This window comes from Lissotriton helveticus, chromosome 10, assembly GCF_964261635.1.
Source record: "Lissotriton helveticus chromosome 10, aLisHel1.1, whole genome shotgun sequence".
NCBI classification, from domain to species: Eukaryota; Metazoa; Chordata; class Amphibia; order Caudata; family Salamandridae; genus Lissotriton; species Lissotriton helveticus.
In genome coordinates, this window is record NC_136071.1 from 7,602,305 (window position 1) to 7,667,088 (window position 64,784).

General features: G+C 46.8%; 1 protein-coding gene across 1 annotated transcript; it reads right to left on the bottom strand.

Annotated features, from left to right (window-relative positions):
* Window positions 1-2,389: 2,389 nt before the first annotated feature.
* On the bottom strand, window positions 2,390-32,185 carry HSD17B10 (hydroxysteroid 17-beta dehydrogenase 10). Its single transcript, XM_078664112.1, has 6 exons — window positions 32,073-32,185; window positions 22,196-22,360; window positions 11,646-11,810; window positions 11,425-11,553; window positions 11,038-11,146; window positions 2,390-2,957 (listed from the first exon to the last, which is right to left on the bottom strand). The coding sequence occupies exons 1-6, from the start codon at window positions 32,094-32,096 to the stop codon at window positions 2,767-2,769; spliced, it is 783 nt and encodes a 260-aa protein (XP_078520238.1). The 5' UTR covers window positions 32,097-32,185; the 3' UTR covers window positions 2,390-2,766.
* Between the last annotated feature and the right edge of the window lie 32,599 nt (window positions 32,186-64,784).

The window sequence follows — 64,784 nt, forward strand, 5'->3', positions numbered from 1 at the left end:
TGGCCCCCACTTTGAGTGGGAGAATCAGCGGGAAAGCTGAGTGGGGAAGGGAGGGGTGCCCACCTTTGCCAACCCCACCCCTCAGCTGGGGGAGGCGAGGAAGCACAACTCTGTCCCCACCGTCTTAGAGATGAGGGGACCCAGCCAACCAGAGTGAGGCATATGCCCCCCTCCCACTGGAGGGTGGCATAATAGGGGTACCCACCACAAGGAAGGGCCCCATTGGTCCCAACCTGTACCTACCTGTAAGGCCCCGAAATTTAGTATGTCGGAGCAACCCTGAACCTTGTCTCTTCAGACAAGAATAATCAAGAAGGAATGAAGAGCCGTGCTGAAGGAAGAAACCAACTGACTTACCCCAGCCCTACCGGCCTTCCCGAGCTCAACCTAATCCAGCTAAATCCCGGTGTGTCCTGCAGTCAGCTGCCCCCCAGACCCTGGAGGACCTTCCCTACCTTCCCAACCAAGACTTTGTCTCCTGTGAGCACCGGATTTGCTCACCAACAGACTCTGGCTACAGCCAAATGCGCGAGTCTGCACCAGTCTGCGCCCGATGCCCATGGCCCGAGTTCGAGTGGCCCAACAACACAAGGTGGTCTCCCTGGCGATCCTAACCAGGGATCTGGTGATCCCTGACCGAACTTAAGTCTCCAACCAATGCCTGCAGCCCCTTTCTGGAGAATCCCCCCTCCTCACCCCTCCCCCTGACAGTGACCGGAGCCGGTAAGAGAAACCAGACACCAAAAGACACCCCTGTATCTGACGTCCCACATCCTTGGGTGACCCGATCCCAACTTACCTCTCCAACTGGTGGTTGCCACCAGAAGATCTTCGTCCCCGAACCTGCAGTATCTGTTGCAGCCAGAGAATCCCCATTGAAATCAACAGGGAACCAGACGTCAAAACCGCACCTTGCAACCGGTCGCCCTCACGGGTGCAGCTTGCGTGCTAAATCGGATCCCCCTTTGCCCTGAGCCTAAAACCAGGAGCTTTGCTCCCACAACCTTGTGGCCTGTTTGTGAGCAGCCACCAACCAGAGGCGGCCTATCCCCCATTGGATAACATTGAGCCTCAGCACTCTGCACCCGGCCGCCCTAGTGCCGCTGAGGGTGCTTTGATAGTGCATCCTTGACCCTTGGGGAACCCTTGTTCTAATCCCGGAAAACCAAATCCCAAACCTAAGTACCTACTGTTAAACTGATAACACTGTTTTTTCCCACAGGACTGCATTGACTGCTATCTTATGAAAAGTGCGGAGTTGGTTTTTAAGAAACTGCATATGTAAGAAAACTGATTTACTTACCTTTTATCAAGGAAGCGTCCCAGTGTAATATCCAGGCATATCGCATGGAGGAGAAAAAGTAACTTAAAAAGTAATCTAAAAAGTAACGTACAAAGTAATTGCAAAGTAACTGAAAAGTAATTTTGACTGTTGACTTACCTGTAAGCAAACCAAGTTTGGTTTGGAGTGGTGTGGCTCACAGGTTAGAGGCGGCAGACCCGTAAGCAGAGAACGGCCCGAGACCAGGGTTCAATTCCCGACGCGGCAGGGTCGTGGACCAGGGTCAAAACGGACTCGATAATTCTCGCCTCGGTGCCTACTCTAACCAGGGAACACACTCGGCAACTCTGGGCATTAGCTTGCCTCATCTCTACAACGGCCCCCCACAGACACCGGGGATGCCTGGTTTCACCTTGGAGATACCCAGAAAGAGACCATCTCACAGGGAAAACCAGGACGGGTTCCCCAGCGGTCTTCAGCGCCAGGATACTCCATGGAGTCGCAGTGCGCTTTACAAGTATACACACACATTTACATTTACAAACCAAGTGCATTCTACTGCATTTCAACTGTATTCAATTGCATTATTCTTGCAAAGTATTATTTAATTTACCTGTACCAGGCCTGGATTGGTTCGAAAAATAAAATACAACTAAATAATATTTATATACAAACAAATTGGTCAGAGTTCAGTCTTTGATTGGGCATAACATTTCTTGCCTGAAGGTGTACAATAAATGCTCAACACTACGCTCTGATAAAGCCGTACTGCTCGCCCACCCTATCACAAATAGAGAGTAAGGTGCGAACTACTTTTACCTCTGCCTATCTTTGGGTTTCCACTGGAGTCTGTGCACACTATACCTCACTTTGGCATAGTATATACAGAGCCAGCTTCCTACATCCGGGGGAAAGGAAGGCACCAGTGTGGAGAAGGGGTGCATGGCATGTGTGATACTTTCATGTGTGTGCATTACGTGCGTGAAGGTCTACATTAACAGTTTTGATGTCATTTTTTTTATGCCCCGCAAAGTTGCAGTGTGTAGTGATACCCACACAATGTGAGCCTCCACACTGTAGAACACAACAACAGCTCACAGCTCTGGCTCCACATTCAAAACTTTATTAAGAAGCGTCTTAAATTATTTAATCTTGATTCACCAGACTGTCCGTGGCTGGCATGGCGTTACCAGATGGATCCTCTGCAGTAGTCATCAAGCTTTCTGGATCAATGCTGTCCATCAAGCCTTCTAGATCAGTGCTGTCCATCCAACGGGGCCAAAACTAGAAGCTCGAAGACTCTGGAGGAGAAGCGCCAAGTTCATAACTTCCATGGACGGTGGGGCCGCTTTACAAAGTTCAGGAGTCACAGAAGTCCAGCCTCCTTTGGAATATTTGCTCCATCCTTCATGGAAGGCCTGACGGGAATGTGACTGCCCAGCTTGAAGGACCCGACTCCCTGTCCAAGAGTACCAGTTTGCTCCTCAGGGCTGCATTCGGATGGCGCCATCCAGCCGGATTACCTCTCCATTCAGCATGGGGTTCTCCACAATGGCCTGGACCAGGTGCGCGTACTCTCCGGGGTCCCCGAGGCGGCTGGGGAACGGTACCTGCCTGGCCAAGAACGTCCTCACTTTCTCAGGGAGGCCAGCCAGCAGAGGAGTGGCAAACAAACCTAGGGATAAAAAAAGGAAGAGGAAACAATGTCAGCCAAGCTCATGGGTTCCCCACAGTCGAGTCCATTTTCTTTTCTCTCACACACCTTTTGTTTCATACACAATGACCATAACTGAGCTGTACTATCTGGAACTAAAAAACAACTTTGGCGGCTTTCCCCATAACATTTCATCTGGGGCCTATTTCCCATAGTTTTCATATCTTGCTTCATTAATGAGTTACAGGTGAAACAAGGCGCGCACCTTTTATTTTAGCATATCACTGGTATTTTATAAATGTTCAAGACCACTCCTTTGGCTCCAGATGGTGCTTTTAATTTGGGCTTTTTACATGAGCAAAGGCAGCATCCCAATGTTGTGCCTTTGCAACAGACCTGTAATGTTACGATGATTAAGGTAAAAGTATAACAGCTTACTGCTTCTAAGGTTGCCTTAGAATTCAATAAAAACAGAGACCGAGTGTACATTGCCTCGGACCTCTGAAACACTGGCTTTTGTAAATGAAAGTACACAGAATTCCGCTGCCATTCTCATATATGGCCTGCCTTCCACAGACACAAAGGAGGCCACACGAGATCCAAATATTTTCTAGTAAGAAAATTCACACAACAAAATAATAAGCCCTGGATTTGAGGCCAGTTCTTATGATAAAGATGCCTGCTTTTTACAGAGAAAAACAAATTCTTAGTATTACACTGAAACAAGCACTGGCATAGCCAATAGGTCTCTCCTATGATACCAGGAGCAAACCCATTGGTGTTCCCTATTTATTTGGGTCTTGTAACCGTTTACAGCAGAAACCATTATAGGCGAGCCGTTACGATGGGCAACTTGGAATGGCACGGCCATCTTGGAATGGGACGGCCAGCCGTTGCAAGGGCCATCTTGGAATAGGACGGCCAGCCGTTGCAAGGGCCATCTTGGAATAGGACGGCCAGCCGTTGCAAGGGCCATCTTGGAATAGGACGGCCAGCCGTTGCAAGGGCCATCTTGGAATAGGACGGCCAGCCGTTGCAAGGGCCATCTTGGAATAGGACGGCCAGCCGTTGCAAGGGCCATCTTGGAATAGGACGGCCAGCCGTTGCAAGGGCCATCTTGGAATAGGACGGCCAGCCGTTGCAAGGGCCATCTTGGAATAGGACGGCCAGCCGTTGCAAGGGCCATCTTGGAATAGGACGGCCAGCCGTTGCAAGGGCCATCTTGGAATAGGACGGCCAGCCGTTGCAAGGGCCATCTTGGAATAGGACGGCCAGCCGTTGCAAGGGCCATCTTGGAATAGGACGGCCAGCCGTTGCAAGGGCCATCTTGGAATAGGACGGCCAGCCGTTGCAAGGGCCATCTTGGAATAGGACGGCCAGCCGTTGCAAGGGCCATCTTGGAATAGGACGGCCAGACGTTGCAAGTGCCATCTTGGAATAGGACGGCCAGACGTTGCAAGGGCCATCTTGGAATGGTTTTTCATAGAGCAAAATAAAAACCATTCCAAGATGACTGCGGTGCATGGACACATGCAGCTGTCTTGGAATGGTTTAAAAACAATTCAATTGTGGCCGCCTATTGATACAGCAGCAGACCATGGATTGGGATTGTGGGAGGCAAGCCGGCGCCAGAAAATAGCAACCTCTGTAAATAAAGCGACTGAGATTCGGGAAATAGGCATGGGGGCACAGAGCAAGGACACAGATAGTGGAGAGAGAAAAGAGTTTCATGAAATTCCAATGGAAGGACACACCTCATCCAATCAAAAACGGAATGAGATTGAAATGTTCCTTAGACCGGACAAGCATAAGAATAAAGAAGGACGCCTTCAAATCAGGAGTGGGAGACAAAGATGAACAAGAAATCCACTGAATGGTCAGCAGAGCCAAAAAACAATCGTAGCATATATTAGATCCGATTGGGCTACAGCCGGCAGCGTATGCTGCCTGTAGGGGAGACCAAAAAGGCATATTTCGGTCCAGGACCTTATACTTTCCAAGAGTTTCTAGCAGTGTTTGCATCGGACGTGTGATGATTTGCACACGTGTGGGTGGAGACCCTTGGGTTGGATGCTTCATTTCAGCACGCACCGCAGCACCCACACAGGGTGCCACATCCTGCTCTTGAAAGTAAAGTCAAACATCACCAGAGGTTAGGTCATCCTCACTCCGCGTACACAGGGATAAGTCCTAGAGAGATCTAATCTTCATAGTCAAACCAGGTACTCGCTGCATGGTCTACATGTGTGGAAGAGGAAAACAGCTATAAAAAAGAAAAAATGTGTGGGAGTAGAGCTCTGGAGCACGGGCTAGTGTGGGAGAAGTAAGCTCCATTTTATTCTGATCCGCAGAGAAAAGGGAATGGATAAACGTGTGTGCCTGCATGAGCAAGGGAGTGTGACTGCGTCAGCGAGGTGAGTGATGTCAGTGGCAAAGGTAACATAAGTCCTAAAGGAAGAAAATGGCCTCTCAAATATTGGCTTGGTAGTAACAAAAAAAGAAAAAATACATAAATAAATATTTGGGGTGCAGAGAGGTCATCATACCACTGGGCCCCAGTGCTAACAGCTCCTGCACTGCTGTGCTTCATACAAGTTACAAAGTTCTACAGTGAGAAGCAGTTTCTGATCGCAGAACTAGGTGGCAGCGCACCCACATCAGGAGGACAGGAGTGATCAGGACAGAGGAGTCACTGGCTGATGGGCAATGTGAGCAGCTCTCACTGCTGGTCTCTGTAGAACCTGGCACAGGTTGGCACTGTGAAGATGGTAGCACCAAAAGGAAGTGTGAGGAACTCCCAAAGATGGGCAGGGTAAATAACTGGCACCGTGGCACATGGACATGTTGGCTCTGGTAGGTGTGTGAGAACCAGGGGCAGGTGGGCTGTGTGAAAAGCTGGCACGCCTGGCAGTCTGACATGCTGGTGCCAGTGGGCAGAGTGAGAAGCTGGAGGAAGGCGGAGTCACCGTCACGTAATGTGAGGCGGACACTGAAGGGCAATGCAACAAGCTGGAGGGGGCGCTGTGTGAGATTCCAACAATGGTGGGTGGACCGACAACCTGCCACAGGGAAGCAGGTGAGAAGCCTGAACCGCGGTGGGACTTACAGACAATGTGCACTCAACCGGCACATTCCATGAGCACAAAGTCTCCTTTCTCCACCCTTAGACCACTCACATGTAGGGAGGCCATTCTGTCTGCCTCTTGGCACTCACAACAGAAACAGTGTAGGTACCACAAGGAGTCCCGATCACACCAGCAGCTGTGGGCGGGGCGGCTCGAGGCCAGCGGCAGCTGGGGTGGCTCGATTCCAGCTGCCTCTGGGGCAGTAAAAAGGACTATACTGGAGACCCTACATGGAAGGAGTAAGGTCTGCAGTGCACGTGTTGCAACACAATTTGTGAAATTGGCAAAAAAGGAAGTGGTCACAAAGTTGACTAATTCGCATGTTTTTAGTTTTCCTTGTATTTGTTTAGGTCCATCTTTCTACCAGACAAGCTGCTCATACTCTCCATCTTACCCGTGGGGACATGTTACTTTTCTCTTTTTAGGTACCAGGCAATGCCAGGTGCATCGCTGGCAGTGGTGGGCAACCCAAGCGTGCCTTGTGAGGAGTGATAGGAGCAACTGGCTCCGTAACTGGTTGTAGAATACGGCCAGAGGTTTGGCTCCAAATTCACCCATTAACAAACCTGTTTGGTCCTGGGCCGATCAGTTCATCTCACTGTGCTTTATTTCCTATATCTGCAAAGACTCAGAACACCTAAAGGGGAGTTCAACCCAAACACGATGCACTATAAACAGTGGCCAGTCGCATACAGAGGCTGTCCCTGCGGTACCAGGCATACCCCCTTACAAGCCCATAAGACAAGGACTCCCTGCCACAAACGGACCCTGGCGCCCCAGAGCCTGGAGATGAAAGTATTAACAACAAACTAAACCATAAGACCTTGAAAGAGGCTCAAGACGAAGCCTTCTTCATCCCGTCTTACATCACACACAGATTAGAAGCTATTAGAATGTCTGGAAGTAAAGCGGATAGGTGCTTCTTGACGTCACTGAAGTGCTGTTTATAGAGGGGATGCATGGCACAGCCCTGCGCGTCACAGGCGGTCTGTGATCGACTTGTCCCACCATCTGAATGAATGCCTAAAAGGAAGGATTGTGAGATTTCTGTCAGGGTAGGGAGGTGGGCATCTCAACCTCAGTAGAAGTCCTTTTAGACATCTGTACATTCCTTCTGTCCACAGCTGGGGTAGTGTTTTGCATTTCATTCACTTTGTCCTCAGGGCGAAGGTGACAGCCAGCAACACCGAGAGCACGCTCTCAGCGGATGCCGTAAAATGACAACATTTTTATGAGATGTGCTACTTATAATATATTCCACTCGGAGCATTTGACTCTGGTGTGTGTGAATTAATGGAAAACAAAAACTGAGAAACCTCCGTGGAGGAAACCAAATCATAGAAAAATTAAATTTCAGGAAAGAATTTGTTAAGGAAATAATTTCATTTTCGATTTTGTTTTTAAAAAAAGGAAACATTTTAAAGGAACAATCATTTTAAGGAAAAATCAAAAATGACAAACTTGGGTGGCGTTTGACTACATTGGGGTTCAGAATTATTTGAGTTTGGGCATAAAAAGGGATTTTTGTAGGGTTCAGGGATGGGTAGAGCGTAAGGGTGTTCAGGGGCTTTAGGGTTTATGGATGGGTGGAGCTTATGACTGGTAAGGGTTTTTAAGATTCAATTATGGGTAATGGCCTAGATAGTTACGAATTTTCAGGGTTCAGGATGGGGTGGAGTTTAGTGTGGTGAGGAGTTTCAAAGATCGGTGGAGTTTAGATGAAGAAAGTGATTTTCTGGTTTAGGAATGGATATTTTGGGGTGAAGAGTTCGTATGGGTCGTGGATGGCTGGTGTTTAAGGGCGGTGAGGGTTTTTAGGCTTCAAGGGAGGTTGTAGGTAGGGAGTGATTTTATGGTTCAGGGATGGTGGATTATTGGGGTAGAAAGGGGTTTTAGGCTTCAGGGAGTATTGTGGATTAGGTGTGGTGAGTTTTAGGGGGCAGGGAGTGATGGTGTTTTGGGTTTGTGCAGGGTCAGCGATGGATGGGGTTTACGGGTAGTGACTGCTCAGCAAATTAAAAGCATCCAAAGTAATTGTTGGACAATGTAAAATATATAAATATGAAAAAATGTCCCTTGAAGTAAAGCACAGAAATAAATATCTCCCACAAAAACTTCTGAAAGTAAGACCTGTAACCCTTGCATTTACATTTAAAAAATAAGCAGACAAAAGCCAATTTCGACCAAACGGACATTCTATGAACTTGTTTCTACCAAAAAGGTAAATGCCAATCAGTCTGAAAATTTTCATTACACAGTTTATATCAAATGGTTTCTCAGTAATGGTATAGTTTTTCTATGCAATAACATACAACCGTTTGCACGTTTTGTGTTTGTTGAACAAGTCTAGCCTGGGTGGAATCAATATATATAGTTTAACAAACTGATAAACAACCAGTTGTCCAGTGTCAGCCGGATTTGTTAAACAACGGCGTACAGACGCCGCCAGCACAAGTTAATGTTTAATCCAAGACCTTCAAGGGACAGGAGTTGGGAAACATGTTGACAGACACGCAGCCAGGAGGAAGGTCGAGGTTTTGAAATAAGACATGACCGCGCCCGTCGCCTGCCCCATCGAGTCCCAGGGTAAAAGGCACGGTGCCAGAACTCCTATCAGTGCTGTCACTCCCTTCTGTGGCAGTCAAATGAAAAGGAGGCGTCAGTAAGAGACGAAGATAGTGCTCTCGACTTCCGCACAGCCTCTTGGCACTTTGACAGTCTAGATGACGATTTGAAAGAGGTAAACCTTCAGCTTACACCAAACATAGGAACTCTTTGACTGAGATTTCACTTATTTTTTCAATTACATAGTGGGGTTTGCTGATGGGCTCTTCGGCGTTGGTACTCATAAAATTAGGAAAACCCCAGGAGACATTCCAAAGTCCAATGCGAAAGTCCATGTACAGTGTTAACATGTTATCTGGGGCTCGCCATGGCTTGGCAAGCTGTGCTCCAAACCACCTCCACAAGGTGTCTTTTCAAGAACTAAGAGAAGAGGCAATGTAGGAAGCTGACTCTCCAAATTGTGTGCTAAAAAGCACCACACTGCGCGGAGTCCAATTGGCTTACAGCGACTAAAGTGGAGAATACGAACGCTCTATTTTGTGGTAGTGGGGGCGAGCAGTTAGGCTTATCAGAGGGTAGTGCTAAGCATTTGTTGCACTCACAGATGCAATCAATGAGACACATACTCAAAGGATAAATCCGAGACCAATTTAGAAAAATAACATATATATTTTCAAACCAGAACTACATTCAAAGGAGAGTACTGTATTTCTTATGAATTTCGCAAAGTTAGCAAATAGTTCAAAGTGCAGGTTTATTAAGATGAGAGGTTTGGTACCAAACATCTTGGGGTACAGTGAAGCCATCATGGAGCTGGGGAACTCGTAAGAACAAGTGTCCAGTCCATGCACTCGTTATGGCTTCCCCGTGGACTTACAATCTCTAAGACTGGACTTCGATAATGCAGGTCATATCTGCTCAGGCAGATATGTCCACACATGGGGTATAGTGCACCCTGCCTTCGGGCTGTAAAGCCGGCTGTAGGGGTGGCTCAACTATGTCTCATGCAGTGTCTGCAGGCATGGCCATGCGGACTCTTTGGTTTTGTCTGCACCAAGGCACGCAGCCTGCAATGGCAGTATGTATGATCTTGGTGAGGGGGACCTAGCGTGGCACAATTTGTGCTGTAGCCCTAGGGATCCTATTCAGTCACCAAACCCTACGTACCATTTAATAAGGACTCACAAGGGGGCGGAAATTGAGCCAATTGTGGAACAGTTTTTAAGGAAAGATCACTGGTGCTGGGAGCATATGAGGCAAAAACTGTGTGTGTGGGGGGGTGGGGAGGTGGAGAACTGCAACAAGTACCCAGCTTCCGGGAGGCATCCTTTAGACGACATACAAGAGTTGCAAGAGCGCCCCCGGTGCAGGGACAGCGCATGACTTCAGAGGCTGCAGCAGTCATGAGGCATGTTTGACGAGCACCTTCCTGCAGGGAGGGAGGCGCTGCACCGAGCTTCAGGTTCTGTTTAGCAGCTTTAATGTATTTTTTTTAACAGTTCAAAAGAACCAATTTGCATATGACGGGACCTTGCAAAACTAGAGTAAAATGTAACCAGGACAAAAAACAGGGTGCAGGACGGGCAGAGGCAGGAATGGACAACTCGCCAAATAGGAATGCGGGAGACGTGCACCCCTGTGGAGTGCTGAATGAAAAATAAAGAGCCCCCTCAAGGCAGCAGTAGAAGGATACAACTCATCAATTAGAAGCAACACACTTTGGCAATGCTCCAGGGGCGGGACGAACAAGAATCGGGAGCAAAACCATTTCGTCAGGAACAGAAAACTGAGCTAGACAAGTTTACCAGCCAATCATGAGGAAGGGGCTGCCCCAGAGACCGCCATCTATTGTACGGTCTTTGACAACAGCCTGGTAAAGCGGTCTATATGCAAGAACTAAAGAGGGGCGATCTCTTGGAACGGGCATGTTCTTTTTAGAAGCCCAGGGCTCCACAGTGGGTTAGGGCTGTGCAGCTCAGGATTGTACAAATAACCCGAAACCGACCGCTGGCTGCTCAATGCAGTGAAGCATAGGACAAAGCAGCTAGTTTACTGTGCTAGTCATCCCAGGATTAACTCACAACGTACCCATGAAAAGGTCCTCAATCTTTCCCAGTACTCGCTGGCAAAATGACCACTTCCACCCGTGCCCTGCAGTCCAGGAAAGGCACCCATGCCCATCCGCAAGCCAAGAAAAAACCTTCACAATCAGACAGCATGGGAGGACAACACAGCTTCAGAGGCCTGGGACTGTAGGAAGCACGATGGGACCCCCACGGTGCCATGACTCCACACTCCCCAAGACATGTGAATTGATCAAGACGAGGAATCCACTATTGGTACTCGGGTGTCCTGAATTTTGTAGACTGCAATAAGGCAGAATAATGGACCAGTGGCATCATGGCTCTTACCTGGTGCAATGGTGACCACACGGATGCCCATTGGAGCCAAGTCGCGGGCAATGGGCAGAGTCATCCCCACGATCCCTCCTTTGGATGCCGAGTAGGCTGCCTGCCCCACCTGCAAACAGCAGAAAAGAGAAAGTAAGGTGAGAGCAGAATCCACTGCTGCACTCTGGTACAAACGTATGCATGGCTTTCTGCCACTGCATCATACACTGGGCATTAAGTGACGTGGCACAAGCTGCTGCGGGCTTCGTACGCAGCACATGGTGCCTTGGTGCAGAGCAGCAACCACTCGAGCAGTGCTTCTGGCAAGCTTCCGCGTCCTGGAACTCACTTAGCAACCACTCGAGCAGTGCTTCTGGCAAGCTCCCGCTCCCACGTCCTGGTACTCACTTGTCCATCGAATGCAGCCACGCTAGCGGTGTTGACAATGACCCCTCGGTGCCCATCTGGGTCAGGTTCGTTCTTCCCCATTTCTCCGGCAGCCAGGCGTATGACATTGAAGGTACCGGCAATGTTTACCTGCAGAAAGAAGGGTCAGATCACAAGGTGAGCAGCGTGCTTTGGGCTGTAAGGGTGTCTCGTAGACAAGATAGGTCCATAGCTCCACTTACCATGATCACCCTCTGGAAGTCCTCCAGGCTGTGCGGAAGATCCTTTTTGGCGTTGTAAGTCTTCACTGCCACGGCAATCCCAGCGCAATTAACAGCAATATCCAGACGCCCAAACTTCTCCCTTGCCATAGCCAGGGCATTCTTCACATCGGCTTCCGACGTCACCTGCAGGGGAGGGAATGAGAGAACACTCATGGGATTGGGGTGACCAAGGTGGAGATGCAAGGACTATCCCAGGGCTCTCCTTAACAAGAATCCATGTCTAGGCAGAATGTTGCATCAACAATTATGACAAAAAAAATACTTGCAAGGTAGGTATCCATTGCACACCGCCAGGCCAGATTCAGCGTTGTTTAACCCTGGTTTTCCAACATAGGGCCAGACGGGCTGGACTGGGTCCATGCCTATTTTCAAGTATCCACCCAAGATAATTTGACTTAAACAACTCTAAATAGAAATTGGGTGTTTTATATGGTGTGGTTGTGCAATCTCACCTTGTAATACACTTACAAACCCCTTTAGGACCCTTAGATTTCGTTTGTCAGCTCAACCCTGGATAGCCGAGGCTCTGAGCAGCAAGGCTTACATCAAGTAACACGTGTAATGCATTTAAACAGCACCAACACAATTGAAGAAGAAATCAACGAAACACCAAAGAAATCCAACGCCAATTTATCAAAATAGACTGCATTTTTAGACACCCCAACGAATAAGATCAACCAGAGGGTTCCTGAGATATACAGTTTACAACCTATAGTAAATCAAGTTATTTAACTCACCCGATAAAGAGCACTGGCAATTATTTTTTTAACTGACAATTGGAAACTTTTTAACCAAAAGGTTTGGGCTAGGTGTGATGCAGACACTGGAGTCACTTTAGGCGACCAACTTGGTTGGGAGCCAGTCAGGGGAAGGGCAGCCTGTTCTCAGAAACAGTTACCTCAGCAGGCGAAGGAGTCTTCTTTTTTTTCTCCTTTACAGACACTTTTATCCTTTGCGGGGCTTTCCTATGGAAGTGGTCCTGATGCAAGGGATGAAGGAAGCTGCAGATGCTCAAAGGATGCTGTGGATGCCATGCGGCTGACGGGGGTCTTACTGCGACTAATGATCGGTCCACGAAGGAGGTGAAGCAGTCCCAGTCACAAGGCTGATGTCCCTCAAAGTCCTCTCAGTGCTGGCAGAAGTCCAGCCGCCACTGGACTACTAGTCCTACAGTATCACGGTCCCAGACCAATCCCTCCTGAGTCAATAACTTGTCCCCTGGGGGTCCCAGCGGCACTCTGACACTCCAGGGTTCAGCAAACTCGGGTGCAATTTTGTGCGTCGAGTCTTGGTCCCAAGCGCTGCACAACTTTCTCGAGCAGGTTTCTCAGCTGTTGCTTCCCTGTGTTGTGAACAGGAGGCCAGCTCACTGACCCTTGGAGTCCCTTAGCTTTGGATGGGCTCTGGAGACTACTGCTCGAGCAGGACACAGGAGGCACAGTCCCTCTCCTTTCCTAGCCACCAGGTGCAGTACACACAGGTGCAGCAGGGTAGTCCTTCTGTGGTCCTTTTCCAATCCAGTCAATATCTGCGATCAGGGTGCCCTACTTATGCTCAGAAAATGCCCTCAGGGCAGGATGCGGTCGATAGACAATGGGCTACCAGGTTTCCTCACACCCGATGACCACTTCCTGCAACGTGTGGCTTCTGGGTATCCCAGGATACACTATTCTGCCCACTTCCAATATGGCTTGTGAAACTCCCTAGCCCAATCCAGATATGTAGCTACCAAAGGACCACATGGCCCCTGGAAAACCAGTTTGGCAACTGCGTTCCCTTCTCCTGTGCCAAATGTCTGAAAAATTTAGCAACCAGTCTCCCAAGTGTTAGCCATTTGCCCTTCAAAGGCAGAGTCTCCCTTTGAAGCTTGCCTTTTGGGCCAACACTAGAGTGGCTTCCTACAGGAGGAGAAGCAGCCCCCTATTGTAGCCTTTACTGGGAGTCGTTAGCATAGCTCCCCAGGAGGGCAGAAATCTGTATCTGTGACAGGATCCCGTGTGCGACAAGCGTGGGCACACGGAACCAAAGGCAACAGATTGGCAACTTTACTGAAGTTGCACACCGCAACTTGTTACATTATCTTCGACCTGAGAACCAAGGGTGGCTTAATGTACCGAGTTGTGCCATACCTTGGATGACTCACTTGGGTTTTACTGTTCCAGAGTCAGCACAGCTGAGGGTTCACCTGTGTAACCCTGCACTCTCCAATTGGGAGACTAAGCTTTTCCATAGTAAAAACCACAGTTCCATGTTTTTTACCATCAGAACATGTAAAATGACATGTTCTGCCAGTGAAATATGTTGCCCCCTGCCTAAAGGGGGGCTTACACATATACAGGGAGGGGAGGTGCAGGGGTAGTGAAAAATCTGGCTTTGCCATTGCTTTAAATGGCAAAGTCAGGCCAGCAGTTAAAATTGCTCTTCCAGCCTGCAAATAGCGACTGGGAGGCTGGTCTTACTCATATCCCACTCAGCGTGGCAGAACCAGTACTGAGGGGCGAGGGGGCCTCTAACTTACATGCCCTGGATACCATCAACCAGGGACTAACAGATAAGTTAGCTCAGCCGACTGGATAAAATCCAATTCAACATATCAATTTAGGGGTACGGTCCAATGCACTGAGGTCTGGTTAGCAGGCCTCGGTGCACGTTCAGTGTCGAAAAACCAGTAGCATTTGTTCAAAAACTTGGGGGTGACCGTACTACGAGCCATGTCCTTACAGAAATCATATGGTTAGGCAGTGGTTATTCTGAACACTTGGCATGAATCCGTCCTCATGTTGGATGCTCTGCTTTAACTCTCTCATCCAAAGAAAAATATAGAAAACCACTTGGGCTTGTACGATGTTCTGGAAATTAAGGTCATTGGTCTCTTACACAAGCTTGTTTAGTCCACAAAGATAAACAAGCCTTCAATGTATCGCGGGACCTGGTCAGCATTTGACAAACTAGTGAAATAGTAAGGCAATATTTCAGTATATATTCCCTTCCAAAGTTTCTGATGGCTACATCACTGTGTCAAGTCTGCTGGATCCAACAAACTGAGGCCGCGCGATGCGCGCCCTGCACTACATTCTACTAGACGTCCAATCTCACACTCACTTCAGGCTAGCTCAATCAGCACCTGACAGTCAGCTCAGGGCCTCAGAAGGGTACCAGTGCCTGGCCAGCTTTTGGCAAACTGGTTCAGTCATGATTGAGATACAAAGAAAAAACCTTATATATTTAGCGCCATTAAAGAGGTTTACAGCTCAAAGATTTCAAGCAGCCATCAAACGAAATTTAGCAATTTACTTGGCACCAACCCTCCACGATAAAAAGACACAGATATCATATGTAATAATGATTACTCTCAGAGTACAAAACGAAATGAATACCAGTTCATATATAGCATATCCAACATGAGCAGATTTCTGAAACGTATCAATATACAATGAATTAAATGTCTGTTTTTTTAGTTCCACTGTACATATGCTGCTTTCGCACTCAGGATCAGTTGAGATATCTTTTTAAAAGAATATTTTAAAAACTTCTTAACAGTCATTTCACCATTTTTGAAAGGATACTATTCTGGCGAGATACACAAGATTTGGGGGGGGGGGGGCTTTTTTTGCACCCTTCTCCCCATATTTTAAGTTCACAAGGCCTACTGTCTAAAAACTTGGAGGGAGGGGAGAGGGGGAATAAGACTAGGTAAAATATTTTTGTGTTTGGGAAGTTTGGTGCCCACGGTATGATCGGTTTAAGAGACTCTTGGATATCTTTATATATGTGGAAATCATAGAGCCTTGATGTGAGAAAATGAAAGTCTCGGCCTCAGGCCCTCTGTAACTGTGCAGGAGATAAGTAGCTCTCTAGAAACACTCCTCTTTGGATCACTAATAACTTTGGTCCCACTTGAAATACCTGCACAAAATGTGCAAAAACCAAGTTAATGCGCGCAGGTTCTTCTAAGGGAGATTTTGCATAAATTCCTCCAGGGGGCATGAAGCCTGTTCTTGGGGTCCAGGGCACGCGGAGTATTTGATTGCATTTACCACATCTGTAACGGGGCAGCAATGCGGTTGCGCTCCCAAGGGATGGCCAAGTACTCTCTTCCAGCACTTGACTCTCTCAGGGTAACGTGGTCAAGCAGTCACAAACTGATCAGGGTTTTACGAGATCAGACACTCAAATCATTTACGTGCCATGTTATAAGGAATAACTTCAATGTCCAAACCATTCTTAACTGTGGAAAGAAGAGGAATGCGTTCAACTCAGAGATCAGCATCGTAACCCGTGAGTGCTCAGCACCTTTTGGGCCAGAGTTAGGGCTCACAACATGTTTATTATTATTATTATTATTATGAAACTTGTAATGCGCTCGGCTTACCCAGGGGCATCCCGGCGCAGCAGACCACAGAAATGAAGAAGACTCAGCTAACACTACCGAGGAAACAAATGAGTCTTAAGCAGCTTCCTAAATGGTAGGATCTGGGATTCTGAGCGGATCTTAAGGGGCAGAGAGTTCCAAAGGGAGGCTACCTGCACAGAGAAACGCCTGCCCCCCGACCGAGCTCTTCTTACTCTCGCTGACTGCAGAAGATGTTTTTGCTCCGAGCGCAACAGACGCGAGGGTTTGTAGGGACGTGCCATGTTTGCAAGAATGGGAGGGCCTTTACCATATAAAATTTTATGAGCCGTACAAAGCGCTTTAAATTTCACCCGCTCCTTCATGGGGAGCCAGTGAAGCGCTTTAAGGGCCGGAGCAGCAGACTGCCTTCTGGGGACATCCATAAGGACTCGCGCAGCTGCATTTTGCACCTGTTGGAGGATTTTAAGGGTAGCTTCCGGAGCACCGAGGAACAACGCATTCCCATAATCGAGCCTGGATAGAATTAGGCCACGAATCAACAACTTCCTTGATGGAGCAGGAAGCAGAGGTAACACCTTACGGGCTGATCTCAACAAGCCAAAACAGACCCCTGCGGTCTTCTTGGCATGAGTCCGAAAGGACAGATCGTCATTCAACCATATTCCCAAGGATTTGATCTCCTTCTTGGGGGATGGTGGGTCGCCAAGAGACCGGGGCCAGCAGCTCGCAATGATGGAAGGATTGGAGTTGCCCAGGAGCATCAGCTCGGTCTTACCTCCATTGAGCTTTAAATCAGAGATGGACATCCATCGATAAACATTGGCGAGGCAGTCATGTAATACCTCCGGGTGGGACGCCAATTGCGTGAGGCCCACCACCAGCTGAGTATCATCAGCATAGCTGATGATCTTCACCCCCGAAGGGGCGACCACTCTTTCAAGTGGAGTCATATAAATATTAAATAAGGTAGGGCTCAGCGATGAGCCCTGCGGGACTCCACATTGAAGAGGGATTGGGGCAGATTGCTCCGACCCTTCCCAGACCTGGTAAAAACGATCCGCAAGAAAGGAGCCCAGCCATTTCAACGCTGTCCCCGAGACACCTGCCTCTGACAGCCGTTGGAGGAGCACCTGATGGTTCACGGTGTCGAAAGCAGCACTCAAGTCCAGGAGGATCACTGCCACTGACCCCCCTGTATCGAGAGTGCTTCTTGCCTCCTCCACTACTGCCAACAAGGCAGTGTCTGTTCCATGGCCGGGGCGGAAACCAGTCTGGGAGTCTCCTAGCAGGTGGTTAGCTTCAAGATGGTACGAGAGCTGATGATTGACAAGCTTCTCAGCAATTTTTGAAAAACCAGGGAGGAGAGAAATTGGCCTAAAATTGGCCAAATCAGATGGATCCAATCCTGGTTTTTTCAGTATGGCTTTCACCACAGCCTTTTTCCATCTCTGTGGCACTATGCCCTGAGCAAGTGAGAGGTTTATGAGATCAGTCAAAGGCGTTGACAGGATGTTAACCACGGGCTTAAGGTGTTTCATCGGGACTGGATCACTCGGAGAGCCACTCTTCAACTCCAGCAGGACCTTTGTAACCTCCTCTTCCGAGAAGGGGCCAAAGGATATAAGCTCAGTCAGGCAGTTAGTAGAGCCAATGACTGATTCCTGAATGAGAGGGATAGAGGGTAAGGAGGATAATATTTTCTCTATTTTTGAATGAAAGAATTTTGCCAAATCCTCACATTGTCCTTTAGGGTCATCCTGTAGCACTGGGGGGGTGGGTGCTTTCAGAAGTTCTTTAAAAATTTTAAACGACTCGCCGGAGGAATTACTTGCCCTCGCAATCCTCTCGCTAAAGAAAGCCCTTTTAGCGTCCTTCAGTGCCCTTTTATATTTCCTCAGCTCCTTCCTATAAGAGGCCCGACTTTCCTCGGTCTGCTCTCTCCTCCAGGCACGCTCAAACCTTTTACAGGAAGTTCGAATGCACCTGAGTTCGGGGGTGTACCAGGGAGCAGTACCAATTCTTCTCTCCCTGACAAGCCTCCTTTTGTTCGGGATCAGCAAGTCCAACGAGTTGGTTAGCCAATTGACTACAAGCTGATCAGCAAAGCTGGGGTCTTCTACATGATGGGGACAGGTTCTGGCTAGCTCTTCCGCCCACCTATCTACCGGAAGCTTCGACCAGAGGCGGTCCACAGTATGTTGCCTAAGTGGAGGGTCTCTCCGGTTCCCAGACAACCAGCTAAACGGAATGAAATGGTAGTCAGTCCAAGGGAGAGCCAACGTCTGGAGGGCCTGCAAGTTCGCCGAATTAGCGAAGACCGCATCCAGCTGATGACCTCTGTTATGAGTCACTCCCACATTAACAAGATGCAGGTCAAGTGCACCAAGCAAACTTGTAAGATCCCTTGACACCACGTCATTGGGGTCGTCAAAATGAAAGTTGAAGTCCCCAAGAATAAGAGAGTTGGACGAAGCCGCAGCAAGTGGAACAACAGTTTCCATAAAGGAATCCACAAAGTTCCCTAGCGTAGCGGGAGGCCGGTACACCAAAATACCAGAGATAGAGACAGTTGAAGAGATGCCAAGAGTGAAATGACAACTCTCAGCATTGTTAATGCCGCAATCAGCGGCTTTGCATACCAATGTGTCTCTGTAAATAATGGCCACTCCGCCCCCTCTTCCATCCGGCCTATCAAGGTGACACATGAGGTATCCCGGGGGAAGAGCATTAACAATGTCGGGGTCGGAACCAGCGGATAGCCACGTCTCCGTAAGAAATAAAACATCCAACCTATAGTCCAAAAGAAGGCAATGGATTTCCGTCGAGTGACAGGGAAGTGATCTGCAATTAAGCAGAGCCATCATATAAGAGTCGGGAGCCTTAACCGTATTATGTGGGCGACAGCCAGAACAGGGTTTGAATACACCACCCTCCGCCCAATAATAGTAACAACTAGGATGTCTTGGCACGCGTAATGCGAGAAGCGAGTCCCGTGAGTACCTGTAGGAGGGAATCCGTGTGTTCGGAGAGTTGAGCAGAGTGGCATGCCCAAGGCCCGTCTGGGCCCGGACGGGCACAGACGGGCTTGACTCTGGCGAAACTCCGGCGACAATCCGGCGATGACGCTGCGTGATGACGCTGCGCGTCAGCATGGCTGCCTTTATGTTCGCCGAGCGCGTGCACACTGGAGCGCTAACCGCGCCGCCTACAATGTCCCCCCTCCCAATATGGCCACCAGGCGAGACAGTGGGCAGGGACCCGCTAAAACGCGGTGAGTAATGCCAAATTACAGTGGGAGTGAGGTGACAGCAGTGTGGGTCTGTGAGTGGCCCAATTTAAAAACGAGGGAAAACGAGTTTACAGTTATTAGGCGTTAGAGCACGGTAGTCTGGTTTAAAACTGGTGACTAGGGGGTGCTGTTGTGTTGGCCAAAAAACAAGGCATGGCGCAACAAGACACAAAACAAGTTAGATCCGTAATGGATTTTGCAAAGTTACTTCCAAGTCCATATAAAGACCAAACCTAATGGTCCTGTGGTTTTGGTGGGAGGGAATCTGTGTTTGCACACTATGACATTGTGCATCTGACACAAAACCAAAAAGATACCCAAAGGATGCCCAATACGCCCACCACCCAAACAACTGAAGAGCTCAACCTTTAAAGTAACAAATTATTTTACATGGCTCTCTGGATGACGCAAATGTGGAGGGCAGTGTCCAGTCAATGGTCGCAGAGGGTCAGTTGGCAGTGTCACTGGAGTCGAATTTCAGTAACTGCAGGACGATTACGTGGGATCCGTAGGTGGATATAGTTCTAGATTATCATAACTGTCCCTTTATGTGTAGGAAAGGGCGGTGAGGTCTGTGGTTCTGGTTCTACCTATTAAGGTACAGAATATTTGGTGATTTGGGGTGTTCACAGGACTAGGAACTGTACTATGGGGACTATGGGATCCAGTAGCTGGACTTCTGGCCAGTGCAAGGGAATCCCAGCCACAGCTTCAACTCTCATTAGCTCCAGAATCATAAGGGCAGGAAACAAAACTCAGATGGTTCTAGAAATCAATCAGAGTGCCTAAGCCATAGGATTGTGAACCAGGCAAGAGTTGGAAGTCCAATGAAGATTCCCCAGGACTCCATAGAATAGGTGGAAAGTATCGCTGCTCCGGACCTGTAAATTTTGTTCTTATCTCATCACATTTCCTGAGCATTCAAGGAACGAGATTGTATGTCAGACGCTCTTTTCAGAGGGCGCCTGTTGCGTGCCCTAACCCTCTCCTCTCGCTGCTTGAGCAGTACACCCTCCACCCCCTCCCTCATCGCTGCTTGGCCCCCCCCCGTACACCATTGCTTGTTTACACAGTGGAGGGCGGGTATTTCCCCCATGCACAGCCAGCCCCGTGACGCAGTAGTCGGTGCATTGTGTATTCATTTGCAGTGTTTATGTTCCGGACGTGCACCGGTACAAATGAATGACACACTCGCATGTCAGAACAGGTAAAATGCCCGCATTACTTTGGTTCCAAGTTGCACTTCTGTGGAGCAAACACTTAATTGCACTTGAGAGGTGCCTCCTGTGATCGCTCGTAAATCTTGAAAGTCGCATTCCTGGTTGTAATGCTATGACTTTTAAAGTAGCAGCATTGCTGCAACGCATTATAACCTGAGCTCATCAGCAACATATTATTCTTATGTATTTCTATACCAGATGGTCTTATTTTGGGTGTGGTGTTAAGATTATCATGAAAGAGGTGACAGGGAACAAGTCATAAAATAGATTTTAGAATTGAAAAATGGCTAGTTTGTAAGTTTACTGTGCAAAGAAATGTATGTGCATCACTGAATATGTGCAGCACTTCTTTAGTCAGCAGCGTCCCATGGCGTTTATAAGTCAGAGGCTGCTCTGGGTGGTGTGTTTGTAATTCATGGCCTGTTCCGGGCATGGCGTTCTTTACTTCAGCGGCAGCCGGGGCAGTGTGTTTCATGAATGCGGGCTCGTTTGTGACATGATATCTCATCAATCCTGCGGTTTCACCAGAGACCTCAAAATGTGCACAGAAAGGGGAGTAATGCCGTAATCTGAATACCACATAATTACCCCCGTACTCCGTTATGTTGCAAAAGCTCTTAATTGGTGGAACTATCATGCGTTTTATAGGCAGCTTTGTATCAAAACCAGTACTTCACTTTCTGGTAAAGACATCGAGTCTCCATAGCTGCAAATGAATGGTGTGCCTAACTGAGAATTACATGCCACTACTGACATTTATTTTTGAAGCTTTCTCAGTACATCCTGTCCAGAAAGCAGCAATTACGTATTTACACACCATTGTAAGAACACAGGCACTCAACAATAAGTACAACTCTGAAATAACGTGAGATGTAATCTGTTCTAATGAATACAAATTGTATGCAGCACAGAACACAGTTAAGTACGTGTTTATTCTTTTTACGAATATATGTGTTTTTTTTACTTTCATTTGCCTTTGGCGCTCTACCCAGTTGCATGTTGCTTCGGGCTGTGTCTGTTTATAACTCACCTGGTTGAGGAAGGAGGGACAGGAGCTCCATTTTAATAGGCAAAACCACACTGCCTCACATTACAGCCAACTCCACCTACAGGACCGTTCGTTTGTCGAGAACCCGTATGTCAATGTCACCAGCCCTGCCATCGTACACACATGCACCGACAACGCCAATAGCTCACGGATTGGCAAGACCTATTAGCTTTGCCAATGCTTGGTATTGTTTGACTGAGCTTGTGGAGAAGTGTGGCTCAATGGTTAGAGCGGCAGACCCTGATGCAGAGGTCTAGTCCGGGACCAGGGTTCAATTCCCCGCCACGGCGGGTCTTGGGCTCAAAAATTCTACGGACCTGATAATTCTCGCCTCGGTGCCTATTCCAATCATGGAGTCCCACTCTGCAACTCGAGGCAATAGCTTGCTTAATCGCCACAACGCGAAGGATGCCTGGCCTCCACCTTGGGGTGCCCAGGAGTGGACACCTCACAGGGAAAGCCAGGATGGGTTCCACAGCGGTTTTCGTACAAGCGCCTTGAGACCCTTGCGGGTGAGTACTGCACTATACAAGTATCAATTTACAATTTACAATTTACAGCTCAACGGGCAGAAAAACACAATATTACCATACGTACATCAGCAGGGGTAAAAAGGCACTGGTTACCCAATGCTTTGGCCACGTTGCTCCCCTCAGACGTGGGAAGATCCAGCACCACCGCAGAGGCTCCCTGTTGGATGAGTCGCTCCACCGTTGCCCGGCCAAGACCCGAGGCTGCTCCAGTCACGATGCCCACCATACCCTGTGAGAAAGAAGGCAAGGAATGTAAACAATACTATTCAGTGTCAGGATCTCAGACTTAGGGCTCTCTCCAAAGCATGAGGGTGGGAAACCGGATGTTCTCTACCTAACGGGCTATGTTGTTTGGGGACCAGGAACTTTATGATCTATAGTACGGGAAACAACGAACCATCTCAGAGACACTCTGTAGGGGACTTGTTGTGGAGAGACGGGGGTTCTCTCTGCTCCAGAGTGAATGTGCCACTCTGCTGTGCTCAACATCAGGTGGGGCGGGCCTTCTTGCACCCTGTGCTTCACTACACCAGGGAACAGTCCTTTATTTTAGGGGGCACTACATATCAAGAGAAGGGGGTACATCGAGCCTTGGGACCCTATCCCAGGGAGCGCTCTATTGCACGCACTCGGGCAGGAGTGGCTTCTGTCTTCGTAATGCCAGAAGTGCTCGTCTAAGGAGGAGATCTTACGCAGGGAGGCATAACATCATACAGGGCTCTCCATCTCAGGGAGCTCAGTCCCACTCAGTCAGGTTCCAATGATGCTGAAGTGTCTCAGTGGGCACATCTCACGCGCCTCCCCATCTCAGGGAGCTCAGTCTCACTCAGTCAGGTTCATCTGGGTTGCAATGATGTTGAAGCGTCTCAGTGGGCCTATCTTACGAGGCTTTATGAGACAAGTGCCACTCTCGGTCTCAGGGGTTCTCTGCTTTGGGGATATTATAGCTCAGGGTCTCTGTCTCAGGGCCATCTCTCGCCTTCAGGCACCTCAGTGCCCCCCTGCTTGCACTGCAACCCAAGGGGGCTAGGGGAGCCATGCATCCCAAGGGGGCTCTTTACCTCAGGGGGAGCAGTGCATCCCAAGGGGGCTCTCTATCTCAGGGGGAGCAGTGCATCCCAAGGGGGCTCTTTACCTCAGGGGGAGCAGTGCTCTATATTTGATCTCCTATTACCCACAGGCTATTCTATATTTAGAAATGACAGAATTGACAAAGTTGGGGGAGGTGTTGCAGTCATCTTTAGAAACTCCCTTCAACTTAAGGCTTTTCCTAACAGCTCCTTCCGCACTTTTGAATGTCTATCTCTTGACCTTCAATTGCACCACTGCTCACTCCTCAGATTCCATGCCATTTACCGCCCGCCTTGTAGCGGCCCTTCGTTTATGGAGGAAGTCACTGACTTCATTAGTGACCAATACTCGCAAAGTGACAATCAGACCTTCGTGGGTGACTTCAATCTCCACTGGGGCTCGCCGCAAGCCTCTTCTGCGAATATGCTGGCTACCTTCCTCTCTGCAAACGATCTTATCCAACACTGCACAGAATCAACACACTAAGGGCTCAATCCTGGACCTTGTTATTTCTAAAGCAGGCATGCTTTCTATCGCTACCCCTACAGGGCTAGACAAATCTAAAAAATCGTACTTGACCTGCAGGTCGAGTGAGTAGCCCTTTCTACTCGACCTAACAGCAAAGCACTCGACCCGCAAACTAATCACATATGCATTTTCCTGGGTCTTCAACCATATCCCTGTCATATGGGGGCGTAAGGCGCGCTTTTAATACTGCAAAAGTTTAGCTTTTCCTTCTGGATCGCAACAGAGGGGTAACGAGGCCTTTAAGTGGGCCGGGTCCTGCCAGTGCTCAAACCCGCAATTTTAAAAAGCAGGTGCTGAGACGGTTCCCTATCATGATAGGATCTCCGTTTTTGCCCTCACCCGCCAGGGGGAAAACACATTTGAATATTATCGCCCATCATTGCCTTTGAGGTAACTTCAAAGAAACGCATTATATATAGTACTTTCACAGTCTCATCATGTCGGAACGGAAGTATTTTCAATATGCTTATTTATCTTATTCAAATAACGATTGAGAAAGCCAATAATCCTATATTGTTGTGGGTGTAATGTTACATGTTGTATTATATGTCAGGATGCAATGACAGAAGCAGCAAAATACCAGTGCTCAGCACAGATCCTTAGCTTAGGTGGTTTAAGCCATGCCAATATTGATATCGACCATGCCCCTTTGAGAGATCCCCAGTTTATCCATCCCACTTAAAACTCTGGGCGTAACACAGTCTATAAAGTACGTTGCTTCGCCGCAACAGGTGGTCCCTGATTTAAACTAAAGCCTTTGAATACTGTGACACATGACTCTGGCCTGGGACCTGCATTACATTCTGCAGGGACCCCATACTTTTGTGTTATACCACTAATAGGTTCCCTGGTTTTGTTTAGTCACGTTGGTGACTGTAAGGAGACCACCCAGTATCTTTCTCAGCTTAGTACCATCACTTATCAAGTGCCTTCACTTATCAAGTGCCTTCATCCAGAATTCAATTTTAAGATTTCTCCATCAGCATTTTAAATGAAGTCTGGGGCTAGTGCTGCTTTTCTCATGCAGGGCCATAATGCAGAACTCTGCACCCTCTGTAGCACGCGGGCACCCCACCCTTCAGAGTTCCATGGCCCCATTCACTCTAAAACCTACTTATATGAGTAAGATATGGAAGGACATGGTGCTCTCATCACATTTTGCAGTGGCATTCCCTCATTTGCGTTACACCACCAGTCTAGTGGTTTCTGTGTGTGAGGGCAGGACTCTTCCACCCTGCTTATTCAACTGTACACGTAAAAGCCCTGGTGAGGTGCTCCACATATGTTTGTGTTGCTTCAACATTTATTTTTCACTCCGACTCTGATCAAACGAGGCCTTCAAAGTATACTTCCACGTCATACCCCCACACATAGCAGATAGAAGTTACTACCCCATAACAGTTAAAAAGGGAGCATGACTATCACGACGAGATAGTAAGTATCACGTCTTTTTACCTGTTTATAATATTCATAATGTTTACTGCCCACTGAAATATGCGACAATTAACTACTCTCTTCATATATCCTAACACACTAAGGAGACTGAAAGATCTTATGCAAGCCTTACAAACACAAACAAAAATAAAACAAATAAATGCTCGAACAATCACTTTTATGCAGTTTTTAAACCAAATGTGTGATAAACTTTGCAGGATTTCCACTACAGGAGACATTAGAATATATTTATCTAGTATGTAATCCACGAATTGGATGTTTTCGTGCCAAAAGTTAGTAACGCTCGGTCAAGACTTAAACAGAACCTAAAGTTTTTCTAGGAAACATTTAAGATCAGTGTTGTTTAGTACGCCGACAGTCTGTAGTTTTGCAGAAAACCAACTATTAAATACCATTCTTTTAATGAACAACTTCTAGGCACGAGCTTCAACTGTGCAACAAAGTCTTCCTCCCTTACTGGGGTTAACCCAGTGAGGGTTACACACCAACACTGCAACCATTCTTTGCATTCTTTGGGATGGGTGCGATTGTGTGGCAACCACCATGGGGGACTAGGTCTTCTTTGGCGATTAGTAAGGCGGTTACAAGCAAACATGTCATAAACAACGCCGGTCTTCACCGAGTAAGCCATTTCTCTGCAGATGTGTAGAAGGTTGGTGACAACTGTTTCCAGGACATGCCTAATGCAGTGTAGCCACAAATGCAGATTTCAGGATAGTGAGCATTTAATGTAGGATGTTCAAAACCCAAAATACACAATTGGCTCACCTCCAAATCGCCCCGCACTCCGTCCCGACTCCCGGCTCCACCAAAGAGAGCACGCGTGGTGGCGTGCTGCGTCACTGCTACACTTAAGGCAGCACAGCGCGCGGGGGCAGGCCAGGGCCGTCATTGGTAGCGCTTTCGCGCGCTACAAGATTGACGGCCCTGGGACCCACAGAAACAATAGGCAGCGCACCACACCACCACCACTAAGTTAGGTGGTGCGTGCATGCTGCCCCCTAGAGCCTTCACAGCGCACCGCGTGCACTTAATACTTGAATGCCGTCGTTGCCGCCATTGTAATGCTGCCCCCTAGAGCCTTCACCTGCTACTGCAGTGCCAGATAAGCACTCGCCAGGCCGGTCAAGTAGGCCTTGAAACTGACTCGCCCTTCAGGAAATTCACTCGCATTTTTCGACCCCTGCCCTATTCATGTAGACTGGTCTGACCACCTCCTCATCCCATTCTCTCTTCACCTAGCACACTCTATAACTCTTGGCCAACCTAAGAGGGCTACCTCCTGGTTCTGTGACACTAAAAATATTGACCTCGGTTCCCTCTGTGAATCAGCTTTGCTATCATTTCCAAGGCTAGACCCGAACTTAGATGTTGACAAACTCACCTCCCAATGCCCCAGAGTCTAAATCAAGAACGTCTCTCCTCTCCAAAGCAAATAGAACAGGCCTACTCCCTCAGCACCTTGGTTCAACAAATCCCTCTATGAAGAAAGGAAGTACCTAAGTTTCCTGGAGAAACAATGGAGGCAAGCGCCCTCCACCGATAATTTGGCCACGCTTCGCTCAGCAATATCCAAGTACCACAAGCACATCTTCCTTGGAAAAGTGTCGCACTTCAGAACCCTCCTTGACTCAGCCAAAAACAGACCCAAAAAACTATTCGATCTCATCAAGAATCCTAACTGCTCTTCCCCAACCTCCAAGTTGGAGGCTTCAACTAAGAAAGCAGCGGAATTCGCTATATTCTTTGACGAAAAAGTGAAATCACTTGTGGATCAGGTCATTCATCCTACCCCTCCAGAGGAGCGCAAATCCTTAGCCATTTGGCAGAACTTTGACCCCATCTCTGAAGATGTCCTCCTCAAATGCGTCCTCAAAACAAAGCCCTCCAACCATTTTCTTAACGCCATCCATAGTGCCATTCCCATTGGCTTCTATACCCATTCTCTCGCCTATTGGATCACTCTGGTCAACCTCTCTCTCTGGCAAGGCTCCCTTCCTATTTCCTTCAAAACTGGACAGGTCACCCCTCTGCTTAAAAAACCCACTGCTGATGCAAATGACCTCAACAACTTCTGCCCCATCACTAACCTACCCTTTCTTGCGAAGATCACAGAAAGATGTGTAGCGAAACAACTCTCTTGTCATATCAAGGACAATGATCTTCTTGACAATTTCCAGTCCGGCTTCATTCAAAACTGCAGCACTGAAACAGCTCTGCTGCAAGTGATTGATGACGTGCTGCGGATACTCGATTCGGAGGGGGGGGGGCGCTTGTCTTCTAATTCGCCTTGACCTTTCTGCAGCCTTTGACACTGTCAATCACAAAACTCTCCTCAACACTCTTCAACAGAGAATGGGCATGGAAGGCACTGTGCTTACATGGTTTGCTTCCTTCTTCTCTGATAGATCCCAAATGATCAAAATAGCGAACAGTCTTTCATCTCCTTTGGCGGTAGGTCAAGGTGTTCCTTAAGGCTCTATACTTGCACCCACATTGTTCAATCTCCTAAGTAAATCCAGGATCCACTATCATCTCTATGCAGACGACACTCAAATCTACCTCATGGTTGCCTCCACTCACGATCTCTCCATCCTAAGCTCTACTCTTGACTCCATTCAAAACTGGATGTTAACTCATCAACTGATTCTGAATCTCTTCAAAACTGAATTCCTCCTCCTCCTCCTCCTCTCCTCCTCACTTTCTCCTCCCCCGGTTCAATCATGGATGGGTCAGATTAATCTACTTAACGATAAACCCATCATTGTCGACAGTGCAAAATCCCTTGGTATCATACTTGACAAAAAACTCAATCTAATCTCCCACATCAATTCCCTTGCAAAGTCAGCTCAATACCAACTGCGCCTTCTTTGGGGGATTTGTCGCTTCTTCCCGGAGCAAGACCTTAAAACCCTGGTCCAATCTCTGATCCTCCCCAGACTGGACCACTGCAACTGCTGCAAAGGAGTTGGCCTAACGGCTAGGGAGCTCGACCTCGGACCTGGGTTCGAGTCTCGGTAATGACGCCAAACATCCTGTGATTCTGGGCAAATCACTTAATCTCCCCGTGCCTAACAAAAAAAAAAAAACTTTATGTGTGTCCTCGTGTAACGTAACTGGTGCTATGTAAAGCGCTCTGATACCCGATTCGGGTCTAGTTCGCGCTATATAAAACTCTGCAAAAGAAAAAAACAAAAAACAAACTTTCTTCTTACTGGCCTCCCCAAATCCCACCTGTCCCCCCTTAAATCTATTCTCCATCAGCAGCTCGGTTCATATATGGGGCCAAAAGAAGCTAACACATCACACCCATTTTATCCACCCTCCGCTGGCTTCCCACCGAGGCAAGATCTATCTACAAGACTGCCTGTATCACCCACAAAGCCTTGCACTGCGCCTCTCCTCGCTACCTGGAGAATAAACTAAAACTCTCTGGAAGCTCTAGACCATGGGTACTCACAAACTTTCTCTCGGGCCAAATTTACAGTTTGTTTTGTGTCCGAGGGCCGCACCGGTGCGGGTGGGGTCAATGGGGAGGGGGCGGGTCTAGAGCAACAAAAAAAACTGACAATGAGGTTGATCACAGGTCCCTGAAGCAGACGCCTCCGTCCACTGAGCCACCACACCCGGCATACACACATCTCTCTCTCTCTCTTTGTCTCCTCCCTCTCTCTAGCTCTCTCTCCCCGTCTCCCTCTGTGTCACTCACTCTGACCGTCTCACTCCCTATCACTCCCTCTGTCTCACTCCCTCTCTCTCCCTTTCCCTCTCTCCGTCCCTTTCCCTCCCTCACTCCCTCCTTTTCACTCCCTCTCCCTCCATTTCCCTCCCTCTCACTTCCTCTCCGTCTCCCTCCCTCTCACTCACTCTCCCTTGCCCTCCCTCTCCGTCTTCCTCCTTTTCACTCCCTTTCCCGCCCTCTCACTCCCTCTCCCTGTGTTTCCCTCCCTCTCACTCCGTCTCCGTCTCCCTGTGTTTCCCTCCCTCTCACTCCGTCTCCCTCCCACTCCCTCTGTCATTTTCCCCTGCCTGTGTGTGCCCGGGCTGAGACAGCTTCCGTGCGCACACACACACACACACACACAGCCGCCCGAGCACTTCACAGGTCATTAAAAGACCATTTGCATGTTAATGAGGCGGTGTTGTATTTCACCTCTTCTTAGGCCTGCAGCTTTACTCTGGCTATCACTAGGATCACCCGGCCCCCACAGAGCAGCAGAGTCTCTCACGCTGCTGCAGAAACTCTTTAAAAACAAAAAATAATAATAAAATAAAACGGGTAGGATGTCTCAAGGTCTGCGGGCCGCCAGGGAAGGCTTGCCGGGCCGAACTATGAGTACCCATGCTCTAGACCATCACGTAATACGGAAAATGTACTGCTTGAACCTCCCACTTTCAAGAAGGAAAGATCGATGGCCCAATCCTTTTCAGGCAACGCGGTGAGAATCTGGAACTCACTTTCGCCTCAGCTCCGGACCACCACCTCCTCCCAGGCCTTCAAAACTGACCTCAAAGCTCTCCTCCTTCAAAGACACCTCCAAATGTAATCCTTCCATTATAGGAAATTCTATTCTGCATGACTATGGAAGTGCCTTCCCAGTGTGTTCTGCCATTTATTGCAGTATTATCCTTCTACCTCTGTCTGGTACTCTTTTGTAACATGCACACGTCACTTTTCTCTTGTATCACACTGTTTGCTACCTCTTGCATTTTGTTTGCTTTCGATATTTGCACAAGTGCCACCATTGCCTACGTAACGTTTCTCCTTGTGATGGAGAGTCGTCCATTTATTGCAGTATTATACCTCTACTTGTACTTTAGTTTTCTTTTGTAACCTGCACACAAGTCACTTTTTCCTCCTGTAATGTACCTTTTGCTACCTCTTGTATTTTGTTTGCTCACGTTACTGCCTCATGTAATTAAAGTCTGCGTTATATAAAAATGCATAAATAAAATAAAACAAATGTATCTCAGAGGGAGCAGTGAATCTCAGCCTCCCTCTGCATAGACTTAGTCAGGATGGGAGGGGTCAGGATCTCCAAAGGAATAATGTCTACTTAGGGGGGGGTCCCTCATACCAAGGTCTCCCTCTCACCTTCAGGCTCTGGAGGGGGAGGGGGGTCTTTGTACCTGAGAGGGGGAGGTGCACCCAGGGTCTCCTCTCACCTTCAGGCTCTGGAGGGGGAGGGGGGTCTTTGTACCTGAGAGGGGGAGGTGCACCCAGGGTCTCCTTTCACCTCAAGGCTCGGGGGGGGGGGGTCTCTTTCTATCTCTGGGGGTGGGGGGCATGCACTTTAGTGTCTCCCTCTCACCTTCAGGCTCGGGGGGGGGCTCTTTCTATCCTGGGGGTGGGGGGCATGCACTTTAGTGTCTCCCTCTCACCTTCAGGCTCGGGTGGGGGGGTCTCTTTCTATCTCTGGGGGTGGGGAGCATGCACTTTAGTGTCTCCCTCTCACCTTCAGGCTCGGGGGGGGGGGCTCTTTCTATCTCTGGGGGTGGGGAGCATGCACTTTAGTGTCTCCCTCTCACCTTCAGGCTCGGGGGGGGGGGCTCTTTCTATCTCTGGGGGTGGGGGGCATGCACTTTAGTGTCTCCCTCTCACCTTCAGGCTCTGCAGGGGGGGGGGGCTCTTTCTATCTCTGGGGTGGGGGGCATGCACTTTAGTGTCTCCCTCTCACCTTCAGGCTCGGGGGGGGGGGCTCTTTCTATCCTGGGGGTGGGGGGCATGCACTTTAGTGTCTCCCTCTCACCTTCAGGCTCGGGGGGGGGGCTCTTTCTATCCTGGGGGTGGGGGGCTGGCACTTTAGTGTCTCCCTCTCACCTTCAGGCTCGGGGGGGGGCTCTTTCTATCTCTGGGGGTGGGGGGCATGCACTTTAGTGTCTCCCTCTCACCTTCAGGCTCTTTCTATCTCAGAGGGGGCGGTGCACCCAGGGTCTCCTCTCACCTTCAGGCTCGGGGGGGCTCTTTCTATCTCTGGGGTGGGGGGCTGGCACTTTAGTGTCTCCCTCTCACCTTCAGGCTCGGGGGGGGGGCTCTTTCTATCTCTGGGGGTGGGGGGCATGCACTTTAGTGTCTCCCTCTCACCTTCAGGCTCTGCAGGGGGGGGGGCTCTTTCTATCCTGGGGGGGGGTGCACCCAGGGTCTCTCTCACCTTCAGGCTCGGGGGGGGGGGGCTCTTTCTATCTCTGGGGGTGGGGGGCATGCACTTTAGTGTCTCCCTCTCACCTTCAGGCTCTGCAGGGGGGGGCTCTTTCTATCCTGGGGGGTGCACCCAGGGTCTCCTCTCACCTTCAGGCTCGGGGGGGGGGGCTCTTTCTATCCTGGGGGTGGGGGGCATGCACTTTAGTGTCTCCCTCTCACCTTCAGGCTCTGCAGGGGGGGGGGCTCTTTCTATCCTGGGGGGGGTGCACCCAGGGTCTCCTCTCACCTTCAGGCTCGGGGGGGGGGCTCTTTCTATCCTGGGGGTGGGGGGCATGCACTTTAGTGTCTCCCTCTCACCTTCAGGCTCTGCAGGGGGGGGGCTCTTTCTATCCTGGGGGGGGTGCACCCAGGGTCTCTCTCACCTTCAGGCTCGGGGGGGGGGGCTCTTTCTATCTCTGGGGGTGGGGGGCATGCACTTTAGTGTCTCCCTCTCACCTTCAGGCTCTGCAGGGGGGGGGCTCTTTCTATCCTGGGGGGGGTGCACCCAGGGTCTCTCTCACCTTCAGGCTCGGGGGGGGGGGGGCTCTTTCTATCCTGGGGGTGGGGGGCATGCACTTTAGTGTCTCCCTCTCACCTTCAGGCTCTGCAGGGGGGGGCTCTTTCTATCTCAGAGGGGGCGGTGCACCCAGGGTCTCCTCTCACCTTCAGGCTCGGGGGGGGGTGCACCCTAGGGTGTCCCGCTCACCTTCAGGCTCCTCGGCGCCGCCATGCTGCTGCTGCTGCCTCCCTCGGTGCCTCCAGCAGAGGTGAGAGGCAGGTACTGATCCAGGCTCCGCCCCGGGGGCGGGGCACAAGGCGGCCTGTGAGCGCTGCCCCGCCCCCCGCACGGCGGCCATGACAGGGAGGGACGAGGCGGCCATGACAGAGCGGAGCCGCTCACACGGGGAGTGCAGGGGTGGGGGCCTCACACGGGTCCCTGGCCCTCGAGCCGGGCTCCCCGGCCTCTGACCGGGCCTCCCGGGTACAGACCCCTAATACCCGCTCACCCTTTTACTCTCCACGAGCCGCTCCCTGGAGGTCGCGCGGGGCTCGGGGCCGCATTAATAAATCACCACCAGGCCCGGGGGGGCAAGAGGAACGGTCGCTGCCCCCCCCATCCCGAGGGGGGGGCTCCGCGCGGGCACCCAGGGACGGTGACCGCTACCAGACGAGACACGGCCCACCCACCCTAGAAACAAGCTCTACTGCTGCCGACCCGGAATCGCTGACCCGGAAGTGACGCCCCCTCCACGCCGGGGCCGGCCGCCGGCTTTGAGAGGTGTCATGAGTGACACACACAACCACCAATGGAGAGGAGGAAAAGAGACACATATCAGAAGTAAACCCATTGAGCAAAAGGAAGCCCTGAATATCTTAATGTGCTTCCAAACCCTGGAAATAGGAGGTTAAGATACTGATACAAAACTATTTTCTGCCCAGAAGATATAAATATGATTCAATCATCATAAAACGTCTCACCATACAATGATTCAATAAAGGATTTTGAAAATAAAAAAATAAAAATCTGAAAAATGCACAAAAAAAATCATCATAAAACGTATCAACACCCCACACCCCCCCCTCCCCCTACCTTTAGGGTGACCAACCACCCATACATTTCAAAGACGGTCCATTATTTAGGTGTCTAGTCCGCTCTCCGTTATAAACCTTTTTTACGGACGCCTTTTGTCCGTAATTCTGGCGTTTCCACGGATCCGCGATGACGCCCTTGAGAAGCCTCAGGGGTCTCACAGCAGTCACTGCTGGGGGCCAGCTCGCACTCCTTTCAAGTGCCGAGGCTTCCACAGCTTCTCCTGGACTTGTCAATTAGCCCCACTCTCTCTCTGCCTGTGCCGATTCTCTCATACAGAATGACAATTTTTATTTTATTTATTTAATGCGATTTTATATAGCGCGAACATTACCCGAAGTTGTCAGAGCGCTTTACATAAGAACCAGTTGCGATACATAAGGACTTAGGATTACATGAGTTACATAAAAGATACAAACAGAAAAAATTGCAAATGTACAAGTTGTAGAGTCACACAAGGAAGAGATAGAAACTGAATTTTTTTTTGCAAATGTACAAGTTGTAGAGTCACACAAGGAAGAGATAGAAACTGGGGAGACACTCGTGAAGGTGACAACAGCAGCAGGAGCAGGACTTCAAGCCCAAAGGAGCACTAGCGCCGCAAGCGACCCAGCAGCCCCTCCAAGCAGCACCTGAGGGCATTTAAGCCTTTGCGTACTCCCGCGTCACGGGACGCGCGCGGGCGGCGCCGGGCTAAGCCCGGGCAAAGGGCGGGCCGTCTGTGGCCGTCAGGGGCCAGAAGTGGCTGGGACGGGCCACCCCCCTAAGAACCACTAAATGGGTAAGCGCAAACAATTATGTAATGGGGGTCAAGGGGACCAAAAAGCTAAAGTTCTGCGTAAATTGGACTCAATTATTTCATATTTAACCTCTGCTGTGGGTGTTATAAGCAAAGAAATTGCTAACGTGGAGAAGGAACTGGGACTGAGTTCTTCGGCAACCCCTGTTGATGGGTCGAGTCTAAGTGAAGCGATCTTGCCTGGGGCAAACGTAGAGAGCCTCTCAGAACAAACAGACCCTTTACAAGGGAGTGAGGCTGAAGATACCATAGTGGAAGAACTGAGTGCGGTCATTGCAGCCTCTCAGTCCAACCAGGAAGAGCTACCCGGTTCATGTGCTCAACGGAGTAAGGGTAAACGTAGCACGAAGAATTGTGCAAGAAAGACAAAACAAGTCATTAATCCACACAACCCAATGGAGGACGCTATTTTAAACAAACTGAGCGACAAGATAGAGGGAATGTTTAACTCACGCCTAGAGCCTGTCTTAGTGGGTATTGCAAAAGACATTGTGGACACGCTAAATACCCGCGTCTCAGGACTTTTAAAGAGATGCGACGCAATAGATTCTTTTGTTAAGGAATATCGAGGGAATCAAGATTTAGCGAGGCATGCCCAGAAAGTACATTTACCTGGCTTAGGATATAAGGAAAGTGCTCCCATTAATGCTAGGCCTTGTTTTACACAGGCAATAGCAACTACAAGCTCAGTTAATAAAGACCCGTGTCTAATTAGCACTCCATCGAGGAATTCACTATCATTATCAACGGCACTTCCCGCTGTTAATGGTATTGGGCAAGATCTAGTAGAAACCCAGCAAAATAGAGGAAAGAAACCCTTAACACCTTGTGAGACCAAGTTGCACCTTCCTCCTGAAGCTATCCCCTTGGTGGCTGTACTAACAGGAATACCCCCACTGGAATTAAATCGCAGTGAGACCACCCAGGAGCTCCTAAGAAAATCTAGGAGCTGGTGTAGACAATATTCCAGTGGGGAGACAGATATTTCTTCTTGTATTAGTATGGTCAGAAGGGTAGGTTGGGTAGGCCATCGCCCTAAGACTGTGGTAGACGACTGCATTGTTGTAAATTTTAACAAATACAATGTAGCAGATAGTCTATTTTGGGATGGATCAGATTTGTTAAACACCGGCATTAGGCCTCTCCCATTATGTTACTTCTACCCTCCACCCATCACCCCGAGCACTAATAGATTCCCCCCTTTATTGCCACATCCGCAGACAAGGTATCCTGTCTCACGGTACGGCGAAACTCCAGCTACATCACAAATGAATACAGACCCACCACAGATTCCCCAAGTGACTCGGAATATCCAGACAGGGTTTGAAAGTTCTCAGGGTAGGGGTTTAACCCTGAACAATCGTTTTTCTCCTTTGTCCCATCTGGAGGAGAACGACTGACTAGGAACGTTATCAGGAATGGATGTCACTGATCAGACCCAAGTGCCCCCCTGTAGACTCCTGAGCTGGAACACTGCAGAGATAAGGTCAAAAACTAGGGATGAGAATTGGGTGGGTTTCTTAAAATCGTTCCATATAAGAGCACTTCAAGAAACATGGGACACATTGAACAGCTTCTCTTTAGATGGCTATAGCCATTTTTATGTCCCTGCAAAACCAGGTTTGGCAGGTAGGGCTAAAGGCGGTTTAATATTATTCTTTACGCTTAAATTGAATGGTACCCTAAAGAAGCTTGATAGTTGAATTGTCTGTCCCACAAAAACCAAAACTGCTATTTATCAACTTCTATAATTCACAGGCGAGTGATTTTACAAATCAATATTTAGACTTTTTATAGGATTTTCTGTCAGTATATAGCTCTAATCAAAGCACGTTTGAAGTCATTCCTATGGGTGACTTTAATATCCACCCGTGCGGCCTTCATTGCGTTATTGATAAACAGGAAGGGCCTCCTTTCTCGGTGCTCACACATTTTGAACACACCAAGCAAGGGGAGGCTCTTGAGAATCTTCTGGCCTTTTTGAATCTCTACAAATCGGGGTGTCACGAAGATGGCCCAAGGGCACCCACGTTTAAAGGAAAAGACACGGGTACAGTCATAGATTATATTTTTTTGTCACCATCAGTTTTATCTAGGGTTTTAATGTATAAGGTTGAGGCCTCCATTTGTAATGATCATAAACCCGTGACTATAGAGGTGGTTCCAGGGGACATCCATTGAATTTAAAGAAACACTGGTTACGGGAGTAAGTGACTTGATACCAAAAGACCAGGGTAGAAGACTTAAATGGTCAAAAGTGGTTCCGGATTTTCCTCCCTTATTTCCTTTTTCTGTTCTATGGCTCTTGTGTGTTCACTTTTTTCGGGACTCCGTCTCCTCCTGTATCCCCCTGGGGAGTTTCTGTGACTTTCGTATTCCGGTGTGTGTCTGATTGTGGCTCGCTGGGTAATACGGTATCGATTTTCTGCTACGTCGCTTGCCGGACTCTATTATCCTGCTTTCACTCCTGGGGGTGCGTGGTTTGGTGGGAGTCCCTTCTTTCGTTCCTTTTTTCCCTCTCCCCTTTTTCCTCCTTCATGGGGGTCCTTTTATTTTGTTGGGGTGCGTATCGTATTGTCTTTTATTAGGTGGGCCTTTTTTGATTATGTCTCCTCAATTTGGGTGGGGGCGGCGGCGGGTAGGTGCGGTGTGATTGATGCCATTGTCGTTTCTTTATATTCCGATTATGTTTATACTCTTTGATATCTATGTTTGTATGGCCTCTTTTGTCATTCTGTGATCATAAGATGGCGGCCTGCCGCGGCCCCTCCCTGGTTGTTTTTTTTCACGGCCCATGGTTCTTCTGTTCCCCCGCCCCGCATTAGAAAATTAACCTTTTATTGTTCTGTTCTTGCTGATTGCTCGATGCCTTTTGTTGTTTCTCCTGTGCTCCTGGTGACATATCCTGTAGCGACTTTGTTTTTTTCGTTTATTTCGTTATCTACCATGTGGTGGCCAGCCCTCGTGGGTTGTAGGCCCGTATTTGTGAGCTTTCTTTGTACAATAAAGGTTTTAAAAAAAAAAAAAAAAAAAGTGGTTCCGGAAACCTTCCTGCCCGAAGTTTTGACCAGTGTTGAAACAGAGGTAGCTACTTGTCTGGGTAATTTGGCACCAAGTATAAAGATACTTGGTGCCTTTGGTGCTATCTGTAAACAAATAAGTACCAGTTTGATGGCCAAAATAGACCTGGATGTTACAAAGATAAGAGATGGTTCGACAGTAGCTGTTTTAAGGCACACTCTGCCCTGTTCAAAGCTCTGAAAGTAAGACCCAGAAATAGGGAACAGATAGCAAGTTTAAGAAAAGCATACAACCAGGCTATCCAAATTCGGAAACAATTAAAGAGGATGCCTGGAGTAAACTTCTATCAGGCGAGATCTTGCGGCATAGTGCGAAATTTTGGTCAATCATAAACCACCCTTTTTTCAAGAGTGAAGAGAACTCCCCTATAGATTGTAACATACCATACGATAGGTGGTTAACCCACTTTGGGAATATTTATGGGCTTCAGAGGCCTGAGTTTTTGCCAACTGCCATTTCCTTCCCACACCCAGTTGCCCCCGTAGTTTTCCAGGCATCGGATGTGGAAAGAGCTATTGAGGAGACACTGAAAAACAAGGCGCCGGGCCCCGACGGGGTCCCTGCAGACTTGTATAAGAGTGCTCCTAAATTTTGGTCCAAGATCCTGACAAACGTGTTTAACGCTTCAGGATCAAATGGCTTTCCTGAATCTTGGGCCAAATCAATTATCATCCCGTTTTTTAAAAAGGGGCAAAGGGGAGATCCTTCCTGTTACAGGCCTATCTCCCTGATAGATTCAGCAGTCAAGATCTTGGGAAGAGTTATTTTATATAAACTGACGGCCTGGTTGGAGGGGAGAGGGGTTTTATCAAACATTCAATACGGTTTTAGATCAAAGAGAAGCACCCTCGACCAGTGCCTTAACATACAGCTTTTAATAAGTAAATACACCATAGCCAAAGATGGGTCCCTTTTTATGGGGTTTATGGACCTCTCCACAGCCTTTGACCTGGTGAACAAGTCCAAGCTGTGGAACATTTTATTGGACTTGGGGGTATTGACCCTCCCCTAGTTAAATTTTTTAGCAGACCTTCATTGTGGTCTTTTAGCATCAGTCAGGGTTACCCGGGAAGGGAGATGCCCTAGGCACTTTAGGTCAGAGAAAGGGGTCAGGCAGGGGTGCATACTGGCCCCTCTTCTCTTTACGCTATACATTAACGCATTTGAGCCAGCTCTAAGAGAAGCTTCTTTGGACGTGCCGCGTATGGGAGATACTGTGATTCCGGTTCTCCTTTACGCAGAAGATGCCGTCCTTGTAGCCCGCTCTGGGGTAGGTTTGATAAAATTGCTGGATACCTTCGGCATTTTTATGGAGTCCCTTGAGCTGAAAATAAATACTAAAAAATCTCAGTGGTTGTGAAGAGGTAAAACGGGTCCACATGTTTACATACCTAGGGGTCCTCTTTGATGAAAGAGGGACCTGGGGCCCCCAACAAAAATATAAATGTAATGCATTAGCTAGATCCTCCTCAGCTCTTATGGGATTTACAAAACGGCTGGGGGTTAGACCTATGGAGGCAATTCTAAAGGTGTATAAGTCAAAATGCTTAGCAATTGCTACATATGGATCAGCAATCTGGGGTTATACCCCACAAGATAGAATTCAGGTGGTCGAAAACACATTTTTAAGATCTTTGTTATCAGTGCCACAATCCACCCCTACTTTTTCTATTCATATGGAAATGGGGTTGGGGTATGTCACAGATTTAATAAAAAATCGCACCCTTGATCTGTTGGCTTAAGACCTGGCTTACCCTGGAAATTTCATTGACCACTTGATTCTAAAAGATTGCCTCGCCCTGGATAGAGCAAGCAGGATCCCATGGCTGGCGTATATTAAATCAACATTATCTAGATTAGGGCAACCTGAACTTTATTTTTCCCCTGAGTGCATAAAGAGAGAGGATGTAATGAGGTTCCGTGACAATTCGAAACCCGTGTTTTCAACGTTATCGTAAACCTATAATTTCGGTTCCAGTGAACCGTAAATGATCCATATAGTATATCCTGGTGTTTTTCGCTATGCTATGAGCAAGAACACTCTTGTTACAAGCACATTGCCGGTACATCGATGGCATCCATTTTAGAATACAGCATCCATCTTGTATTCTTGCCCTCACATAGTCAATAAGCAAACAGTGACCTCCGATCAATTCATCTCACTAAAGGACACGTAGGCTTTAGCCGGCGATTCACCTTGTGTCATGACACGTGCACCCTGTTCAGAAACGCTGTGGCCGCATGACTCGGTCCGGCTCCTGAATGAGAAGATGACATGATATTTTGATCGAACAGTGGGAACCCCTCATTCGTAATGTTTGACATCAGAAATTCGTTGACAGTTCCTGTTTAACGCCAAATATTTATTGTTTAGGATACAAAGTTTAAGAAGTGTGCGAGTATGTGAAGAATGTTGCCTACAGCTAAAAAGTGTGTATTTAAGGAACAACCCACTTCGTACAAATCGAACAGGCTCCTAGACTCTGCCCGTGTGTAGTTTCTGTGACTTCTGTATCCCTGCAGTAATAAACCTTTGGTCTTTGACGCCACCATCGAGAAGCCCGTGTTTCTGTTTTATTTGTGCACCAAGACAGGTAGAACTCAGGGGTCTTCGGGTGTTATCCCTGACACCTCTGGACCGTAATTTAGTCCAGAACTCCAATTGGCGCCCAACGTTGGGCGACGTTATTCGGTATCGGTCCAAAAGCCTGAAGATTTCGAGAAGCTTCGTGTGAAGATTCCAGAGGGAGGCGCCCCACTTCATCGATCCCGGTATATCGCAAAAGTGGCCCGGCGTTCTCTTCCACGAGGGTTCCCGTTCAGACGGCTACAAAGGTCCGCTGCCTTGACTGTCGCCCTGTCTTGGACCCGAGGTGCAGACCTTAGTACGGCGAGACGTGACGGGTTTCTCCTTGGTGACGTCTACAGTGCCTCAGTTAAGTATTAAGTGGTTGCTGGTTGTTTTTGGTTACTTTGTAAGGATTTATCAATTGGTTGCTCCTGTTCGGATGATCCTTTCAGTTCTCTGACTTGACTTGGTTTTGTAGATTATCAGTGGTTGTTCTCGTTACGATAATCTTTGGTTTGGTTTGGGTTTCGATACATTGGTTCATTTGATAGGCCTAAGTTCTCGATTGCGCATCTTTGTCTGTGTTTGTTCTGTGTTCCGGTTTTTCAAAATGGTAGATCGGAAAAAGTGTATGTTTTCATGTTTTGGTTGCTACAGGGATTCCCGGTTGGAGGACTCATGTCCGGTTCCTCCAATTGGAACTCCTACTTATGAGCTCTACTGCAAGCATGGTGTGGGGCCTATATCTTATAATGAGGTGTGGGTCCGCTACACGAAAAAGGATGGTGTCCTTAGTTGGCCACTACATGGTAGTTTTGAACCCGAAATCCTTGATAATTTGGAAATGAAACTGTTTAAGAAGAAAGCCCGGCCGGCAATGTTTGATTCTTTCCGTTATTGGCGGAAAGAATCCAAACAAAGAGAGCTTAAGAAATTGAAGAAAGAGCAAAAAGAGCAAGAGTTGACCTTAATACAGTCTGCTAAGCAGCTACAACTCGATGAAACTGAGAAAGCAATAGAGATATCTGATAGAGAGCGTAATTTGGCGATTGACAAGTGCTACCCCGCCTTGCCATCATGTGCTGCTAAGCCAGTAGAGGACCATGAAAAGGATCCCCTATTGTCTTACTTGTTGAGGTCACCTCCACCGTATGCACAGGGTGCTACGGCCCCGCCATTGCCACATGTTTTATTACCGGCTGCTGGACAGCCTGGGATACCTGCTCCCTTGAATCTAGCTCCTGCACTCCCTGTGGTTAACAACGTTTTTCGGGCAACCCCTCTTCCAGGATTGCCTGCTCCTCTGCCTATGCCCGCTTCGCTTATACCTGTTATTTCGCAAGTTGCTTTGCCTGCTACCCCTACTCTTACTATTTCATCTGTTCCAACTACATCTCTACTCAAACATTCTGAAAGCTTTATCTCTCCGCATTCTGTTCGTCGGAAAATCACCGAATCTGTCACTAATATTCTATCTCCTTTTTACAAAACTCTGATTAAGACTCCTGCATCTGAATCTACTCAGAGACGTAGTCAGCTTCCGAGTGTTGAAGAACGAGGAATATTAGATTCTACAGCCCTTAGGTGGATTTCGAAAGTTGGAAGGTATGATGTACGAGATGTATTAGATACATTTATGCAATGGAACGAACCGACACAACGGTATGTGTTCGATGTAATGTGTTCCCTTTTGCGTGAGGATTTGGAGGAGGACGACTCTGAATCAGTTCCGGATGAATTAATCCATGTTCAACAAAAATTTGCCGCAGGTGTGATAGTAGGCCAGGATGTAAAAGAAGCGATGGAACTGATTTTAGGCTATAGGTTTGATCCGTCTCTCCGCTCACCAAGGGACCTAGAGAAACGTAGCTCAAAACAAGGTCGTCAATATCCGATGAGGGAGGTTCCGCCAATATGGCGCAAAGCCATTCAAGCTGATGCGGCCAATGGTATTGCAGCCGCTCCAGCGCAGTTCCAGAGAGTGTGGATACACATTCCGTGGAAACGAGCTGAAGTATTAGCAGTAAAACAGGCTTTGCCAGACCCGCGTAAAAACCCAGCTGGGTATTATAAAGAGCTGACTCAGACGGTTCAAGCTTGTGTCATGAACTTAGCAGACATCGACATGCTATTTGGCAATGTAGTGCCGCAACCTATTTGGGCTAAAATTCGTAACGAAAATCATCCAGTTGCTCTAGGTGATGATTGGCCAGCCATAGTAGCGGCAGATGGTCAACAAATTGGTGGTTCCAAGCCTGAACCTGTAATTGCTAATTTACCTGGTAGGATAATCGATCTAATGAAAACTTTGATGCCAGCATTGCGCGTTAATTGGGACAAACTGTCCGCATGCAAGCAGAAGAAAGACGAAAGCGTCTCCGACTTCTTCACTAGATTTGAAGAAACTTTCGTAGATCACAGTGGTCAGGATATGAGCACGGAGGGAGGCCAGAGATTGTTTGTCGATAAATTCGTGCATAACTTGTTACCAGAGCTTAGTAATAAATTAAAAGATTCTGAAAGTGCGTGGGCTGTCTCTACGACTGTGCAAATACTTGCAACTGCTCAGTACTATGAAAATAGGGATAAAGAAGAGAAAGAAAAGTCAGAAAAGAAAACAAAAGGTTTAAAAACTAAAGTCCTTTTGCAACAGGCATATCCACCTCGCACGAATCAGACAAACTCACAGCAAGGGCCACATCAGAGAACCGATTACGGTTCCCAAAGACCGCAGTACCAATGGAATCAGTGTGCTTACTGCAAAAAGGAAGGTCATTACAAGAATGAGTGTCCAGTCCTAGCACAAAATAATAGCGTTCCAGCTCAGAGAGGTCGTGGTGGTTTTACGCAAACCCCTAGAGGCAGAGGACGAGGTACTATGCCTCCGCAGACTAATGATCGCCCTTCTAATTATTTCGATCAGCGGAATGGACAATCTGTACAGCCTGGTAGATCGCAACAGTACCATGTAGAAGATTACTGTGAGGTTAGCGAGGAATTTCAACAAAATGAGTACTAGGACAGCCATGGACAGAGAGAGGGAGTAGTATCAGTTCCAGTAGATCAGAGTGGGCCTTATGTCGCAGTAGCTACATCAGGTGTGGTCGAACCGTTTCTGTTGGATACTGGTGCAGCAAAAAGTTCTATCATGCATGCGAAACTCCCTGGCGCACCTTTGTCTGGCTTAACAAACGTTTCAGTAGGTTTTTCAGGCGCCTCTGTTCACAATCCTGTTTCTGGTCCTTTGTCTATTTCTGTTGGGCCTCGTGATTTTGACGACCGGCTGCAGTGAAAATCTGCTTGGTTTAGATCTGTTAAAACGCCTGTATGCGACACTGTACTGTTCTCCTTCAGGAGTACAGCTCACGTTGGGTAAGAGAGTCATCTCCCCAATATACCTGTCAAAGGACGGGCTCCCACTGGAGCTGCGTTCTCTCCCTGATACTCTTTGGGCGACTGGTCCTAATGATGTAGGTCTTTTGGAAATTCCTCCTTATGTAGTAAGTTTAAAAGCAAATGTTAAATTCCCACGAATCCCACAATATAGGATCTCTAGCGAAGGCGAACGTGCGCTTTTTTTGATAGTACAAGACCTAATCCAGAAAGACGTAATAGAAGAAACTAGAGGGAATGTCTGTAACAGTCCTGTCCTGCCGATTCTAAAACGCACTGATCCTTCAAAACCTCCAGTCTACAGATTTGTAATTGACCTTAGAGAGGTTAACAAAATTGTGATTCCGCAGTTTCCTGTGGTTCCAGACATTACTGCATTGTTGACGCTGATTCCTGCCACGGCCACATGGTTTACAGTGATCGACTTGAAAAATGCCTTTTTCAGCATTCCGATAGCCGAGGAAAGCAGAGATATTTTCGGCTTCTCTCTAGGAGGTCGAAGTTTCAGGTTTAAACGCGCTCCACAAGGCTATTGTGAAAGCCCATCCATTTACAGTCAGGCATTAAAGAGCCAGTTAGATTCTTTTGTACTTCCTCCTGGTTCTGCCTTGGTCCAATATGTAGATGACCTTCTAGTGGCTGCTGATGACAAAGAAACTTGCAAAACAGCTACAATTTCCCTACTGCATCATTTGTCGGATTTTAATCACAAGGTGTCACCTTCCAAACTACAATATTGTTGCCAAGAAGTGACCTATCTAGGTCATCTCTTGTCAAAGGAGGGAAGAAGGTTGACCCCGGAGAGGATAAAAACAATTACTCAGATGAATGTTCCTAGCACACAGAGAGAAGTGCGTGCGTTTTTAGGTATTACTTCATACTGCAGGCAATGGATCCCAAATTTTTCTCTCTTGGCAAAACCATTGGTGGCTCTGACCGGAAAAGGTGTTCCGAGTCCGGTGCCATGGTCTGACGAATGTCAGCAGAGTTTCTCTGAGTTACGAAAAGCACTGTGTTCAGCTCCTGTGTTGGGTACACCTGACTACAGCAAACCATTTACACTCTATGTTCATGAAAGAGAAGGGTGTGCATTAAGTGTTTTGACGCAACGATTTGGGGATAAACAACGTCCTTGTGCGTATTTTTCATCAACATTAGACCCGGTAGCCAGAGCGTTGCCAAGTTGCTTAAGAGCTACGGCAGCAGCTGCAGTGTCCATTCGACAATCTGCTGGTCTGGTCATGAACAATATGCTAATAGTCATGGTTCCACATGCCGTGGATACACTCATGAACCGAACGAAAACTCAGCACCTCACCAGTGCTAGATTATCAGGCTATGAGCTGACACTGCTAGCAAATCACATTCAGATTAAAAGATGCAATATACTGAATCCAGCAACACTGTTGCCGACTAGCCAGGAGTCGAGTGATTCTGAACCCCATGACTGTTGTTTTAGAACCGAGGAGGAGACAAAAGGACGGATTGATCTTAAGGACACTCCGTTACCAGATCCAGATGGCACGTTATTGTAAAGATCAGGAACACAGTGGATGAAGTAGAAAGGTATGTATTTAGTATATAACAACCCCAGATGCATCCATGGACAGCTTCCTCTGCAACCGTCTCTCCTTGGACTGCTCCCTGGATTCCACACTCTGGAATCCAGTGAGCACAGAGTGACACTTGGAACATTACAGCATCATTATGATTATGTTAAGATACAACATATCTCCCTTCCTATAAAATATACAAAATAACTATATATATATTTGTGATCAACTTTTAAAAGAAAATTGAAACTAATGTAATACAAAATTATGTTTCACTTGTATGCACCTTAAGTGTACTTAAATTACGAACATACGAAATCCTTCATCCATAATGGTTTGCATTTGGGCCTAGCTGAAGAAACATTAGGCCTAGTTGAAGAAACACATGCAGAAATAGGTACATCTTCTCTCTTTGCAGACAATGTTTCCGAATGATCAATTTTTTGACCTTCAATTTGTTTGCATTCCAGATCATTACATTTCGTTACACTTCTTATATTCCATTGTTTCCCATCATCCAATTTCACTATATTTCCACATACATATTTGATTTGTTTGGGTTTAGACCACTTGGAAGAACCAGGTTTTCGATTCCCCATCAGCTGTGAGCGTACCCAATCACCTACTTTAAATGTTCTGATATTATGATTAATTTTGACATTGTGTTCTTGTACATATTTTTTTTTTTTATTGTTGTACTTTATTTACTAATTCTTTATTATCAACTTTTTCTGTTAGATCTTTTGACATCCATTTTGGTTTGACTTTTGATCCAGCTACACGCCCTTTTAACAAGGAAAAAGGAGATTTTCCCGTGGCTGTATGGGGAGTATTTCTATAACACCATAACATTTCTTTAACAGCTTTTTTGCAATTTTCATCATTATTGTTGGAGAGTTGAATGCATTCTTTCAACACCCGGTTGAACCTTTCTACTAAACCATTTTCTCTTGGATTGTATACTGAAGTGGTAATGTGTTTTATACCATTTTGGTTTAAATAGACAGAGAATTCTTCAGCTATAAACTGTGGGCCATTATCTGATAAGATTATGCTCGGATAACCCTCTCTACGAAAAATTTCCTCACAAAATTCAATTACATTGGAAGCCTTAATATCTTTTAGAAAGGCTACTTCAGGCCACTTGGAGTAAAAATCCATTAATACAACTGCAAACTTATTTTCAATTCCTTTAACATGAAATGGACCACATATATCTATGGCGACTTTGTCCCAAGGTCCATCCGGAAAAACAGTTGCCGAAATTGTGGTTTCTTGAGATTTGTGAGATTTATCACTGCACATGCAGGCTAAGCAATTCCGAACACATCTATCAATGTCTTTATCCATACCAACCCACCAAAAATCATTTCTAGCTCTCCTTTTCATGCTAGTCATTCCACTATGACCTTCATGTAATAAACACAGCATCTTGTCTCGTAGTGTTAAAGGTACTACCAATCTGTCGCCTCTTCTAAGTATGCCTTCATTAAAAGATAATTCATGCCAAATCATTTTATAATCAGCTAGAATGGATTTATCCAAAGTTGATAAATCAACACCAAGATGAAGATTGTTAATTATTTGTTGCAATATTATGTCATCAGTCACAGCTTGAACCCATTCTTGTTTACTAAATGCATTGTTGCACGATTCTTCAATATTTGCTACTAACCATTCATCATTATCTTCTTCTGTATGATCATTGTCGTTGGATAAAGGAAGACGTGATAAACAGTCTGCATTAATATCCTTGTGACCAGGAACATAGTTAATTTGAAAATTGTATCCCTGTAACCTGTATAACCATTTGGCTATTCTAGGTGTAGCCCTTGAGGCACCCTTTGTGGTAAAAATATCAATAAGAGGCCTGTGATCTGTTCTCAATTCAAATGCAGTTCCCCAAATAAAAGTTTTAAAATGGTCTACACCCCACCAACATGCCAGCGCTTCCTTTTCAATTACAGAATACGAAGGTTCAGCACCTCTCAGTGTGCGAGATGCAAAAGCTATTATACGTTCAACTCCACTATGCTTTTGCATTAGAACAGCGCCTAAGCCGTATGCACTAGAGTCCACAACAATTATGGAAGTGTGATTTGGATCATACGGCTTAAGAGCAACTGCTTTAGTGATGTCTTTTTTGATATTGTCAAATGCTTGTTGACATGATGTGGACCATACAAAAGAAACACCTTTTTTTATCAACATCCTCAAAGTATACACTTTGTCAGCAAAATTCGGGACAAATTTAGAATAGTATTCTGCAAGTCCCAAAAATGACCGCAATTGGTCTTTATTGATAGGATGAGGTGCCTTTTCGATGGCATCTAATAATTTTATTTTAGGTTTAACACCTTCATTGGAAATTGTATGTCCTAGATAATCTATTTCTTTCGCTCCAAATTTGCATTTTTCACCACATACAGTCAAACCGGCATGTTGTAATTTTTCCAGAACACTGTGTACTGCTTTGTCATGAGAACATGCATTTTTGCCCCAAATGAGAATATCATCCTGAAATATCCTTACATTCGGTTCATTTTTCAAAATACTACACATGACTCTTTGAAATACAGAAGACGCAGATGCCAACCCAAATGGCATCCTGAGATATTGAAAAGCGCCTTCAGGTGTAATAAAAGACGTTAAATGCCTGGATTCTGCATGTAATTTGATTTGATGATATGCATTTGATAAGTCAATTGACGAGAAGTACATGGCATCTTTAATACTGGATATCATCTCATTGATATGTGGTAGAGGATGTCGGTCAACCCAAATATTTTTATTTAAATCTCTCAGGTCTACACACATCCTGATTTTGCCATTGGATTTGCGGGCCAAAACAACGGGACTAAGCCAATCTGAGGCTTCTATAGGTTCTATGACTTTAGCATCACATAATCTATTCAATTCTTCTTTTAAAGGTTCTCTTAAGGCAAATGGTACATTTCTTACCTTATGTACTGCAGGTACGCTGTCTTTTTTCAATATTATCTTATGCTCAAATTTGACTAAGCATCCTAAATTCTTGCTAAACAATTGGGGAAAAATAGATTCCCATTTAGACGAAGATTCCCCATTAGTTAATAATACTTGTTCATAATAATCTTCATATAATACTAATTGATCAGGATGATTTGGATTTAATAACAATCCCATTTTTTTAAGATCTTTCCAACTCAATAATGGTCGACCTTGTTCGACAACATACACTTTGGTTGAACAAGATCTTCCTTTAAAGGTCAATTGTGCTTCAAAATAACCTATTACAGGTAACTTTATTCCACAATATCCTTTAGGTCGAACATCAGATGATATCAAGGTGTACTTATTACCCTTTTCCCACATGTTTTTATCTATGATAGTATATGGTGAACAAGAGTCTGCCCAAAGAGACATATATACTTGGTTTATCAGTACTTCACATTTCGGAGGAATGTAATCTTCAGAAATATCATTTACAGAATCATCATACAGCACCATTACTTCAATATCATTTTCATTGCTATCATTTTCATCATCATCACTATCAAATTGAGATTCTACAAGATTAACAGATCGTTTCCAATTGCTATTATCACCTGTTCTGCACCATTTAGCAAAATGACCAATCTTCTTGCATTTAATACAAGTAACTTTACTAGCAGGACATTTAATGAATTCTGCAGTGTGTTTTTGACTCCCACACCTAAAACATATTCTTTTATTAAAACTGCTTTTATTTTTGTAAGTATTAGTTTTCATATTTTTGTTGTCATTTTTGAATTCTGTTTTTTTGTAACCACCACTTAAAGCATTGACGCTACTAGACTCGTCTTTGTCTTTTTGTGGTACAGAGCTCAATTCTTTAACATAATGGGAAGTATTTTCCATTTTTCTAGCAGTGTCCAGTGTTTTCTGTAAGGATGGATTTTTGAGCTCTAGTAAGCGTTCTTGGATTTTTATATTTTTAATTCTATTTATAAATTGATCTCTGATAATTTCTTCATGTAAGTCTTTAAACTTACAAGTGATGGCTAAGGTTCTTAAACAAGCTACATATTGCTGTACATTTTCACCTTGCAATTGTGCTCTAGAGAAAAATTTGTGTCTTTCAACTACTATACTAGTTTTCTTCCCATAGTTTTCTTCTAAAGCTTTCAAAGCTTCAGAATATATATCAATAGATGTATCATTCGAACTTGTTTCACTAGTTTCACTAGACTGATCATTGTCAGCAACCGTTGAAACAACACGATTGTTTACAGGTAAAGTTTTAAAACTTTCCTACCTTCTACTCCCAAATTGTGTTTCAATAGGGCTAATTTCCTAGATGGTAGAAATACATCACCACCAATTGCTTCTAAATAAGTCTCAAAAGACTCTGACCAATCTTCCCAATTCATGGCAGGAGGACCAGGACATTGTAAAAATTTAGGAGGAGCAACCACAGAAGAAGAAACATCCATGTTTATACTAGAATTGAAATGTGTGAGATATATCACAATTTATGCAAGAAATAAAAATTAATTAAAATAAATAATGTAGTCACCGTTGTCAGCGTTTCATCAATAAGGCTTACTGTTCAATTGTTGCTGAAGTATATCTTGTTTTCTCCACAGTTCATTGATTTTTTTTTTTTTGATGTTAAAGATGCTTTCGTTTTTGTTGCATGTATAATTTGTCTTTAATTATCTTATAATATAGGTGGATTTGCCCCTTTGTCAGTTTTTTGTAATCGTTGCCGCTTTCTGAAACTGCCGTCGTGTTTATATGCAGATAATGTTGAAAACAGCCGACGATAAAATGTATTTAGATGGTTTCCATGGAGATTCAAAATGGCCGCCGCAGTGCGTGGATAGCGTGATGACGCGATGCTACAAGGCGTCGCTGCGCAAGGAAGAGAGCTGTGACGAGCAGTGTGTCTTCGTTATGATGCAGATATGTCCGGAGATTAACACGGCATTTTTCAAAAGGTAGGAACAACAGTTCAGTTGCAATGCTCTGCTTAGCGCGAGATGAGCACAGTTAGGTAGATGCCAATATGTAATTTCATACGAATTGGCAATTATTCATTAAATGGAGATTACTCGTGTCAGATCAAAATCTCCTCTAAAACGCAACGAAGCGTATTTAAAGTCCTAAAGCTCAGAAAGTAACATTAACGCTTCAGCATTATTTCAAAATCAGCGCTATTTCAAAATGACGTGGACATTTTTTTATTTTTTTTTATTTATCAATTATTTTAAGAGTTCATACCGTGCTTAGTTTCAATCTGGGGTTGTTGTAGAAACTCCACGTCTTCAAAAGATAAAGTCCTTTTCTCTAAACTTCATATAGGATTGTCTCTCAATTTCATTTTTTCTCTTCTTTGGATGCCTTGATGAATTCCGTCCTCGTGGCCACTGTAAAGATCAGGAACACAGTGGATGAAGTAGAAAGGTATTTATTTAGTATATAACAACCCCAGATGCACCCATGGACAGCTTCCTCTGCAACCGTCTCTCCTTGGACTGCTCCCTGGATTCCACACTCTGGAATCCAGTGAGCACAGAGTGACACTTGGAACATTACAGCATCATTATGATTATGTTAAGATACAACAGTTATATGTTGACGGGTCTTGTTTAAATTAGAGAATGGTGATGTGACAACTGCCTACGCAGTAACGACTTTGAGTACGATTGTGGAGACTGCAAGAGTGAGTCAGAATTCTGCCCAAGCTGCAGAATTAATTGCATTGACTAGAGCGTGTGTTTTAGCAAAGGGAAAGAGAGTGAATGTGTTCACAGACAGTCAGTATGCGTTCGGCGTAGCGCATAGTTTTGGTCGACTGTGGAAGGAAAGAGGTTTTATTACGTCCCATGGGACTAAGATCCAGCATGGTCAGCTAGTCAATGACTTGTTGGAATCTCTAACCTTACCAACTGAAGTTGCGATTGTGAAATGCAGCGCTCATCGAGCGATTACGGATGATGTTGGTCGTGGAAATGCTTTTGCTGATGAGATAGCTAAACAGACAGCTAGGAATACGATGAGTGGGATGTATGTTGCAACATCTGCGAGATGGGTTGCTGAATCGGGAATGTGTGAAGACACAGTGGAAAGTGTGAAAGCAATTCAGGAAGAAGCGACTGAAGAGGAAAAGATTGTATGGAAAGAGAAAACGGGCAAATTGGACTCGGGTGGATGTTGGATTGACTTGTCGGAGCATCAGCGTTGGATGTTGCCGGATGCGTATGTGCTTGCGGTGGTAACGATGGCGCATGGAACAGCGCACATCAGTTCTAAAGGGATTTGTAAAATGTTGGCCCCAGTCTGGAAGAATGACGGGATCAGTAAGTGTGCAGAAAGAGTGGTTAGGAACTGCATGGTATGCCTGATGCATAATCCTGGTAAGGGAACTCCCACACCCGCTGGACATTTCGCTCCTCCCTCTTGCCCCTTCGAAGTGATTCAGTTGGATTTCATCCACATGGACAGATGTAATAACCTTAAATATGTCCTGGTGGTAGTCTGTGCTTTTTCGAGATGGATTGAAGCATATCCGTTAAAAGATAACACTGCCTTGTCCACTGCTAAAATCCTCCTAAAAGAATACTTCCCCAGGTATGGAATGCCACGGATCGTATGGTCAGACAATGGGAGTGAGTTCGTAGGGAAAGTTATGCAGAGTGTGTGTGCAGGTTTAGGGATTAAGCAGAAGTTTCATAGTGCGAACCACCCCCAGTCAGCAGGTTTAGTTGAAGGGTACAATGGCACACTTAAACTGAAACTTGCTAAGATCCAAGCTTCCACGGGTTTGTCCTGGCCAGATGCACTACCGCTGGCCTTGTTATCCACTAGAGCGACTGTGCACTCTCGAGTAGGGCTTAACCCATATGAGATTGTGTTCGGTCGCCCCGCAAATGTCTGGGGAGTACCGAGACCACGAGAATTTAAGCAGCTAGAGTACCCAATGTTAATTGATTACCTTTTTGACTTGACTGCTAAATTGAGCCTCATTCACCAACAGGTTTTCGATGCATTGCCAAAGCCTCCGGAAAGTCCAGGTCATCAGCTGAAACCCGGAGATTTCATCGTCATCCGAAACTTCGGACGGACCAGGAATCTCCAACCGAAGTTTGTGGGCCCTTTTCAAGTGCTCTTGGCAACAAGGACTGCTGTGCGTGTGGTTGGCCGGAAAAATTGGGTCCATGCTACTCACACTAAGCGTGTACCCCTTCCACTCCCCTATGACAACTGGGTTAGACAAGGAATTGGTGCCTCTGATATAGAACCTGTTCCTAGATATGTTCCTTTCAGTGATGCAGAACTGACAACTGATTCACCAAACTCTGACTTCCCCCCTGAAGCTGTTTCTGTGATCACTGACCAAAACACTGCATCGAACAAACATTTGTCATCTACAAATACGAACATTGTTGGTCCTGCCGATTACGAACTATTCCCGGATCAAACAACACCAGGAAAACTGAGATACAACCTTCGTTCTCATTCTAAGGACAAATAAAGCAGGAAACTGCCTATTTTTCATATTTTATTACATTGCCTCCAGCCAGGAAGTTTGCTGAATATTTTGTATTTCCCTGTTTTATTTTTGTTGTTTCTATTACCTTGCCGTCTGGGTAGCCGTAGGGTCGTGGCTTTGTGCCTAGTTGAATCTGCGGGGGCTAGACACAAGGTTGGTCTTTCTGTTAGTCCTGGGAACTCCTAGGGCTGATAGAGGCATTTTCAACTACGTACAAATCATCAGTGGTCACGAGCGGTTGTAGAAGATGGAGCTTCCTGGGCTGCACCGAGAGAATGTAATTTATGCTCACAGAAATAGATTATACAAAATTTTACATAGCAAACGCTTTCTGATGCGATGTGCAATTACATTTTTGATTGTTTTAATAACGTTGATGGGTGGAATTGCCATTGGTATTCATTTAATCTTTGCACCGATCACGACTACAGTACCTCCCCATGCACCTGTTTCTCCTACTGATGCTTCTTTTCATTCCTTTCATCCGTTTCCTGAACATGAGCAAGCTCGACGCTCAGAATTCATAAATAACACTTTTGTACAACTCTTGCACCAACACCAACTGGTAGTTAACACAACAGACTGCTGGGTGTGCGGTTTGATACCACACACTATGGACAAAGGCATTCCCTACCTGGTCTTGCCTTTTAGCTATAATGGATCATGTCGGGCCTTTCAGACTGTATTCCTCTATGCCCTCGAGACCTATCCCCCGCGTCCTCCACGTTCCACCAAGTATAACTCCGCTAATAAAGCTTTGTTAAAGGGAATAACTGGCATGATTAAAGACGTCAATAACACCCCATTTATTCCTAAAGATGAGCTACGAGTCTATTTGAGTTGGAATACTACGGAGTATAGCATTAGTTTGGGTGAAAACAAGCGTAAAAGCACCACTCCAGTTTGGGTCATGCCTCACCGAGGTCAAGTCTGTTTGCAAGGTAATGGGAGGAATCCAAGAGCTCGGCTAGGGAAGAGTGACTGTGTTGAAACTTACGTGTATCCATCAAACTCTTCACCGGCCTTCCTAACCGCTAAGGGTACCTACTTCATCTGTAAAGACAGGGCATATACATGGTTGCCTGCGGACTTTTCAGGTTCATGTTATATTGCTCGACTGTTGCCTCCGACATATACAGCTGCCCCAAATTACCACAGAACCAGAATGGTAAGAGGTGTTTTCAGCAAGGAAGACACAGCTGGTCAGGAAGCCGGAGACTTCTTCAAAGGTTTCCTTCCGTTCTGGGGGCCTATGGCCAATAGTAGAAATCTACGTCAGCTAACACGGGTAGTTGAATCTACTATTACAGAAACTGCTGGTGCCCTTAGTAACTTGACAGCTGAGCTTCAGGCGGATCGTCTCATGACATTACAGAACCGTATGGTTCTTGATGTAATACTTGCAGATTGAGGTGGGGTATGCAGGATGATCCAATCGAGCTGCTGTGTTTATATCCCCAATAATGCTCCGACAGTCTACGAAGCGATCTCTAAGCTACACAAAATTTCCGACTCTATTCACGTAGACAAGGGAAATTGGTCGCTAATGGAATGGCTTTGGACTCTATTATCAGCGTGGGGATGGAAGGTTCTGGTGGTCATTGGTATTGTCTTAGTGTTCCTATTCTCGTGCTGTCTTGTTATCCAGTGTGGCCCTGCCTTGTGTAGCCTCTGTGCTGCAACCTGTTTAAGGAAACCACCTGTGTTGGGAGACAGGGTGCGAGAAAACATAATGCTACAGCAACATATTACTGATCTGATGAACATCGAGACAGACTCTGACATAGAGTGAGTAATTGCCTATGTAAGGGCAAAAGGAGGGTCTGAGGTTCCGTGACAATTCGAAACCCGTGTTTTCAACGTTATCGTAAACCTATAATTTCGGTTCCAGTGAACCGTAAATGATCCATATAGTATATCCTGGTGTTTTCGCTATGCTATGAGCAAGAACACTCTTGTTACAAGCACATTGCCGGTACATCGATGGCATCCATTTTAGAATACAGCATCCATCTTGTATTCTTGCCCTCACATAGTCAATAAGCAAACAGTGACCTCCGATCAATTCATCTCACTAAAGGACACGTAGGCTTTAGCCGGCGATTCACCTTGTGTCATGACACGTGCACCCTGTTCAGAAACGCTGTGGCCGCATGACTCGGCAGAAGCTGCTCCCTCTGCCTGAGGCCAGTCCTACTATACTGGTTCTCGTGCTCGTTGGCCTGATCATGATTAGGCGGCCGAAAACGGCAGCCTTGCCCATTTACGACCTACAAACATCTCTTTTCCTGTTTTTCTATCTTCTACACCTGGCTCTGCTCCTTTCCTTCTGGGCCTTTATTAGGGGGAGGTAACGGAATTTACGATGAGGCGGTCCGGGTCCTGAATGAGAAGATGACATGATATTTTGATCGAACAGTGGGAACCCCTCATTCGTAATGTTTGACATCAGAAATTCGTTGACGGTTCCTGTTTAACGCCAAATATTTATTGTTTAGGATACAAAGTTTAAGAAGTGTGCGAGTATGTGAAGAATGTTGCCTACAGCTAAAAAGTGTGTATTTAAGGAACAACCCACTTCGTACAAATCGAACAGGCTCCTAGACTCTGCCCGTGTGTAGTTTCTGTGACTTCTGTATCCCTGCAGTAATAAACCTTTGGTCTTTGACGCCACCATCGAGAAGCCCGTGTTTCTGTTTTATTTGTGCACCAAGACAGGTAGAACTCAGGGGTCTTCGGGTGTTATCCCTGACACCTCTGGACCGTAATTTAGTCCAGAACTCCAGTAAGCCAGATAAAAATTGATCTGCTAAATCTGATAACATCAGAGAGGGAGGAGGTTGAAATGAGAAAACCCACCGTAAGAACGAACTATGCATTAGTAACCTCGCCTGGACTTGAACCCTACCTTAACCTAGTAACGCGACCCTTCCACCGGTACCTGTTAACTAGATTTCATTTTAATTTAATTCATCTGAATTTGGGGCTTTTTCCAAATTGGGGCACACCAGATAACTCTAATCCCTGTAAATGCGATAATTTCTCAGCACAAGACACTTTACATTTTATTATGTTTTGCGAGTACTACTCAGATATTAGGAAAAAGTATTTGTTGCCTATTTTGAGAGAGGCGGGTTTTATACAGGTTAGGCCTGCCCTTCTTTATTTGCAACTGCTAAGTAGTCCCCGTGTTACATTTCATGTCGCTAGCTTTTTAGTAGCTGGAGTGCAAATTAATAAGAAGAGTATATGTGTCCCGAACATTTCAGTTTGATTTTAAAATGAACTAGAGGGTTATTTTATGATCGATGGTACTATGAAATTTTATAACTTTTTAATGTATAATGATTGTTGTTATTTCGTATGATTTGATTGTTTCTGTGTCTTTTTATGATCTTAAATTATCGAATAAAAGTGTTTTGACTGACTGACTGAGATAGAAACTGAAATTTGTTTTGCAAATGTACAAGTTGTAAAGTCACTCAAGGAAGAGATACAAATGGATACACTCTAAGAGTCACATAGGAACGGTAGAGAGTATAAAGGTCTACTGCATATACAAGTGATTAGAGTTATCTCTAAACATAGGGAAGGGATACGAATCGATATACTCTAAGAGTCACGTAGGAACGGTAGAGAGTACAAAGGTCTACTGTATATACTAGTGATTAGAGTTATCTCTAAACATAGGGAAGGGATACGAATGGATATACTCTAAGAGTCACGTAGGAACGGTAGAGAGTACAAAGGTCTACTGCATATACTAGTGATTAGAGTTATCTCTAAACATAGGGAAGGGATACGAATGGATATACTCTAAGAGTCACGTAGGAACGGTAGAGAGTACAAAGGTCTACAGCATATACTAGTGATTAGAGTTATCTCTCTATACATAGGAAAGGGACACAAATGGATATACTCTAAGATTCACATAGGAACGGTAGAGAGTACAAAGGTCTACTGCATATACTAGTGATTAGAGTTATCTCTAGATACATAGGGAAGGGATACGAATGGATATACTCTAAGAGTCACGTAGGAACGGTAGAGAGTACAAAGGTCTACTGCATATACTAGTGATTAGAGTTATCTCTAAACATAGGGAAGGGATACGAATGGATATACTCTAAGAGTCACGTAGGAACGGTAGAGAGTACAAAGGTCTACTGCATATACTAGTGATTAGAGTTATCTCTCTATACATAGGGAAGGGACACAAATGGATATACTCTAAGAGTCACATAGGAACGGTAGAGAGTACAAAGGTCTACTGCATATACTAGTGATTAGAGTTATCTCTATATACATAGGGAAGGGATACGAATGGATATACTCTAAGAGTCACATAGGAACGGTAGAGAGTACAAAGGTCTACTGCATATACTAGTGATTAGAGTTATCTCTAAACAGAGGGAAGGGATACGAATGGATATACTCTAAGAGTCACGTAGGAACGGTAGAGAGTACAAAGGTCTACTGCATATACTAGTGATTAGAGTTATCTCTATATACATAGGGAAGGGATACGAATGGATATACTCTAAGAGTCACGTAGGAACGGTAGAGAGTACAAAGGTCTACTGCATATACTAGTGATTAGAGTTATCTCTAAACATAGGGAAGGGATACGAATGGATATACTCTAAGAGTCACGTAGGAACGGTAGAGTACAAAGGTCTACTGCATATACTAGTGATTAGAGTTATCTCTATATACATATGGAAGGGATACGGATGGATATACTCTAAGAGTCACATAGGAACGGTAGAGAGTACAAAGGTCTACGCATATACTAGTGATTAGAGTTATCTCTATATACATAGGGAAGGGCTACGAATGGATATACTCTAAGACTCACATAGGAACGGTAGAGAGTATAAAGGTCTACTGCATATACTAGTGATTAGAGTTATCTCTATATACATATTTATACGAACAGTAGATTTTCTCAGGTCAGGACCCAAAAAACAAGGAGAGCTGAGTTCCATTAAGTGGGGTTGGAGGGGGGACGCAGTCACAGCACCAAGGGAGGGCAGTAGAATGTCTGCTGTTTCGCAAGATGGTGGACCAAGGACAAGAGCGACCCACCTAATTGCTTAGATGTTTGAATTAGTGTATGTCACCCTGCCATGTATAGGTTCCTGACGGTTAGTTGAGCTGACAATTGGCTGTGACTTTGTGCCATCGTCACACTGAAGCTCGCAATGATAAAGTGGGTTGACCTATAGCCCCTCGCTGTAAGCTGTGTTGGGCTGAAGCAAAGTGTAAATTTAACAATTTATAATATAACAGGCCAATGAATGATGCTGGCTCACCAAAGGCTCCTTTACACTACTGCGCAACTTCCTCTGATGTGTCTGTAAAACGTACATTTTTTCCCTCAAAGTTTTGTCCTGAATTTTGACCCTTTGTCCTGAATTTTGACCCTTTGTCCTGAATTTTTACACTCACTGTCCTGAATTTGCACCCATGCCAGTTGGTCACCCTACCCCCTGCCATTGCACTTTATTGCACCCCAACAGCTAAGCACATGCTGCAGAGATTAAATGCACAGAGGATAGATATTTTGTCGTTCCAGCGGGTACCAAAACATCCACCTAAAACTGGTGAATATATATATATATTTAATCTGTTCATAATTCAAAGAACAAGTATGAATAAAAAGCACTTTTAAACGTGTTCTAGTGCTGATCCATGACCAATAATTAAAGTAAACATGTACAGAAATGGCTTGTTACAAATGCATAAATGCGATTTTGGATTCAGTTCTATTTGGAATCACGTGCAGGTGTTTGCAGACTCTTGAAACAACAAGTAAACTTGTCTTGGAAAGGTGGCAACACCTGCCAGGGCCCTTGACTCACCTGACTGTTGCCATTGCAGCGCATGGGAGGGTGTCTCAAAGCTAAGCGCTTCACTAGTTAGCTTTATTTACAAAGATGTGGTGTGTAAACAAAGCTATGTGTGATTTGAGGTTTCTGTTGGTCTCTGCTGGAGTACTGGGGTATAATAAATGATTGTGTTGTCCTTTGTCAGTCGTAAAATGTTACTTATAGAAAGAAAATATGTTTGACTTGAGCAGTAATTTGCACTGTTCCATTGCATTTTGTTCCTGGATTGCTTTCTGGGGCCTTCTTAAAGTGCACAGAAACGTACAATCCGCTTGTATTTTCAAAGCATTTGAAGAGGATGTAACAGCTTTTAATTTGCAGGTATGAAAACAACAAAGCTGAAGCCAGGTGCAGGTTCAATGTGGCACACATTTTCCAGAGCTCTTCTTGTATTTATAAAAATGCGAGCCCCCATGTAAGCACAGCCATTTTCTTTCTGGCTCTATTTTCTTCTTCTGCTCACTTTTTGTATAATTATTATGGACTGAAGCACATCCACGCCTTTCAGAACTGATTCATGAACATAATGTGTGTTGCATCCAGTGGCGTAAGGAAAGTTTAAAGGGTCCCCCCCCCCCCCCGGAATGTACACAGAGGGGCCCCCGCTCGGGATTTAATCAGGGGCGCTCCGGCCTGAGTCATGTGCTGAGGGGTCCCCCTGCAGCTCGGGGCCCCCCCGCACCGCGGGGGATGCGGGGGCCTCTGTTACGCCCCTGGTTGCATCCTTGATAGGAGTAATAGGCAGGTTGGTTTTGGGATTCCCCCCCTTTAGTGTCTGCAGCGGCCCTGGATGAGCAGAGCTCGTGTAACTCACACAGAAGGGGAATCCAGCACTAGATGAGGTCAAGGTGAGGGAAGCAGCTCTGGAAGTGAGAGGGTCCCAGAAGGTGCTGACAGACTCCGGCCCCTTTATTGTCCTCGAGCACAGGGTGCATCCAGGATGCAAACCTGTCCCCTCACTAGTCCTGAGATCCCTGTCACCACAAATCTCACAGAGTTTCATATCTCGCCAAAGCATCCTTCTTGCAGTGCTGGGGGCCAAGCTACCTGGCCGGGACATCATGCAGAACACGACATCTGCTGGCCCCCACCCATGCCATGGACTCTGGTTGTTATGTAATGTTATGTTAATTATACTTATAGAGTGCACTGTTACCCTGGGGTGTCCTGGTGTAACATGAAAGCCTGCAGTATACCTTGCCAGGGGCTTTCATCTCAGGGGTTTTATGGCCATTGGTAAACGTGCAAAGTTGTTTTAATTAGAGTCTGCTGACAGCCAAGGGCAGAGCTCAGCCAGCCCCCAGGCCTGCCGAGCTCCCTGCCACTCCAGCTTTACCAAAGGCTATTATTAGCACTAATCAGCCAGCCTTCTCCGGGCAGCTTAATACTGAGCTGATGCAATATGTATGTGTGACTGCATTTCAGTGCGGTGATGCAGAACACCGCAGTGAAATGCGTTAGTCTGACGCCTGATGCATGGTACTTATTTACAACAAGGGGTACTTGGCAGGATTATCTGTAGCTTGGGAAGGCGGCATCCCACGCGTTGTGTGCAGGCCCCTGCCCGCCAGGGCCCACGCGTGCCAGCATCTTCAGACTGGGAGAGTAAATACACATCAGGGAATGGAGTTTTACTATCAACTTCACTAAAGCAGAGGCAATCTTTGGTGGAAGACACTCAAATGAAATGTTTTCTTGCTTCTAAAATCAGGAATCTCCTGCACAAATCTCGTCAATCGTCATGCATCCCTGCCCTGTCCACAACTGCACTTACATATTGAGTTTCTTCATTAATATATTGTAAACCCCAGCCTCACGCTGAGCCAGTATGTTTTAGAATATTTTAGCGATAATTGTCCCAATAAACATTGGGCCTGATTTATGAAAAGTGTTGCATCGTTGCGTGAAAACTTTTCACTGTGCCCTCCTTGCGACAACATGGATGCTCTGTATTTACTGTACGGCGCTCCATGTCGCAAAGATTTACAGATACATCAGTATTTCTGACGTATCTCTAGGCGCAGTCATGAGTGTGTTGCAAAAGTGACTCTACTCTAGCAATGGGTCATTACACAGGGGCAAGGTACATGTTAAACGCGTCTGCATCAGTCTTACGCCTGCTACGAGGCAGCTGTAAGATTTTGACGGAGGCGTCCTAAATTTGATGTAGTGAAATCTAATCGATTTCACTGCGCCACTTCTACAACCCGTTTTTACGGGGGCTCGCCTACCCTGCATACATTATACCTGACGCAGGTGTAATGTAACGCAGGGATTTACAAAGTGACACATCTACCTAGGTGCGTCACTTTGTAAACCTGGTACAATGTGGCGCATTTTTGTACGCCCTCCGCAGTGTCACAAAAAGTGACGCAACAGCAGCGCAAAGGGCCCATAAATAAGCCCCAAGGGTTTAATGTTACGTAATAACATGTGCGAAGGCTTACGCCAGTATCATGGCATTGCCTTTTGTCACTGTGTTGTGTGTATGTCTCAGTTTTTAGTTTGGAATAAACAATGTTTAGGGTGACCAGACATCCCGTATTTACTTGAATAGTCCCAGTTCTTCAAGGACTTTTACATGTTCCAGTCTAGAAACAAGGTCGGGTGAGCACTCACATTTATCACTGTGAAGTAAGACTCACTTTTGCAGCAGCCCCCTCACACCAAGGACAGCATTTATTGTTTCACGAGTCTCCTGCAGCGCTGCCTGGCCTCATTCATGCAGCACAGCAGGATTTAATGAGGGGTTACTAAACCACTGCAAAGACCACCACCCAAGGCCGGGGTCACACACCTTTCCTGGGAGCCAATGTTCCCTCTAATTTGTTTCCTCTGTGTGCGACAGTGTAAGGTCTATGTGCGCTGCAGCCAATGCTATGTGCATCAGTAACTAGACCGACGGTGTGGGTGCAGCGCCAAATATAACTCCAAACTTTTGCTTAAAAAAAGTAAAAAGACAGTTTATTTCCACACATACATCGCCACTTGAAGGGTCTTAAGGCAGGTTTGCAATTTTTTTTTTTTTTTTTTTTTTTTTTAAGACCTTTATTGCACATTTAAATCAAGACACAGTTGAATGCCTACAACCTCTGGGGCCGGCCTCAAACATTTCAGCGATAATGGTGGAAATTGGAAATTTACACAGCCGTTTAGCCGGCATCCCTGAGGCCCGGCGGCAACTATTCCATGCGTGCATCTTTACATTGGCAATTTTGTCGGAAGTCACAAAGGTCTGCATTTTAACCGTAGAACCAAACATTACCAAACAAGAAGAGCACAGCTATCAAATACAACCACAAAGTGTACCCAGAGGGTAGACAGATCCATAGGTGTCATCAAAACATCTGAACATTAGTGACGTAGTCCATAACCCCTCCCGGCTCCCCCCTTTCAAGCAACAGCATGCGTCCACCAAGGCCAGCGAACTCCTCAGCACACACTCCCTCGTTAAAATTTCAAAACTCAATCCGACAAACCCTCATCCAAATCATCTCCCGGAGGTTCGCAGATGTCTCCCCTGTACTTGTTCCACGCCCCCCAGATCAGACCCCATTTCCTGGGGCAGCCTCTCCGGACAAACACCGCCCTCTCCGCCACCATTGCGTCATCCATATCGCTGCACCAATCCCTCAGCCTGGGCACCACAGGTGATCCCCACAATTTAGCCACATTACGCTTCGCAACCATCAGGCCCAACACCACCCAGTCCCGCTGCCGATGGGTCAAGTCCGTGGCCTCCCAAATGTTCAGCAAGCAGCAGCGCGGGTCTAACTGCAGGGAAACATTCACAGTCTGGGAAATAGTGCGGAACACTGCTGTCCAATACCCTGCCAGCCTCCCGCAATCCCAAATGGTGTGGAAGAATGTCCCCCGCTCTCCGCATCCGCGGAGGCAGTACTCCTGATCAGCCCTTCCTATTTTGTATAGAACCGTCCGGGTATAGTACGTACGGTGCAGGACTTTTAACTGCACCAGCTTAAGCCTGGACGGAATCGCCGATTCGCAAGGTGATGAGAGAGCCTCCTGCCACTCCGAGTCATCAAGGTCCCCTATGTCCGCTACCCAACTGGAGCGCAATTTGGACAATAAGTCAGGGAGATTGTTAACTAGTTTCCTGTACGTGTATGAAGTGGCTTTTTGGGGCATGTGCTCGGTCAGCAAGCGGTCCTCAAGAGGGGTAGATTCCTGCAGAGACGCATCTGCCGGAATGTCCGCCCTCAGTGCGTGCCGTATCTGCATGAATCTGTATCGTTCGGACTCTCCCATACCATATTTGGCCTGTAAGAACCCAAAATCCACGATTCTGTGATTTTTCCAGAGGTCCCCCACCACTGAAATTCCAATGTCGTCCCATGCCTTAAACCCTTTGGTATTGCCCATGTAACCCAACCTGTGTGAGTCCCATAGGGGCGTCATCTGTGTAACAGTGTGTGCGCAGTGCAAGTGCCTGTGTGCTTTATACCAGAGTTGGATCGTGTGACGTGTCGGGCCCTGTAGCCCTGACGGGACGTTGCGGCTATAGAGGTTCCTCAGCAGACCCCTGGGTTCGATATTCTGCCTGTCCGCCATGTAGGCTGGGTCTGTGTGTGGAACATGTAGCCAGTAGTTGATCTGTTTAAGGTGGGCAGCCCAGTAATACAGTTCAATACTAGGGAGCGCTATCCCCCCATCGTACCAGTCCCGCACCAGCTTGCTCTGCGCAATGCGGGCCGGCTTTCCATCCCAGAGCAGATTAGAGATTGCCGCCGAGATGGCCTTAAAGTAGGCGGGGGGCACCGGAAACGGCGTATTCTCCAGGAGGTACAAAAAACGAGGCAGAGCCATCATTTTGAACAGGGCAGCTTTGCCCAAAAGAGTAAGCGGAAGGGAGCGCCACACCCTGACATCCCGAACCAACCGCTCCAGGGGGGGTCTCAGGTTCAAAGTATGGAAGACGTCTGGACTAGGAGTAATGTAAACCCCCAGATATTTAAAGGGGGCAGTAGTGTACGCTAACGGACAGCCCCTCGGAAGTGGGGGGGGGGTGGCCAGCAAGAACGAATAGCACCGACTTCGCCCAGTTAATCCTATAGCCGGATACCCTCCCGAACTTCTCGCAGACATTGAGCAGTTCCGGGACAGATTTCCGCGGGGCGGTGAGGTAGAGCAGGACATCGTCGGCGTAGAGCGATATCCGATCTTCCCACGTTGGTGACCACTGGATACCCTTAATTGAGGGTTCCCATCTCACCCAAATCGCCAATGGCTCAAGGACTAACGTAAACAACAGAGGAGACAACGGACAACCTTGTCTCGTCCCACGCCCAAGCGGGAAGGTCCTAGAGATGTGGCCATTTGCCACAACCTGCGCGAGGGGGCTAGTATATAGAAGGCGGACCCACGCACAAAAGCGAGGCCCAAAGCCCATGCGTCGGAGCACCGCGAAGAGATAAGGCCACTCCACCGTATCGAACGCCATAGTGGCGTCCAGGGAGAGCAGTACCGCTGGTTCCCGTATACTCTCCTTGCGAGCCAGGACCGCCTGTAAACGCCGCAAATTATGCGAGGTATTGCGATTCTGCATGAAGCCGGACTGGTCCGGGTGAATTAGAGTGGCAAGGTGGGGGGTCAATCGCAACGCCAATAACTTGGCGAGTATCTTTGGCTCCGCGTTGAGCAGGGAAATGGGGCGGTAGGAAGTACATTCCTCCGCCGCCTTACCGGGTTTATGGATCGGGACGATAGCGGCCAGGCGCTGTTCACTCGGCAGCATTCCCAATTCTAGGCTGTCCTCGAGCATGGTGAGAAGATGGGGGGCAGTCGTCTGGGACGTCTGTTTGTACAATTCCACCGGGATGCCGTTGGGTCCCAGGGCTTTCCCAGACGCCAACGCCTCAGTCGCGTCCCTCACTTCCTGCACGGTAACATCGGCCTCTAACAAGAGTGCCTCTTCCGGCGAGAGACAGGGGATCGTCAGATCCTTGATGTATTCGTAGGCCTCCTCCGTCGTGAACCCCGCCTGAGGAGCGTAGATAGCTTCATAATGATCCGCCAGCAGGTCGACAATAACCCCGGGGTCAGAGGTCGCCCGTCCGTCAGGCAGTGTCAGTTGAGCAATAACCCTGCCAGCCCGCTCCTTTTTATCGAGCCAGGCCAACATCTTTCCCGCTTTATCGCCCAGTTCGTACACTCTATGGCGGGTGGCCTGGAGTGACGCCCTAACCGATTCTCGCTGGTACGCCATCCATTCTACTCGGCACAGCCGGACCGCTTGGGCAGCTCCCAGAGATGGATTGGATTCCTGTCTAGAGATGGCCACTGTGAGGGCCTCCTCCAGGGCGCAGAGTTCCTGCTGTTGTGTCCTCCTGTGTGCCGTCACCGACGCAATCGCTTGCCCCCGCAGCACTGTTTTAAACGCCTCCCACAGAGTACTCTGGGAGGCCACTGAGCCCACATTCTCCCGAAAATAGTGCTCGGCAGTAGTGGTGAGTGATTTTTTCAAAGGGGCATGTTGTAAATAACTTGCATGGATCGGGAACGTACGGCACCTGTGCGCGCGGCGACTCGTGTACGTGAGCAGGAGAGGGGAGTGGTCGGAGATACCTCTGGGGCAGATGGCCACTTCTTCGACCCCGCCAAGCCCTTCACCGGACACGAGCACATGGTCTATCCGTGATAGGCAATTATGTGTTGCTGAATAGTATGTGTAATTTCTGTCGAGGGGGTGTTTGTAGCGCCAGCAGTCCGTCAGGCCCAAGGCGTCCAACAGGCCGGAGAGTCGCCCGCCTCCCCGCACCGTCGCAGCCTGTGGGTGTCTGTCAAGGGTATGGTCCACCACGTCATTGAAATCTCCCCCTACAACCAGTGTCGCTGTCGGTAATGCGAGGAGGAAGGAGGCTAGAGCAGTATGAGCTTCGGTGTGTAAATTAGGCGGGATGTATACTGACACGAAATTAAAGAGCTGGCCTTCCCACTGTACTGTTACCGCTGCGAAGCGGCCCTGAGTGTCCACCCTCGTGTGTGTGCATACCAATGGGAAATTT

Coding starts and splice junctions, on each gene's coding strand:
- HSD17B10 (XM_078664112.1), bottom strand. CDS start 32,096: ATGGCGGCGCCGAGGAGCCTGAAG. Junction 11,554..11,645: donor ACTTCCAGAGGGTGATCATG/GTAAGTGGAGCT, acceptor TTCTTTCTGCAG/GTAAACATTGCCGGTACCTT. Junction 2,958..11,037: donor TGTGGTCACCATTGCACCAG/GTAAGAGCCATG, acceptor TTTTATCCCTAG/GTTTGTTTGCCACTCCTCTG.